Source organism: Hypanus sabinus, unplaced genomic scaffold (assembly GCF_030144855.1).
Source record: "Hypanus sabinus isolate sHypSab1 unplaced genomic scaffold, sHypSab1.hap1 scaffold_554, whole genome shotgun sequence".
Classification (NCBI taxonomy): Eukaryota; Metazoa; Chordata; class Chondrichthyes; order Myliobatiformes; family Dasyatidae; genus Hypanus; species Hypanus sabinus.
Window position 1 is genome coordinate 203 of NW_026781415.1, and position 72,089 is coordinate 72,291.

General features: G+C 44.6%; 1 protein-coding gene across 1 annotated transcript; it reads left to right on the top strand.

Moving 5' to 3' along the window:
• Positions 1–3,078: 3,078 nt before the first annotated feature.
• LOC132389389 (myocardial zonula adherens protein-like) lies at positions 3,079–19,650 on the top strand (the record flags this gene model as incomplete). Its single annotated transcript, XM_059961917.1, has 7 exons — positions 3,079–3,204; positions 4,261–4,389; positions 8,893–8,987; positions 10,495–10,600; positions 11,802–11,885; positions 13,786–13,886; positions 16,116–19,650. Coding segments are annotated over 7 exons (726 nt in total), but the record flags the coding sequence as incomplete, so codon positions are not given.
• Between the last annotated feature and the right edge of the window lie 52,439 nt (positions 19,651–72,089).

The window sequence follows — 72,089 nt, forward strand, 5'->3', positions numbered from 1 at the left end:
TCCTCCAAGAGAAGGAGTCTGAGGGAGCCTTGCTGAATGTACACTACCCATCTAAAGGAAACAACACTTCCCTGGGAATAAGGTGCCAACCCAATACATATATCACATACAGCACATAGAATAATATTAACTGATAGTTAAACATATTCTGTAGATGTTTAAGTTGCTGTAAAGTGTATCTATGATATATAGTTAAATAAGCTACAGTAAATAACTAAATAGTGAATAGTTAAATAATTAAATAGTAAATAGTCAAATAAGCTGCTGCTGCTGTTATTAATAACGTGGGGTACTGGGTGGTAGCAGAGTGTTCAGGAGACCCATAGTTTGGGGCAAGGAGTTGTTAACCAGCCTAACAGCCCCAGTACCTTCTGCCTGATGGTAGGAGGTCAAAGAAATTGTGGGACAGATGGGAAAAGTTCTTGAAAATGTGGAAGGCTCTGCGAATACAAACTCTTCTCGTGTTTATCCTGGATGGGGGCAGGGAGGGGGTGTGGGAGGCACTGGTGATGCTCTCAGCAGTCTTCAGGATCTATTGCAGGACCTTGTGACCGGATGCCTTGCAATTCCCATCCCAGATGGTGATACAGCAGGTCAGGACACTCTTGCTGCTGCTCTGGTAGAACGTGGTTAGAAAGGAAGTGGGAAGCCTTGGTCACCTCAATTTCCACAGGAAATGAAGAAGCTGCTATGCTCTCTTGACTAAAGAGGTGGTATTGAGGGATCAGGTGAGATCATTCACGATATACACTCCAAGAAACTTGTTTCTCCTGACTCTCCAGAGAAGAGCCATTGATGTTCAGTGAGGAGTGGTCAGTCTGTACCTCCCTGAAGTCCACAATCATCTCCTTAGTCTTGGCCATGATGAGACTCAAGTTGTGTTTGCACTGGTCCACAAGCCACTCCAGCTGCTCCCTGTATGCCAACTCATCATCGTTGCTGATGAGGTCAAACACTGTTGCGTCATCAGTGAACTTAATGACATAGTTAGAGCTGGACCCAGTTGTACCGTCATGCGTCAGCAGTGTGAACAGCAGCAAGCTCAACGTGCTGCCTGATGGGGCTATGCTGCTTAGCGTGGTGGAGCTTGAAATATTCCTGCCAACATGGATTGTCTGAGGTCTCTACGTTGAGAAGCCCAAAATGCAATTACAGAGGGAGATGTTGAGACCTAATAAGGACAGTTTAGCCACCAGCTTCTGAGAAATGATCGTATTGAATGTTAAACTGAGTTGACCATTCTCTACCATTCTCCACCATTCTCCAGATGGGGCAGGACTGAATGGAGGGCAGAGGCTATTGCATCATCAATTGACTGATTGGAGTGATAGTCCAATGTTGTGGGAAGGCAGGATTTAATGCAGTTCCTGACCAGCTACTCAAAGCACTTCATTATTATTGAAGTCAATGCCACCAGACAGTGTCATTAAGGCAGTTTACCAGTGGCTTCTTGGGCCCTGGGATGATGGTGACGGTTGTACAGCTGTTTAGGTTGTACAAATGTTTAGGTCATCCGTGACAACAACTGCTAGCTTGGCTGCACAGTCTCTCAGCGCCAACCAGCAACGTTGTCAGACCCTGCAGCTTTAAAAACGCAAACACAAGGAAATCTGCAGATGCTGGATATTCAAGCAACACACGCAAAATGCTGGTGGAATGCAGCAGGCCAGGCAGCATCTTATAGATTTATAGATGCTACCTGGCCTGCTGTGTTCCACCAGCATTTTGTGTGTGTTCCCTGGGTCTTCCCTGCATTCACTGTGGCCAGACAGAGTGCCTGAACCTCAGGGGATGGGGGGCTTCCTCACTGGCACATCATTCAGTGCACCAAAACGTGCGCAGAAGACATTCAACCTATCAGGAAGAGAGGAGTAGAAAGTAAGTATTCTCCCCCCATGGCAGAGGCATCAAAGAACAAAGGGTATAGGGGGTAAGTACGAGGAGTGTGAAGAGATTGGAGGAAGAAATATTTTATTAAGAGTTAGTAGTATTTTGAAATGTGCTGTCTGAGGAGGAGCTGGAGGCAGAAACTGCCACCATTTTTAGGAAGCATCTGGATGAACAGTGGGATTGGCCTTTTGGTTTAGTTCAGTTGCAAACTAAGCACTGCCCTTCTCACAAGTATTCTGCATTCTACAAAATGGAGGTATTTGGCCCACTCAGCTGGTTCAACCATTTAGTGATCAATGATCAGTGATCAATGATCAGTGATCTAATTCTATGTGCCCATCTTTTCTCCTTTATAATGGTTGTTGAACAAAATTGATTAAACTCCTGACGAACAACTCCACCAAAGCATTTGTACCTGACTTCTCTCCTTCACTTGTGGAAGTCTAATCTAAAGGCCCAGCCGAACACAGAATATTGTTTACTTGCAGAGTAGAGGTAGGTGCAGTTTTGCGGAGGTTGAGGTTAGAGGTAGGTGTATAACACAGAGAGTGCCTGGGATACACTCCAAGGGTGCTGGTAGAGGCAGATTCATTAGAGTCATTTTAGATAGGCACATGGATGAAAGCAAAGTGGAGCCCCTAGGCCATGTAGAATGGAGGGGTTAAATTGATCAACCATTAGGCTAAAAAGTCAGATCAACATTATAGGCCGAAAGGGCCTGTACTGTTCGATGTTCTATTTACTTATTTTGAAACAGCTGAACCTTTTTAGCTTAGAGTCACAACCTCTGCAACCGAACAAGTATTTCAACCCAATCGGTCATCTAGTGCTTTGAGAAACATTGCTGAGTTTCCTAGAAGTATTTGGTAGTTTGACTCTAAATTTGGAAAGCAACTACCATTATTTCTTTTAGAGGGAGAGACCCACTGTGAAGGACCTTGGTTGTTGCACAGAATACACAATGTATCCTTTATGGCAGGGATAACGGTTTAATCATCCAAACTGAGTCAGCTTCATCTGAGAATGGCCCCTTTGTTTCTTCTTTACTTAAGCTTGCACGCTTGCTACCTCGTCCACCGTTACCTCGTGCTGATTCCTAAAATAGTACAGTGTTTTGATATTTTATTTTGAAATTGAAGAGCATTTCCTTATTTACTAAACACTTCATTTCTTGTCAATGTGTTACAGATAGAAACTTCTCAGGAAGCCAATGTCAGTGCAATGAGGGAAATGACCAGAAAACTTTATAACCAGTATGATGATAAACTGAGAGAAGCGGAACAGAAACATCAGGCTGAAAAAGAAGCTCTTCAGGTCTGTCTGGGTACTAGTGGTCTGCTTCTATTCTCAGGGTGTGAGCCAGTTTACCCCCCCTCCACCTCCTGAGAAGCTCATGCTCCACCCTTCTCATTCTCAGTTTTTCTTAAATTTTAAAAACAGATTTCATCCCATCTGTCTATTGGTCTCTCCCCTCTCCCCCCTCTCCCCATATATGTAAAATCTATCTATAGCTATCTATCTATCTCTTTCTTAATGGACATCTCAATGTGCTGGAAGGCTAACAAGTTTCAGGTTGACCTAAGGATCTTCCAGCAGCTCTTGATGTCTGTCCTGGTGTGTGCCTCATTCTTCACTCTCCATTTTGAAATAAGACTAATGAAGTTAAGTCCTGGGAGAAGTTCCGCAATGACCCAGCTTTTTTCAACCCCACCTCAATGACACTGCCGTCTGTTACTGGAATGAGAATATTAAATGAGAAGTGATTTGGGAACTAGCTAAAATACCCATTGAAAGAAGGTCATGTTAACTCAAACTTTGAGATTCAGGAGGAAGGAAACAGGGTTATTGGAATCTGGGAAGTGTGCACCTGATTGGGTAAAGGTTGCAAAGAGAGTAAAAATGGAAACTGAGAAATGTGTCTGAACTTGCAGAAAATCAGACAATTCAGTGGCAGAAACAAATTTCTGGTGGAGAGAGCCCATATTTCCCTGCAAATTTGGAAATAATCTGAGACTAAAGTTATTAATGATCCTTAAATGACCCTCTTATCATGATTAACTGTTTGTAAATAGACATTCTTTGATACAACAAAATAAAATGATTATGTTTAAAGTACAATTGTGAAGGTACATTTAGTCAGTTAAATAGAGAGCTCTAAGCCAGGAAATTTGGGGAGAACTTAATGCTTACGTTGCAATATGACATCACTGATAGAATTGCCCTTACGCCTGGAGAGCAGGGTCAGATAATCAGGATCTAGGCACAGTTTTATTTTGCCTCTTTATGTTAACTCCAGCACAGTTCTGTGGCTCTGTGCTGAGAGCCAGAAATGATGGGAATACAAATCAGGGTTTTCTTTTTTTATTGAAGGCACGAATAAATCAAGCTGTCCATGAACTGAAGTTAGCCAATGAAAAGATTTCGGCAGCAGAGCAGAAAATCGCAGAAAGGGACCAGAGGATTCAGGAGTTGGATCAACTCATTGCCCGAATGATGGAGGTATTATGAACTTGCATTATATTTCTTTAGAATGCTTCAGTCAGCTGACTGTCTTCTGCTGTTATTATCTTCAAGCAGGGCTTGAGCAGACTGCCTTGATGATCTGTTTTAAACCCCAGGGAAGACAACTGCATTCTTCATCCACATCCTACAATGCCTCCAGGTCCTTGGGTGTGAAAACGCCCATCTAGTATGCCAAATGTCAATGCATCTCTGTGGTGCAAAAATATATGTTGGCACGTTAGGGCACCTGAAACATATATATATTTGGTGGAGTGAGTGTAAGTTTGCACAATTTGTTTAAAGAAAGAGATACCGGCATCTGAATTACAATGATTAAAATGAAATGGGCTAGATGCTGTTTTCAAATTCTAGCGTGTGGATTTTCCTATCAATATTAGAAAGGTGAATGAAATTTGGACAAATATTAAAACATCCCTGTTTCTGTGGGTGGGATGAATGGAAGTAATGAGGCGCACCCTGGTACACATGGAAAAGTGCAGTGAGGACATTGTTACTTCAACAGCAGGAGAAAGCCACATTGAAAGTTAGACTGTAGAATCAGTTCTGCATTTGGAACCACCAAACTAAACATAGGTTCAGACCTATGATAAAGTCAGGAATTCCCAGCAGTCTTGCAGGTTCTCCTAAGGACTCATTTCGAAATAGACACTACACTACATATTTCTGAGGTTGGCCACCTACTTATGACATCAAGAAACCGATTCAGTCCCCTTGGCTCCACACTGGCTTCCAGCTCACTGCTGACATCTGGAGGTGAACCTTTGATAAGACAACTACATCGATACTCAACATTCAAACCCCAGGAAAAAGCACATAGCACTATGACTGATATTCTTCATGTTCAATATTCAAAGTAAATTTATTATCAAAGTATGTAAATGTCGCCATATACTACTCAGAGATTAATTTTCTCCCTGGCATTCACAATAGAACAAAGAAATACAACAGAATCAATGAAAAACTAAACACAAAGACTGACAAACAACAGAAGTGCAAAAGAAGACAAACTGTGCAAATGCATAAAAACTAAATAAAACAAACAAATAAATAATACTGAGTATGTAAGAACATAAGAAGTAGGAGCAGGAGTAGGCCATCCAGCCCATCGAGCCTGCCCCACCATTCATTAAGATCATGGCTGATCTGTCCGTAAAATCAGCTCCATCTACCTGCCTTTTCCCCATAACCCTTAATTCCCTTACTATGTAAAAATCTATCTAACTGTATCATAAATATATTTAGTGAAGAAGCCTCAACTGCTTCCCTGGGCAGAGAATTCCACAGATTCTCCACTTTTTGGGGAGAAACAGTTTCTCCTCATCTGCATCCTAAATCTTCTCCCCTGAATCTTGAGGCAATGTCCCCTAGTTCTAGTCTCACTTACCAATGGAAGCAACTTTTCTACTTCTATCTTATCTACCCCTTTCAAAATTTTGTATGTTTCTATAAGATCCCCTTTCATTCATCTGAATTCCAGAGAGTATAGTCCCAGGTGACTCAATCTCTCCTCATAGTTGTCAGGTCATTGAAAGTGAGTTCATGGGCTGTGGAACCAGTTCTGAGTTGAGGTGATTGAAGTTATCCATGCCAGTTCAAGAGCTAATAGCTGAAGGTGGAAGGGTAACAACTGTTCCTGAATCTGGTGGTGTGGGTCCTGAGGCTCCTGTACCTCCTTCCCGATGGCAGTAGCAAGAAGACAGCAGGGACTGGATGGTAGGAACCATTGATAGTGGATGCTGCTTTCCTGTGGCTGCACTCCTTGTTGATGTGCTCGATGGTGGGGAGGTGTTTGTGTGATGGTCTGGACTGTATCCGCTACTTTTTGCAGGGTTTTCTGTTCTTGTGCATCGGTGTTTCCCTACCAGGCTCCGATGCGATACATCACAATGAAGTTTGTCAAAATTTTACACAACACGCTGAATCTTCAAAAACTTCTAAGAAAGTAGAGGTGCTGTCATGCCTTCTTTGTAAAGGCATTCATGTACTGGTCCCAGGACAGGTCCTCTGGAATGATAACACCAAGGAATTTAAAGTTACTAACCCCCATCACCTCTGATCCCCTAATAATAACTGGCTCATGGACCCCCAATTTCTTCCTCCTGCAGTCAATAATCTGCTCTTTGGTTTTGCTGACATTGAGTGACAGGTTGTTGTTATGGCACCATTCCACCAGATTTTCAATCTCCCTCCCACATGCCGATTCATCACCACCTTTGATCCGGCCAATGCCAGTAGTCTCATCAGCAAGCTTAAATATGGAATTGGAGCTGTACTTAGCCTCACAGACATAAGTATAAAGCAAGTAGAGCAGGGGCTACACACACAGTCATGTGATGTACCTGTGAGGATGGTGATTGTGGAGGAGATGTTGTGGCCAATGCAAGTGAAGAAATGGAGTTGCACAAGGCCCAGGTCTGGGAGCTTATTGATTAGTTTCAAGGGGATGATAGTGTTAAATGTTGAGCTACAGTCAATGAAGAACATCTTGATTTATGCATCTTCACTGTCCAGATGATCAGGGTAGAGAGAAAAGCTAATGAATGGCATCTTCTGTAATATTGCTGTAATGTAGCATATGTTATATAACAGCCAGTAACGTTACCAACTAAACCTTAGGCTCTGCCTGCTCTCTCAGGATGATAGATGTCCCATGACACTATTTTGAAGAACAGGAAAGGTTGGTATGGGTTTATTATTTTCACATTTACTGAGATACAATGAAAAGCTTTGCTTGTATGTATCCAGGCAGATGATTGCACTGAGATGGTGAAAGTACAAGGTGGACTGCACAATGTAGTGTTGCCGCTGTAGAGAAAGGGCAGTGCTGGTAAACAAATAAACTGCAAGTGCCATAGTCAGGTAGATGAGGAGAGAAAGAGTTTATCTTTCAGTGTAAGGGAGGGCTGGAGTTAATGGAGTCTCAGACAATATTTATTCCTCAATCAGCACAACTAATATTAATAGCTACATTTCTGTTGTGGAACGTTGCTAAGCATGATCCCTGTATTGCAGTCTGCATTTCAAGCAAAACAAACTTTGGCTGTAAACAACTTCAGAATATCTGGAGGTTTTGATAAGTTCTTTATAAATGATCTTCCTTTTGTTCTATTTACATGTTAACATCTACTTAGCCAAGTACTGTAGTCAACAATGTCTGATTTAGATAAATTAAAAAAGTGAGTAAAACACAAATGAGGTTCAGACTCTTTCTATGAAAACAGATTTTTCTACACAAAGCTCCCAAAAGAGATCATCTTTTTCCAGTTCTGTCATGTGATGGGATTTCCAGACAGACAGAGGAAAAGATTCAGAAATGTTTCAAAGCTTTTTAAAGTCTGTTGTCAAGTCTCCACCTTCCCTGGGATGTTCAGGCTCTATGAGGAGGAGTGGTGAGATGATGTAGAGACTGTATATAAAGAGCACATAGAAAACCAACTAAGTGACAGAAAGATTGGAGCAACTCATTGCCTATCCACCTGCTACCATTCCCCCTTCACCCCCTCAACAACCACAATTACCACCATCATGCCCCTCCTGCCCCATCTGTGGAACAGCCCATAATTCTCATATTGTCATTCAGACATCTTCCAATCCACCAAGCCATCGTGGGAACAAATAATCCTTAATCCTAAGGGACAACCTAAGAATTTTTACTAGTCTCAAATTTGTTTCTATCTCATCCACCTCTTCAAAAAAGATACCATAGTGTTACATAAGTGGAATTGAGACTAAAGAGATCTGATTCCCTTTTGATATGTTCCTCATTTTCACTGAGATCTCAGTTGTATTTTGAGAGCTCCAGTGGGGGGGGGGGGGGGCGGGTTGTACTGAGGTTATCTTAATCATAGAAGGTTTGCCTGCAGATGTAACAATCTGCAGTGTACTCATAGGAGCCAACTTCTTCAACTTGTCCTAAGTCAGTGTGGGCTTCCCTCCCAATAGGCACTCCTGACTGGTTACCTTAGTGCAGGGAATAACTTCCAGGTTCATCCATGCCTGATGCCCCACTCAGCCCAAGATTACAAAGTAGTCAAGACTAGGAGTAACAAAGGTCTATGCCTGCTGTTTGGAATAGGACATGGATGTCAGGGGTGTAGCATGTGAGGGTTGGATGTTCTGACGCATGCTCAGAACCAAATTTCCCACCTCAAGCCTGGTCCCAATGGACATACGTGGATGCATGTGTATGGGGAAAAATGACTAGCTTAGGTAGAAGAACGGACACAATGTGTAGCCCTGCAGCCCAGCATACCAATTACTGCAACAGGGGAGGAAGGAATCCTCACATCCAAAAGCAAGAGAATAGCTTACCATTTCTGCTAACATTATTTAAATATAAACCAATTAACCATTTGGAAAATGAAGCTACGGATAATCTAAAGTATAGAAATGTTCAGTGTGTTTTGAAGATTGTCACTTCTATTTGGATGAAATAGCTTTAATGAAGTGATCTGACCAGTGTCTGATCCCTTGTTACAGGAGCGTCACCTCTTACAGCAGAGGTTACAGGAACAAGAGGAGCGGCTCCGACAGCTCAGACAGAGAGATGAACCAGACGCACGGACCAGTGAGAGGTGCAGATAAATCGAGTCCAGCTCTGCATTCTTCACAGATGTGCAATGCAAACTCATAATTCAATTACATTTTTTCTTACTTTTCAAGCAAGACTACTTATTTACAGTCTTAATTATGTAAACAGTTCAGTGTTAATTAATTCCCTGTATATTACTATAACCTCTCTCCTTCCTGGAAAAATCCCTCAAGTGTAGTAACATTTCTGCACAACATTTATAATGCTGAAACTTCCATATAACACTTACCTCATTTTTTATTGTTAATCATGTTAAGTTATAGAAAAGTGAAGCGAAGGGCTGTGATTGGCCACAGGGTTGCTGCACAATACTTTTACTCCTGACTGGTGCATTTGACTTTACTCTGCTGCCCCATTTTAACTCTCATTATAAAGTTTCTTGTTATGCCCTTAAGCGATTCCACACAGTTCACAAGCAATAAATACTTCTGAGTAGAGTCACTATTGCTGAGGGGGCAAATGAGGCAGCCAAAATTCACCAGATAGGATTCCAGAACCAGGAACATTGTACGTGTTCAGTTAATTTGCTTGTGGTTGTGTTTATTGTGAGTGAATTGTAACCAGGACCAAGGTAGAGTGTCAATAAACTGATTCCTTCCACTTCAACAGGTATATTGGGATGGGAAGGATCGGTTTGGTGGAGCATTATTACCAGTTATTTGTATATTTCAGTCCAATTTGTCTGTCTGGTCAAAATTTGGAAGATTTGTCTGACAACTAAACACGTGGTGAGATGTGGAAAGTAATTTTGAGAACGCTTAAATGAAGACAAATTGTTGGACAGCGATTCACCAGACTTCTGGTGAGATAGGGTGGTGTTACACAGATAAATATAAAACATAAACAAGTCAGCGTGATGGCTGAGGGTGTCTGAATACACAGAAAGATAGAAGATGGAATGAAGCAATTTATTTCAAATTATTCAATCAAAATTCCAGTGGGCATCAGAAACCTTGATAATCCATCTCTACTTGGTAGTGTATTCCTGCCCTCAATAATCTAAATTATTGTTTCTCTTTCCTTCCTTTCCCTTCCTCCTCCCTCACTCCTATCTTCCACCTCCTCTCCTTCCTTTCATCTCTTCCTCCGTACCCCCATCCTTCCCTCTTCCACTCTTTCTCTCCCCTACCCTTCTCTCTACTTTTCTCAGCCTCTATTTTTCTTTCATCTTTTCTCTTTCATTGTCTCCACATGGAAGTAGGTTCTATCTTTCACCAAGAAGCAAAAAGCTCCCAAGATTACTATACCCCTCCCCCATAGGAATAGAATCCCTCCGGGCCTCTTGCACCTTGCTCCAATTATTTAATTGGAATTTCGCCTATTGACTTTGGCAATTGGTAATCAATCATATTACATTTCATGAGGCACTTCAGTAATGGGGAGGAATGTGGGGGCAGAGCAGGGGCAAGCTCACCAGCCAGCAGATTTATGGTCTTGTGGAAACCTCTGCATCATTTGACATAATTTCTGTTAATCCCTGGCTGTGTCAGGTCCCAGAAAGCGGAGGAGGAAGCTGCCAGTCTGAGGGAAAGAATTCAACACCTGGACAACATGGTGTACTGTCAGCAGAGGAAAGTCAAGCAAATGATTGAAGAGGTGGGAAAAAGACAACTGTTCCTCAGTTTGATGTAACACCGTGTCACCCTTTTAAAAAGCTCATTAATGTTATACACTATACATTTACACTTACATCCATGCATTTAGAAAACAGTTCAAACCTCAGTAAAGTGCTTTGAATCTTTTACATTACCAAATCATTGTCAAGTTATTTCCCATTTAAGGAGCAATGTAGAGGGCTTAGTCCATTCTGATTTGACACGAGTGGTGCTGATAAGGTCTACAGTGACCATGCTGGAATTGAAGATCACTGTTATATCCCATTTCTGTTCCTGTGCTGCTCGCCTGAAAACAGCAATGGCTTCAGTTCCTGCAATGGTATAAAGAATGAATGGCTTTAATAGGGCATTATTTTCTTAATATACTGGCTGGCTGGTTTTTTGCCACTAGAAGCTGCCATGGAGCTGAGTTGGCCTAGGGCTGGAGCTGTAAAAGACTGGCCAGCAGGAGGAGCTGTGTTTCTGTGTCTCCCTGTTCCTTTCTTTTTTGGGACAGAAGGTTTGTTGGTACTCATTCCATGCCTGTCATCTGACAAGAATTCAGTGCTGAAAGCCAGTTACTGGCACACTTCTTTATGCTCGGGATATGATGTCTTTAATTGCACTCAAGGTGGTGGAGAGCTACCAACTTGAAGCACTGCATGCATCCCTCTGGTGTTGGTCCTCGCAGAGTGCCGAGAAGTGGAAGGTTCTAGTATAATGAAATTGTGGTGCTACATTTCCACCTCCGAATGTTATATGATTTGCTCTCCTTGCCATTTGTTGTGGAGGTCATGGGTTTGTGGACTGCTGTCAACCATGCCCTGGTAGTGAACTTTGTGTTACAGGCTGACATGGCGAAGGGAAGGAAAGGATGTTTTAATGTAGTGGATGGAGTGCAAGTCAGGCTCTTCTTTTCAGCCTCTGGCAGTGCACTTCAATTGTACGTAGCACTGACTCTGAAAAGCTACCAGTGAAGTAGCTGAGAATGGTGCATCCAGGAAAATCAAGTATAGTTAATTTGATGAAGAAGGCACAATGTACAACTCTACAGCAACCTCAGATCAAGTATCATATTGTTAGAAACGCTCATCTCATTACTGAAATCCAAACATTGACGACTGTTAACAACATTGATAATGTTAATATGCTGGTGAGGCTGACAGTTCTGCTGTATGTTGATTTTTGTTTTGGAACTCCAGGTTGAAATTCTTAAGAGCAAAATCCAACACAAAGATGCAATTATTGAGAGCATGCAGGAAAGGATTTCTTTCTTGGAAGCTGAGGTAAGGACTTGAATATTTCCTGTATATTTAAAAGCAAATTCTCTTTTCAATGATGACCTTCTGATAGACAATTAAAGAATTTCTTTGTCCACTGACTTTAGCCCACTTCCACCACCCTAAGATTATTTTTAAGAACTTAAGACATTAAAGAATTTTTTCCCTTAAATAAGTTATTTATTTCAATTTTGGTCTTCCTTCTGGTTCACTCGCAACAGTGTCCTAAAATTACCATTTTGTTTCTACAACCTTCTGCGTAGAGGCAGACATGTGGGAACCGTAAATGAATTAGAGACGGAAGGCTTGGTCAGGGCAGCTGCTCTTGAGCTTTCTCCTCTGCTCCCTGACGGCACAATAACAACAACCTGCCTTAATAAACTCGGATAGATAAACTCTGCAAAGTCCTTCTCAGTCGTGTCAACAGATAAAGCTGGATGTTGAGCCATATGAGGGATAGAAACTTCAGAAAAAGTTTTGGAATTCAAGGACGACCATAGGGTATTTGAGGGTTTTGGGGGGAGGGGGGTTATCGAGGCTATTCTGAAGCGTGAGGTCTGAAAACATAACTGTGAAATGTGGACCAAACGTGTCCAGAGAGTTTTGTAAAAATCCATGGAGGTACGAGGTCCTGAAGGAATTTAAGATGAGCATTAGAATCATATGTTGGGATTATCAGGGAGTGGGGGTCAGTGGGCTATGATGGAAGAGGAACTGAGGTTAATGAATTGACATTGTTATGGCCAGGTACTAAGAAGGTAGGAGGGAGATTCAGGTTCATGACTGGTGCCAGGCCAATGTCACTGGATGTCCAGCTGCACCCACTCTTTCAGGAACTAAAGTGGAAAATCTGTCAATGAGTAAAAATACAAAGTAAAGCAAGAAAACACTTAAATGCTTGTACTTCGGCAGAGCTGGTGTCCTGAACTGAAAACTTTTGCATCTTGATTGTTGAGAATGAAAAACAAATAAAAGAAACATCTTTCAGGATATTAGCCGGCTGGTGGCGTAGTAGCGTCAGTGTCGGACTTCGGATTGAAGGCTCCCGAGTTCGAATCCAGCCGGCTCCCTTGCATGCTTTCCATCCGTGTTGGGTTGAGCGTCGAGCTAACAACTCGACCTCATAAGGAAGCCTGCTAAAAAAAAATGTGATGGCGTCCCAATGACTCCACTCGGAGTTATGGGCTTTCTTCTTCTTCTTCTTCTTCAGGATATCCCTTACATTGGTGACATTAATGCTTCTAGTTCTGAGGTGTTTGTTTGTTTACAAAAGCTCACAATTGAAGTACAGTCCTGGGCCATTAGAATTGTTGAATCGTGTGGAATACTGAGCAGAAGTAAACCCACTGAGAACAAGCTAACTGCAAGTGTCTGTCTTTATACTATTCCCACCCTAACTCATTGTTATTCTCCCCACACATTCCCATCAACAATCCCAATCCCTACTTCTTACCAACAGACTTGGCCAATTAAGCTGTTAACCTGCATGTCTTTGGGAAACGGGAGGAACCTTGAGCACAGAGAGAGAGGGAGAACACACAAACTCCAATTCTAAGAAAATGGCACAGGAGTAGGGGTAGAAGTCGGGATAGGAGAAGGTGGTTATCCAGAAAATAATCAGTAATGAAGAGAATTTAAAATAGGAGCAATGCAGTAGGGTTATAGATTATATAGGACAGGATTATAAAGTAACATGACAGAAGTCCTATAGAATGAATTATAGATCAAATTGAAGTGTATACATGAATAAGTGACAATAGTCGAGCTCACAGTTTTATTAATACAAAGTATTAATTGATTTCTCTACACAGTTGTGCACATCCCTGAATTCAGATGTAAACTACCCCCAACAACTAGATTCTAATCATTTTCTTGATGTGTTTTTACTGGTGCATTTGATCTCTAGAATAAAGAACTACAAGACAAACTGGACTACATGATGTCACTGGATCAACAGAGAGCTGTGGAGACCAGGGAGCAAGCCGTGTCTTGTGATATTCCCAGCAGGTAACCTCCAACTCCTCCAGCTTCTCTCCTGCAATATTTTGGAATAAGGAGAAAGCGACTCTCCAGGGGAAGTTAAAATTTAATGTCTGACACCCTTATGCAAGGGAGATGCAGGATCCAGGGGGCTGGGGTGGAGGTGTTGGCCCATTCCTATCAGTGCCCAGGCAGAAAGGTGGTCATGCTAAATTAATTCACCTTGCTTCAGGAGGGGACCAAAAGATGTTTTAACACAAGAGACTCCACAGATGCTGGAAGTCCAGAGTTCACACACAAAATGCTGGAGGAACTCAGCAGGTCAAACAGCATCTATGGAAAGGAATAAATAGTCAAAGTTTTGGGCCAAGACCCTTCATCAGGACTGGAAAGGAAGGGGGCAGAATAAAATGTGATGGGGTGGAGAAGAACACGGTGAAAGGTGAAGCCATGTGTGTATCAAAGGTAAAGGGCAGGAGGAAGGAATCTGATGAGAGAGAAGAGTGAACCATAGGAGAAAGAGAAGAAGGGTGTGTTAGGCAGGTGAGGAGAAGAGGAAGGAGGTCAAAGTGGGGAATAGAATAAGAGGAGGATCACGTTGTTGAGCACCTTTGCTTCATCGGCAAAAAGTGGAATTACACAGTGGCCAACCATTTTAATTCCTATCCCCATTCCCATTCCAACATGTCGGTTAATGGCCTCCTCTACTGCCATGATGAAGCCGCTCTCAGGGTGGAGGAGCAACACCTTGCCTAGGTAGCGTCCAACCTGATGGCATGAATATTGATTTCTCTTTCCGGTAATCTTTTAAAAAATTTCCTTGTCCTTTTCCTCTTCTTCTATTCCTCACTCTGGCCTCTTACCTCTTCTCCTCACCTACCTTTTACTTCCCCCTGGGTCCTCTCCTCCTTTCCTTTCTCCAGTGGTCCACTCTCCTCTTCTATCAGATCCCTTCTCCAGCCCTTTACCTTTCCTACCCAACCGGCTTCACCTATCACACTCCAGTTATCCTCAATCCACTCCCCCCACATTCCCTTTTTATTCTGGCATCTTCCCCTTTCCTTTTCAGTTCTGATGAAGGGTCTCAGCTCGGAAAGATGACTGTTTACTGTTTTCCATAGATGCAGCCTAGTCTGCAGAGTTCCTCACGCATTATGTATGTTGCAAAAATGATTGCATCTTCATGGTTCATTCAGAATTATTTTCCAGCAACTGACGTATAGTTACTCTTTTATTGGAGGGAATGTGCACAGCAAGGTACCACAAATGCTCTAGACAGTCTGGGTGCAACAGAGTACAATTGTGCTTCTTTCAAACAAGAGGCTAGGAATCTTTTAAAGCTCCAGAGAAGATGAACGGGGCTGTTGCACTTCACTGAGAGTGGTGCACGGGAAAACCCAAACTTCTGCATCAGATCTCAGGAGTGGTACAATGCATTGCACAGAGATTCATGCTGCAAATATTTCAATCCTAACAAAATTATTTAAAGCATAAAGCAGAAATAATTGCATAGTTTGAAACGTAAGTAGAACTTCATGAAAGTGCACAGAAATAGGCCATTCCTCCTGTGCTGACTCTTTGAAATAACCATCCAAGTAATTTTGTTTGCCTGTTGTTTTCACATCAACTGGCAGTTTTCTTTTGTTTTCAGTTGCATAACCTATTTCACTCTGAAAGTTATGATTTTCTTCCACCATTCATTCTAACACTGTGCTCCAGATTAGGATGAAACTTGTCTCATTCTCTCCAGTCCTGTCACCAGTCATCAAGGCTCTGTCACCTCAGATCACTAAATCTCCTGCCACTGAAAAGAGATTTTTCTAATGAAATGTTTCATAATTCTCAGCTTCCAGTCAATCTCCAATCATCCTTTGCTGCTCTGAAGAGAAGGCCCCAATCTCTACACAATTTAAGTCCCCTTTTCCCCCCATTTACTACCTTAATAAATCTCTTTGGTGGCCTCCCCTAGCTCCTTGATGTAATCCTTGATGCCCAGAACTGAAAAAAGGTGCTTTAACTGGAGTATAACCAGGGACTTCTGAGAAATTAACAGAACTGGGTTGTCACTCTACACCTGTGCAGAAAACAGACAAGTTAATTGTGCAGAATAGCCAATGAATGGGTGTAAGTATGAAATGGCAAAAGGAGGGAGGAAACCAAGGAGAGAATGTGGAAATCAGCCAATAAATATGATCTCTCAAATGCAGTGTGTGGATGAAAGCTAACAAATGTATTATTTGCAATTTATTGGCACAGGTTTACTCCAGTGACAAGCAATCACAATGTATCCACCCCGTACATGAGGCTCTTGGAATTTAGTCTGCAGAAAGAGACACTCTGACCGTCCTGCTCTTTTAATGCTACTGATGTCTGGTGGAATATGTGGGCAATCCAATGGCAGCCATGCCTCAACTGGTTTGACTGAGTTGGTGCCTCACAGAAGTGGTTTGGTAATGTGAGTGCAATAACATTAAATGGCACAATGAAGGCTAATGTCTCTTTGCATCAACCCGTGCACATCAAACTGTATACATGAAATGAACAAAAAAAATGCAGTATTTATTTTCAATATTATTATAATATAAATTTTATGCTGGTTATTTTGGTTCAGGAACTGAAATTAATTATTTTTAACTAAGGTGATATATAAATGCAGAAAAATAATTCTTAAAGGGGTTTTACAGAGAGTTCTTGAGTTAAGAGCTGTTGCTTAATTGAAAAATAATTTCAGCCACTGTTCTACATTGTAGGCTGAAGTGCCGATGTCATGCTGAACTGTTCTAAAAGTTGCTGCCTGGTATTTAACATTGGAGCTGTATGTGAACCATTGTTCTGATTCATTCTCAGAATAACTTACTATTAATTCTGAAGTGAAATCGGTAGCATAGAGAACACAGCCTAATGGAACCTTACCGGAGAGAATTGGATATGGATTTGTAACAATACTTCTGAGTGGGACTCGATGAGTAGTTCTCCAAAGGAATTGGCGAAGGAGAGGTGTCCTATTTAAGATGGAGTTCAGAGCAGATTTTCTGTCTTGGGGGTTTATGAGTCCAAAGGCCAGTGAAATCAGAATCATTGAACACGCTTAAGAAGCAGGATATGAACATTACTGGCAACAGGCAGCAATGTGGAGTTGAAGTTACGATTTTTCAATGGTAGTACAGGCTCGAAGGGCTGAGTAACCTCCTGATTTGTATCCTGTCTATAATGGAGCTCAAACCAGTGACCTATTGCCACCAGGGGGGGCTATGCTGGCTGTTTGATTGGTAAAAGTTATAAATCACTGATTCGTTTTCAAGATAACAGAGTGATAACTGAAAATGGATGGGCAAGGTGCCATAAGATAAGACTAACTTCAGATTTGTCATTGTCAAGTAACCTGGTCACATCTCTGTGACATCAGTTAGGTTAGATGCCGAATAAATTCGTTGTATTGGTAATCATATCATGAAGAGAAGTACATGTAAAAGTTGCAAACTAGATCTAACTCTGATTCCACAATAAAGTTTGCAGCTTCTTCTGTCTGTTTAAAAGGAAGTTGTTAAGGTAGGCTTCTGCTGTTTTGAGCTACTTTAATAATGAAATATTTTGTTAAGTAGCGCCGATGAAAGAACATGCAAACTGCTCACATGGGATAATTCACTTTTTAGATTTGAGTATGTAATAAAGTTGTTGATGTAACTTTATACAGAAAGGCAGAAACCTTCAGACCCTGTTACTGAGATGAAAGTAGCTACAGTGCCATAAAATGGAAGAGAAGTGAACTGCTGAAATCTGGTTTAAGTTAAAATTCTGTGTGGCTTGGGGCAGAATTAAGTGAAAACAGAAACAGTGTTAGGAACCTCAGTTGAGGTAAATAGTGGAGACCAGTCTGGCCATTGAATTTAACTACCCTCCATGCTATCCAAACATATAATGTTATCCTTAAAAGAACATCAGCTTATTTGAGTTTAAAATCACCTCAATTTATTTGATGAAAGGAAAGAAATTACATTTAGTTATTTCCTTTCACTAACTCAAACCCTCCAGAAGTATTCTCTAGCCAATATAGAAATGGGAAGATCCCACACAATTAAAAAAAACATTAAACATCTATTTTGTTGATACTAGTTGGTAGGTAAGCATTTTAAGTTGCAAAGAAAGCAGAGAGATTGAATGACACACATGATGGAGGAGCTGGCTGAGTGAAAGCGGTGAAAGATTGTTAATTATACCTGGTCTGTCCGGGTGAGGTGTAAATGGTGGGAGATGAACGAGGACAGAGAGAAAAAATCCTGGCATTGTGAGGTTATGAAAATCTGTAGTTGCTGGAGATGTTCAGCAAAGTAGACAGCAGCATCTGTGAGGACAGAAAAACGGGTTTAACATCACAGCTAGTTTTGAAACAAATCAGAAAAACTCGCTACCTAAAATTGTCAATTTCAATGTTGAGTCTTGATTTATCAACCATCAGAGTGCATTATCCACAGCCCCCACCCCCCCCCCCCCCCATCTTCGGTTCTATTGTGCAATAACCATTAGGCCTTTTTATGTATTTGCATCTCTTGGGTGGGGCTTAAATTTATTACTCATCAGCTGTAGAAACATTGTCCTTTTTCCAAAGCTGGAAGTGATCAGCTTCCAAGAACTGTGAGGTTGAGGCGGGGACTCTCAAAACATTTGAGAAGCATTTAGACAAGCACTTGAATCATGAGGCAGAGCAGAGTACAGACAAGTGTAGTTAAATGGGGTTAGTACAGACTGGTACTTGATGGTTGTCACAGATGGTAGGCTGAAGGGCAGTTACTAGGCTATATGACACCATAATCCAGTCAGACAGACTGATCATTTCCATCACTGCCATGATTAATGCATTGGTAGAAGTCACAGGAGAGTGTTATTTACAAATATATATTGAGCACCATTTTTAAAAGTGGCTTCTGTTGTCTTTAACTTTCAAAAGCAACAATGACAGAATTGGTCAAAGGAGGAAGTTCCCATTTCAGATTTAGCCAGAGGGTTTTCTTCATGTAAAACAGAGCCATTTCCTTTTTATATGAGTGTGGCATCACCATTAGAAGAAATCAGATCCTGTGCATGTTATTCCAGCTTGCTTACTGACGTCACATTGTATGCTTCATTGCTCATATTGTAAATTCTACATCTGTAGAGCTAGTAATGAAAATAAGGAAATCTTTCCACCCTTTTGCATTGTTACAGTTAGTGAAAACAGGTGGGCTAGCTGTTAATGATTGCTGGAAATATCAACACATTTACATGTGTGTAGGAATCCATTTCATAGATGCAGAAATTTCCCACCGAATTCCTGGTACATTTGTGCTAATTAGGCAGAGAGAGCAGGTGCACATCGAGAATTCCCACAAAACTGCTAATAAATCTGTACTAATTACCAGTCAGAGTGAGGATAAATTCATTGAAAGAAGCAGCAGGAGTTGGCTGCAGTTTTCTGGTGAGATTTTCTGGCTTGCATTTGGGCTCATTCGCACTGTAACCACACAAATCGTGTATGTACATATTTGTAGTGGACAACGATCATTACTTGGTTTGTGATGGTCACATCATTTGCATATATAAATATATTGTATTCAATAGAGTGATTTCAATAAAAAGATCATCTAATCTTTCAAAATTGAGATATCTATATTTTTATTCAAGTTATCAAAAGTAATGTATAAAAAACAAAGGTTCAATATAATTAATAAAATATTGGAATATTGTAATTTCATTAACAGTATTTAATATTTCATTCTTTATAATGCAAAATATCATTTTAATGTTTTCAGTATAATAAATGAAGATTTAATCAAAAACGTTGTAATTTTGTCAGTTTTGTCCAACCTGGTACTATATAAACAATTTAAAATTTCAGCTTAAAAGTCAGAAAAATATACTATTTTCAAAACTTTTCTCCATGTTCTAGGCCTTTCAAAATGCATGAGGTTTCAATGAAATCCCCTCATTCTTTGAAACTCCAGTGAGTACTGGCCCAGAGCCATCAAAAGCTCCTCATATGCTAACCCTTTCATTCCCAAGATCATTTTTGTAAACATCCTCTGGACTCTTTCCAGTGTCAGCACATCCCTTCTTAGATATGGCTCACAATACTCCAAATGCATTCTGGCTAATACCTTCTAAAGCTCGGCATTACATCCTTGCTCTTATATCCTGGTCCTCTCAAAATGAATGCCAGAATTTCTCCAAGCTAGGACAAGCCCAATACATATGAATAAGAGAGGCCTCGCCCTCTTTACACTTATCACAACAGGGACTAATATCAGGATAGAACCGTGACAATTTAGTTTTGGACATATGGGTCCTGTGTACCACCTTGATCTGTAAAAGGCAGTGGTGAGCACATAGAGAAGTTGAATTAACTGACTTGAAAATTGAATCCCAAACCTTGTCAGACAAAAATGTAAATCATGCTCCCAGGCAGTTTTAATTTTGTTGAAGGGGCTCGCTTCAACATCATTAACATATCTCGAATAGTAGAAATTAAACCTTTATCCAATGGATTCATACGAAGAAACCGCAACATTTCTAACGGGTAACTCAGGAAAGCTTGGTACTAAAGGGTTGATAAAATGTCTAATTTGGAGATATCTAAAGAAGTGAGTGTTGGGCAGGTCAAACTTTACAGACAATTGTTCAAAAGTTGCAAAACACTTGTCTATGAAAAGATCTTCAAAGCACCTAATGCCCTTTCTGTGCCAGTCTAGAAATGTTAAATCCTGCATAGAAGACTGAAGAAGATGATTGTGTAGAATAGGACTAGAGAGAGAGAAACCTTGAAGCCCATTATATTTTCTGAACTGAGCCCATATTCTCAGAGTGTGTCTGATAACCGGATTAGCAATTGATTTCGGCAAATGGCAAGGAAGTGCAGATCCAAGAAACACGGAGACAGAGAGATTCTTGTTAGAGTTCAACTCCATTGCCAGCCATATTGGGCAGTCAGACTGATTATAAAAGTCTTAATTGCTATTTGGAACCTAACCCTCTGATTGCTCTTTTCGGTACTTTGGGAGAAGCTGACATGCATCTCCGAATAAGCGTCATACATTGTCTTTTGCCTCGCTTTTGGCCAGAAATGCAGTCCTTCTCAGGTGGAGAGATGCTGCCCCACCCACCCATGCTCAATGGCTTAGAGATATTATATCCTGCTTAGACCTTGAAAAGATTCATTATTCACTTCTGAATTCGGACATAAAGTTCCAAAAAGGTGTGGGTGTATCCCTCCTTCTTTTCTTTTGCATTTAAATCCCTTACTTCCAGCTTCTTACGGTTAAGATCTATGGGTTTTTTATGTGTAACCATATTATAGTTTAGGTAGTAGGCAATATACATTCTTTTTATAAATACAGCTCTGTGGTGATATAGTTCTGATTAACTTTTTTATATGTCATTAAGGATGGCTTGGAGTTGGGTAGTGGGAGGGTGGGGTGGTAACTGACTTTATACGATTCTACTATGGGTGCTTTGCTTAATTGTACTTTGATATGTTTGTTTTGCACTGTATAAACCTCTTTTTTATTTTGTTGAATTGTAAAAACTCATTAAAAATTAATTTAAAAAAATGAATGCCAACATTGTATTTGTCTTCCTTACCACCAACTCAACCTGCATGTTAACCTTCTAAGGAATTCTCCACGAGGACTCCCTTTGCACCTCTGATTAGAAAATAGCCTATGCCTTTATTTCCTTCTTCCATGACTTTATTCCTACAAAAAAAATGCATGAGCATGCACTTCCATATAGTGTATTCCATCTGCCACTTTGCCCATTCTTCTAATCTGTCCAAGTCATTCTGCAGACTCCCTGCTTTCTCAATGTTGCCTGCCAGTGTATCCTCTGCAAACTTGGCCACAAAGACATCAGTTCCGTCATCTAGATCATTAACACATAATGTGAAAAGTAGTGGACCCAGCACTAACCCTTGTGGAACACCACCAGCTTCTGACAGTCAACTAGTAAAGTCCCTATTTATTCCCACTCTTTGTATACAAAGTCCAAGAAAACAACATCCACTGGCTTTCTTCTGTCTATCCTGCCCATGATTTTCTCAAAGCATTACAACAGATTTGTCAGACAAGATTTCCCATTAAGGAAACCATCCTGACTTCACCTTATTCTATCCTGTGCCTCCAAGTGTCCTGAAACTTCATCCTTACTAATGGACTCTGATACCTTGTGAACAACTGAAGCCAGGCTAACTAGCCTATAATTTCCTGACTCTTGAATCATCTGTTCTGAAAGATTTGAGTGATATTTGTGAATTACTAGTCCTCTGGAACCATCCTGAATCTAGTGATTTAGACCATAAAATATAGGAGCAGAATTAGGCCATTCGGCCCATCGAGTCTACTCCCCATTTCATCATGGCTAATCCACTTTCCTCTCAGCCCCAAACTCCTGCTTTCTCTCCATATCCCTTCATATCCTGACTAATCAAATATATGTTAACATTTGCCTTAAGTATACCCAATGACTTGCCCTCTACAACTGCCTGTGGCAAAGAATTCCACAGATTCACCACTCCCTGGCTAAAGAAATTCCTCCTCATCGCCATTCTAAATGAATGTCTTTCCATTCTGAGGCTGTGTCCTCTGGTCTCCCCCACCAGAAGAAACATCCTCTTCAAATTTACTCTATCAAGGCCTCTCATTCTGGAAAGATCACTACTAATGCCTCCACAATCCCTTCGCTACCTCCTTTGTAACCTTATGGTGTAGTCCATTTGGTCCTGGTGACTTATCAAAATTCAGACCTTTCAATTTATCAAGCACCTACACATTAGTGATAACAATTCCACTCACTTCTTCCCCGACACTTTGGAATTTCTGCCATGCCGCCGGCGTCCTCTTCAGTGAAGCATAATGCAACTACTTATATTGTCCATCAGCCATTTTTTCATACCCCATTGACCTCTCTGGAGTCATTGTCCAATGGTCTGATGCCCAGTCTTGCCTCCCTTTTAGTTTTTATACAGTATATCTGGGGAAAAAAGAACTTTTGGTATCCTCTTTTATATTATTCGGCTAACTTATCCTCCTATTTCATCTTTTTTCTCATTGCTTTTTTAGTTGCCTTCTGTTGTTTTTAAAAATTTTCCTAATCTTATTGTTTCCCAGCAAGTTTTGCTATCTTGTATGTCCTTTCTTTTTCTTTTATGCTGTCTTTGATCCCTCATTAGCCATGGAGACCTTATCTCCCTTTAGAATACTTCTTCTTTGGGATGAACCGATCCTACGTCTTCCAAATTACTACCAGATCTCCACCCATTACTGCTCTAGGTCATCCCAGTTTGTGTCCCCTTCCAAGCAACTTTGGCTAGCTCCTCTCTCCTACTTCTGTTGTATCCTTTACTGCACTATAATACTGATACATCTGATTTTAGTTTCTCACTCTCAGATTCTAATACATTCTGTTGTATTATGATCACTGCCTCCTTAGGGTCCATTTACCTTAAGCCCTCAGTCAAATCTCATTCAATCCAGAATTGCCTTTTCCTGAGTGGGCATGAATGCAAGCTGCTCTAAAAAACTATCTTATAAGTATTCCACAAATTTCTTCTCTTGGGAACCAACACCAACCCAATTTTCAATGTCCTGTTGTAATTTGTACCTCACATTCTGGTTACTGTTTTGGATCTTTTTAAACTTGCAGTTTCTTAACTCTACTCACAGGAATTCTATAATTTCTGATCCTATGTCATTTTTTTCTAAGAATTTTATTTAATTTTCACCCACCTCCTCTGCACCTGTCTGTCCTTTCATTACGATGTATTCTTGGAGATTAAGCTTCCAGCCATGATCATCTTTCAACCACGACCCATAAAGACATACCTGCTCATTTTTAACTGTGCTACAAGAACATCTACCTTATTCTGTATACTGTGTGACAATTAAAGAGTTCGGCACGGACTAGGAGGGCCGAGATGGCCTGTTTCCGTGCTGTGATTGTTATATGGTTATACTGTATGCATTCAGATACAACACCTTCAGTCTTGTATTCACCACCCTTCTCTTCAATTTTGTCTCCATGTTGCCTGATGTTACATTCTTATCCCTTTATAAACTTGTATTTTTCTTTATTCTGGAGACTCCCATATCTCTCCTGCACACTCATTCCTTTTTATTTTATCCATTCTTTTCCAAGCTATTGAATCTACACCTCCACTAATTTGTCTCAAACCCCATCCACAGCCCTTGCTATACAATTCACCAGCACCCTGGTCCCACCAATTCCACCCCATTGCAACGACTCCCTCTTCCCCAACATAGGCACCAACATACCACAAATTGAAACCCACTTCTCCCACACCAATATTTCAGCCACATATTTAATGCTCTGATCTTATTAACCCTGTTCTAATTTACACATGTTCTAAGTTACAATCCAGAGATTATTATTTTTTGGTCAGCATTTTTAGTTCCTATTCCCTCAGCAGACCCTCTTTCCTTGTTCTTCCTACGGTATTGGCACCTACATGAACCACGACAAGTGGATCTTTTCCCTTTTTGAGATGAGATCTCAGGCACCAGACAGCCTTCAAGATTCTCTGTCCTTGCAATAAAGAATTGTGCCTATTGCCCTGACTATACAATCCCCAATTACAACTACACTTCTCCCCCCTTCTGAATTACTCCCTGAATCACAGTTTACTTGATTATTCCTCCTACAGCCCCCACTTTCATCCTTTCAGGGAGCAACAATCTCAGGCCTTTTGGGCAAGCTTAAGGGCTGAGGCTCCTCCAGCAGTACCTCCTGGACACCCGACCTGGCTCATTCGCAGTCACCTCCTCTTGTCCCAGGCCACAGACCAGACTTGAAGTAGTTAAACCAAAGGGTGTGACTGGCTATTGAACACAGTGTTCAAGTAGCTCTCTCACTCCCTGATAGGTCGCCGGGTCTGAAGCTCAGATTCCAGGTCATCAGATGGGAGCTCGAAGTCCTTGATGCAGATTTGCTCATCAGCGACTACAGTGGGGTGTACCAGCTCCCATATCATGCAACTACAACATATCCCTACTATACTTAGTAAGTTGTAATTCCGGATAATTTAGCTAACTACTAATAAATAGAAACCTTACCTGTTCTTTGCTGCTACTATCCTGTGCCTCTGAAACTAATGCCTCACTCTATCTCTGGAACTTAACCAGTGGCTAAAGATGAAGCAGACAGAAGGGAATCTACAAGTCTTAGCCCACAAAATCTGAGGATATGTTTGGTAAAGCCCAATCTTAATGCACTGTAAGGCTGCAAAAACCTTCTCTCTAGTACTTTGCATGAGTTGCAGAATATTGTCACTCAATTCAGCCAAATGATGCCAATTACACCAAAATTTCCACAGGTGTTACAGTAACATCTGTGGAAAGCTGAGAGGCTGCAAAATGTGGATCAATGGGGACGAGATACTTGCTAACAAAGCTGTTGCAAGTTTTAAGGACCCATCAACAGCAGCTCAAACCTTTTACAGAGTCACACAGAGATGGGATTCATTTTCATTCTATGGATCTGCTGGGTCAACAATTTTGCCTCAGGACAGTCATCTTTCCTTCCTGTCATGGAGTTGAGGGGTTATCAGTTAGAATTTCAATTCCCAAATTTGTTTATTGACTTCAGTTTAAACATAGATATTCATAGAATTCCATTGAGGCCCTGGCTGGAATGACTCCATGGCCAAATTGACCAACTGCATTTGTGATCTGGAATTACTAATGTGATTTCCAGAATATTGTTGGCACCTATCAGGATGCATTTCAAATTATGTTGAGAAACTTGGATGGAAAATGAATGTTATCTGATTGCAAATATTTTTTCTCAGTTTACTCCCTTCCTTTCCTGACTCTTCAGCAAAACTATAATGGAAAGGCACCAGGGCTTCTGTTTATTCTTGGGTGAGCCCAGACAATGAAAATTGTGACTAGTTCCTTATGCCATCAAATCTCCATTGACCTGCTTAATCCATCCACACCCTCCTGATCTTTCATTTTCCTCCCTGTTTTTACACAACAGTTAATGGCAAAAATAAGTCAATTTTAAGCACTCAATCTGGTAAAGGAGTATTTCAATCATTACTATTAATCAAGCAATTCCTTGTTATCATCTGACCATTCTACTTGGCTCATTGTAATTCTTCATAACTGTGAAGATCTCCATCTTATATCAAAATTGTACAGATATTGAAGTATGAAGCACACCAGAAAATGTTACAAGTACTCAGCAGGTCAGGCAGCGTTAATTTGAACGTTCACCACCCTGAAAAATGAACTACCTTTCTCCACAGATGCTGTCTAACTGATTTTTCAGCATTTTCTGCCTCTTCTTACACAGTACTTTAAAATTGTAGTCGTAGGGACATCCACCAAGGAAACAGGCCATTTGGCCCATCACATTCATGTCAAACAGCAATCACCCTTCCCTATGAATCCCATTTCCCTATACCCTTCTACATCTAAGTGATTTAATTGCTTATCTGCACATTTCTTAAATGTTGTCAGTAACCCTTCCACACTTCTCTCAGGCAAGGCATTTCAGACACTCAACACTCACTGAGTGAAAACCTTCCATCAGTCAGCCTCTCTGAATCTAAATCTGTGTTTTGTTTTGACACCCTCTGACATGAGGAAAAGTGTTCTGTGGTCTGTCTTACCTGTCGCCTTTTTCATTACGTCAATCGCATCATCTCTTAACTTGCTCTGCTCTAGGGAGGACAGACTTAGCTTCTCCTGAAAACTGAAACACTCTGGCGAATCTCATCTTTTCTTTAGTGTGACAACCATGCATACTTTGACAATAAAATGAGGCCAAAAACACTTTGAGGCCAAATTGAAGTTTTATAAGATTGGAACATAAATCTCCCTGCCTCTATATTCATTGCCCTGACTGGTGAAGGTAGTATCCAACATGCCTTCAGAACTGCATTATTTACTTCATCTGTCACGTTCAAGGATTTTTGGATCGCGCACCCTGTTCATCGATACTCCCTAAGACTCTACCATTCATGGTTATGTCCCAGCATCATTAGTTCTCCTAAAATACATCAGCTCACATGCCCTGGGCTCTGTCCATTAGGAGGAGTAAGCGCATTTAATCCCAGCATCCTCTGTATGTCTTCCTGTGGATTGTGTGTTTTTTTTCTGACTGTTCTGCTTTCTTCCCACAGTCTAAAGATGTACTGGTTAGTATGCTAATTGGTCATTGTAAATCGTCCCGTGATTAGGTAAGGGTTAAATTGGGGCTGGAAGGGCCTGTTCGCCGCTGTATTTCTAAATAAAATAAAACTCTATCAATGTCCAAGTCAACTGTGAACCTACTAATCAAGCCTCTTACATCCACTCGTGTACAGTACAAAGGTGCCAGCACCAATGTCTGAGGAATATCACTAAAACCACCCTCTACCATCACCCCATCTCCTATTGCTGAACTAATTTTGGATCCATTTTACCCATTTTCCCTGGATCCCACGGGCACTAACCTTTCAGACAAGTTTCCTATCATCTTGCTTATGCTGATAAATTTGTCTATGCAACTGTTAATGTACATTCTCAGTAACATTCAGAATTTGTATGTAGGTTTTTAATCTCCATTGTGGGGTTCCTGAGGTCAGCAGATTCCTAGCATCAGTTCATTTGTAACGCACATTTTTGTATGCTAACAGAAAAATAACCTTTCCTTTAGTTAACTGCTGGCATCTTCCAAATTTACTGATGGAAGTCCCTGAAGGGGACATACAACCATAATTAGAGTGAAATATAAGCTATGGAAAAGCTGAATAAATGCTATCTGTTTGTTGGGGGTAGATCCCTTTACTGGATCTAAATACAGAAATGCTGCTTCAAGTTACAGAGGGAGGTTTGGGGGACTCACAGCCAATGGCTGGCATGAAATACAGGTTAATGACAGGAAGTGATTAAGTACTAATTTTTCTTCTCTAGAATTATTGAATGCACAGAAGAAGGACTTTTGGCTCGTCATGTGAAGTGTTCTAGTTGGCATTGTTTTGGACATTATTGAAGACACTAGGGTGAACTCTGAAGAAACAGGAGCTTTACGTGTTATTCATGATGGAATGGGAAAAGATCAACTCTTTATCTTCTTCCCATTCCAGTTAGAGGCTGCATGCTGAGTGGTAAATCCATCAGTTTAGTTTTCGGTAAAATGTTGTCACCACACTAAGCTTCAAATAAATGCTGCTACCATTAAACAACGCCCAGCTCTGTCATGTAGGACGAGCTCATAGTTTCAGACAATTTCATGGAAATTTGCTCTGTAGATAATATCATCATTGCTGTGAGCTCTTACATCTGTCAACCATCAAGAAAGAATTACAAAAATCTGAATGAAGATAAAAAGCATATTGAAAACATAATGACCATCCTGGTAGCTAGATAGAACCACTCTACATGACAAATATAATGATGACAAACACCAGAGTACCTTTACTAATTTAAAACATCAATCTAAAAGCTACAATTACAATTTATTCATTGTCATTTAATATCAGATACAAGCATCTAAAATGACTTCATTTAAACTGATTTCTTTTATGAAATATGCCAATTCTGCTGCTCAGTTTTCAAAATAACAAAGGACAAACTTGTAATTTCACCAAAGTGTGCATTGACAAATGGGGTTGGATGAAATTCCCCAACCATGATGTCATGATCAGGCTCAGGGAAGTGATTTAAAGAGGTGATTTTCATATCTGTTTTCTTGATCTTGCTTTTGGATACAATTACAGCGTAAGGATGTTTCAGGGAACCACTGAGCACAGAAAAGAAGCATTTGGCCCATCATGTCATTCTGACCATTTGAAGGACACTTACCTTTTTTTGTCTGCCATAATCATTTAATCCCTTTTCTCTTTCTGGCTCTGTATCACGCCCTCATGAGTTCCGCCATCCATGATGTAAAGCTACAACTTTAGAATACTTGGTGAATCTATACACTATCTTTCAATTACTGTAGTTCCCGACGTGCACAATTCCCTTTGCTTTTTCACATCTCCCCAGTTTCTTACCATAAGGAAATCCATTGATGACTCTGTTAGGAGTCATTCCGGAGTTATGGAGCATAATTATGGATTCGCTAAGATGAGAATCAGTCTTCAAAAAATAAAAACAATGCACACAAAATGCTGGAGGTTGGTCAGGATATATGGAAATGAACTATTAGTCAATGTTTTGGGTCGAGACACACCATCAGGGTTGGATAGAAAGGGGGAAGAAGCTAGAAGAAGGAGGTGGGGGCAGGAGAAGAACTACAAGCTAGAAGGTGATAGGTTACACCAGGTGGTTGAGGGAGGGGTGACGAAATAAGAAGCTGGGAGGTGATGGGCAGAAAAGATAAAGGTGGGAGAAGGATTCTGATAGAGAGGAGAGTGGTCCATGGGAGAAAAGGAAGAAGGAAGGGCAGTCGGTGAGGAGAAGAGAAAATTGAAGTGGAGAGCCGGAGTGGGGAACAAGAAGAGGGAAGGGGAGGGAGGGCATAATGTTATCAGAAGGTAAATTGATGTTCATGCCATCAGGTTGAACGTTGCCCAGACGGATTATGAGGTGTTTTCCCTCCAACCCGGAGATAGCCTCAGAGTGGCAGTAGAGGAGGCCATGGAGCAATATGCCACAATGGGGATGGGGATTGGAATTGAAATGGTAGGCCAGGAGGATAGCACGAAGGTAGATAATAAAGCGGACTCCCAATCTACACTGGGTCTCACCAACATTCAGGAAGCTGCAGTGGGGGCACTGAATACAGCAAAAGACCCTAACAGATTCACAGGTAAGGTGCTACTTCACCTGGAAGGACAGCTTGGAGCCCTGAATGGAGGTGAGAGAAGAGGTGAATGGGTAAAGCATTTGCAGGGATAAGTGCAGGAGAGACGGCAGGACGAGGGAGTCACGAAGGGAGTGATCCCTGCAGAAAGCAGTGAGTAGGGGGGAAGTAAAGATGTGTTTGGTGGGAAAATCCCCTTGAAGAGGGCAGGAGTTTTGGAGAATGATGTGTTGCATGCAGACCTTCATGGGGTGGTAGATGAGAACAAGAGGAATTCTATCTGTGTTAAGGTGGTGGGAAGATGGGGTGAGCACAGATGCTTGGGAAATGGAAGAGATGTGGATGAGGGCAGCATTAATGTTGGAGAAAGGCAAACCCTGTTCTTTCAAGAAAGAGGGTATCACTGATATCCTGGTAAGGAAAGACTCAGCCTGGGAACAGGTGCGACCGAGATTCTAGAGAGGAAATTCTCGTCCCGGGTTCGGGCAGGAGAAACCCGTCCCGGGTTAGGGACAGGAGACCCCGTCCCGGGTTCGGGGCAGGAGAAACCCGTCCCGGGTTCGGGGCAGGAGAAACCCGTCCCGGGTTCGGGGCAGGAGAAACCCCTCCCGGGTTCGGGGCAGGAGAAACCCGTCCTGGGTTCGGGGCAGGAGAAACCCGTCCCGGGTTAGGGACAGGAGACCCCGTCCTTGGTTCGGGGCAGGAGAAACCCGTCCCGGGTTCGGGGCAGGAGAAACCCGTCCCGGGTTCGGGGCAGGAGAAACCCGTCCCGGGTTCGGGGCAGGAGAAACCCGTCCCGGGTTAGGGACAGGAGACCCCGTCCTTGGTTCAGGACATGAAAGCCTCATCCTCATTCTGGACTAAGGGTCTCGGCCTGAAACACTGACAATTTATTCCTTTCCATAGATGCCGCCTGGCCTGCTGAGTTCTTCCAGCACTGTGTGTCTGTTGCTCTGGATTTTCATCTGCAGAATCTCTTATATTGAGGAAATAAAACCTGTACAAACTTTAACTTCCAACTGATAATTTGTGGCTAGTGAAACCAATCATTCTGATTCCATTCCATTGAAACTCCACAGGGAAAGACAATGGACTAATATTCCAGCTGTTAGCATATTGTTAAATACTGCCACTGATTGTACAGGTCTGTTTTGTCACTTTATCTTCTGAGTGCTTATGTATTCAGGGAGCCACCCTTCAATACTAACAGCAGTGGTATACTTTGTGTGTCTGGAATTGGTACTCAGAGGCTTTTGGAACAGACAGCAGTATTGAATATTCATTCAAGGGATGTACAAACAAGCTGGGTGAACTCAGCAGGTCGGGCAGCATCCGTTGAAATGAGCAGTCAACGTTTCGGGCCGAGACCCTTCGACCCTTTGGACTGAAGCGTTGACTGCTCATTTCAACGGAAGCTGCCCGACCTGCTGAGTTCATCCAGCTTGTTTGTGCATCTTGATTTTACCACAGCATCTGCAGTGTACTTTGTGTTTTCATTCAAAGGGGTTCTACTAGTTGGGATGTGCTACTATTGTAAATTTGTAATTCTGTAACTTTAACTGACTATATTCAAAACATTAACGTTAAGTAGGCAATTATAGAAATGGATTGTTCTCTTTGTGTTGAAGAAGTATATAACATTGTGTCAGGGGAGTGAGATTTTCCGGGTCCTCCTGGACTGTCTCTTCCCTGAAAGATTGCTGTGTGAAAGTAGACTTTTATATTTCCTAGTTATAGGTTCTGTTTGGGTCAGTTTTATCAGTCACAATATTTGGGTGCTCATCACGTGGCTATTGATCTGAGTAGTCTAATCTAAGGGAAGGGGTTAATATTTCACACTTAGATCTGTTCAGGTCAATGACAACGGGATCACAAACTACCAAAGCACATGGCATTGAGATATAAGTGCATTGTGTATATGTGTCTTTCTGTAAGGGACTAGCTATAAGACAGTTTTGGGTAGTTTGGTGAGACAGGGCCAGCAATTGCGAAAGGAGATTACTTGACTGTATGAGATGCCAGAGGGATGCCTGTATACTCGATCAGGAGACTGTGGTTAGAGTAATTATGGAATGATAATATCCATCTATTGCATTCAAGACTTCAAAAGATTTTTTGATATAACTTGCAAGGATGCGGTGGATTGCAGAGGTTCCTGCAGGATTTTTGGGAGAAGGGGAATGAGGGGCCACTGCACAGCCACTTTTCACCATTCCCACCCAGAAAGAGTGTGTGATCACTCTGAACATGTTCAACCCACAGGAGCCCATTGTGGACCTTCCGTGCCTCAACTCCCTTACATTGAGGGCGTGGACATCAAATTGTAATATTTTGTAACTCCAAAACATGAAACTAACTGAAAGAAAGACATGAGAGCCTGGGGATAACACATGTATGTTTCATTCTTTACTTCAGTGTGCTCTCACTTATCACATAGTGGAATAATGGTGTATGACGTTCATGTACTTTTACATATAACCCGTAATGAATTATGTAAACAAAGAATGCTTAATCATACAATATATTTATGATATTACTGAAATATGGACCATATCCCTCCATACACCTCTCATCCATAAGTGAGCCTGCATTTACCACTTCATCTGGTATTCATCTCATTCCACACTCCCACCACTCTGTGTGAAGAAGCCTCCCCCCCATGTTCCCTTTAAACTTTTCCCCCTTCACCCTTAACCCATGTTCTCTTGGAAAAAGCCTGCTTGCATTCACTCTATCTATACCCAGCATAATTTTATATACCTCTATCAAATCTCCCCTCATTCTTCTACTCTCCAGGAAATAAAGTCCTAACCTATTCAACCTTTCTCTGTAACTCTGTTTCTCAAGTCCTGGCAACATCCTTGTAAACCTTCTCTGCACTCTTTCAACCTGATTAATACCCTTCCTGTAATTACGTGACCACAACTGCTCACAATACTCCAAATTTGGCCTCATCAATGTCTTATACAACCTCACCGTAACATTCCAACTCTTATACTCAATACTTTGATTTATAAAGGCCAATGTACCAAAAGCTCTCTTTATGATCCTATCTACCTGTGACATCACTTTTAGGGAATTTTGTACTTGTATTTCCAGATCCCTCTGTTCTACTGCACTCCTCAGTGTCCTACCATTTACCTTGTATGTTCTACCTTGGTTTGTCCTTCCAAAGTGCAATACCTCACACTTTTCTGTATTGAACTCCATCTGCCATTTGTCAGCCCATTTTTCCAACTGGTCCAAATCCCTCTGCAAGCTTTGAAAACCTTCCTCTCTATCCACTACGCCTCCAATCTTGTATTATCAGCAAATTTGCTGATCCAATTTACCACATTATCATCCAGATCATTGATATAGATGACAAATAACAATGGACCCAGCACTGATCCCTGTGGCACATCACTAGTAACAGGCCTCCACTCAGAGAAGCAATTCTTCACTACCACTCTCTGGCTTCTTCCATTGAGCCAATGTCTAATCCAATTTACTACCTCTCCATTTAGCCACTGAATCTTCCTAACTAACCTCCCCTGCGAGACCTTGTCAAAGGCCTTACTGGAGTCCATGTAGACACCATCCACAGCCTTCCCTTCATCCACTTTCCTGGTAACCTCCTCGAAAAACTCTAATAGATTCATTAAACATTACCTACCATGCACAAAGCCATGTTGACTCTCCCTAATAAGTCCATGTCTATCCAAATACTTGTAGATCCTATCTCTTAGTACTTCTTCCAATAATTTACCTACTACTGACATCAAACCTGTCAGCCTATAATTTCCTGGATTACTTTTAGAGTCTTTCTTAAACAATGGAACAACATGAGCTATTCTCCAATCCTCCGGCACCTCACCTGTAAGATACCAATATTTTAAATATATCTGCCAGGGCCCCTGCAATTTCAACACTAGTCTCCTTCAAAGTCAGCGGGAATACCCTGTCAGGTCTTGGGGATTTATCTACTCTGATTTGCCTCAAGACAGCAAGCATCTCCTCTTCAATCTGTATAGGTTCCATGACCTCACTACTTGTTTGTCTTATTTCCATAGACTCCATGCCAGTTTCCTTGGTAAATACAAATGCAAAAAAACCATTTAAGATCTCCCCCATTTCTTTTGGTTCCATACATAGCCAAGCACTCTGATCTTCAACAGGACCAATTTTATCCCTTACTAACCTTTTGCTCTTAACATACTTGTAGAGGCTCTTAGGATTATCCTTCACCCTGACTGACAAAGCAACCTCATGTCTTCTTTTAGCCCTCCTGATTTCTTTAAGTATTTTTTTGCACTTTTTATACTCCTCAAGCACCTTATTTGCTCCCTGTTGCCTATACATGTCAAACATCTCTCTCTTCTTCTTTATCAGAGTTCCAATATCCCTTGAGAACCAAGGTTCCTTATTCTTATTCACTTTGCCTTTAATCTTGACAGGAACATACAAACTCTGCACTCTCAAAATTTCTCCTTTGAAGGCCTTCCACTTACCAATCACATCCTTGCCAGAGAACAACCTGTCCTAAACCATGCTTTTTAGATCCTTTCTCAGTTCTTCAAATTTGGCCTCTTTCCAGTTTAGAACCTCAACCCGAGGACCAGATCTATCTTTATCCATGATCAAGTTAAAACTAATGGTGTTATGATCACTGGAACCGAAGTGTTCTCCTGCACACACTTCTGTCACCTGTCCTAACTCGTTTCCTAATAGGAGATCTAATATTGCATCCTCTCTAGTTGGTATATCTATATATAGATATAGAAAACTTCCCTGGACACATTTTATAAAATCTAACCCATTTAGACCTTTAACAGTACGGGAGTCCCAATCAATATGTTGTTAATTAAAATCCCCTACTATCACAACTTCATGTTTCCTGCAGTATTCTGCTATCTCTCTGCAGATTTGCTCCTCCAATTCTCGCTGACTATTGGGTGGTCCATAATACAATCCCATCAATGTGGTCATACCATTCCTGTTTCTCAGCTTCCCCACATGGCCTCAGTGGACAAGGCCTCTAATCTGTCCTGCCTGAGCACTGCTGTAACATTTTCCCTGACTAGCAATGCCACCCCCCCACCCTTCATCCCTCTGCCTCTATCACGTCTGAAACATTGGAACCCTGGAACATCAAGCAGTCAGTCCTGCCCCTACTGTAGCCAAGATTCACTAATGGCTATAATGTCATAATTCCATGTATCAATCCACACCCTTGGCTCATCTGCCTTCCCCACAATACTCCTCACATTGAAATAGACACACCTCAGAAGATTATTACCACCACTCACAACCCTTCTATTTGTGACTTTGAATGAACTTTTAACATCATTTATTTTCACCCCCACTCCTCTATCTACTCTGGCACTCTGGTTCCCATCCCCCTGCAAATCTAGTTTAAACCCTCCCCAATAGCACTAACAAACCTCCTTTCAAGGATACTGGTCCCCCTGTAGTTCAGGTGTAACCCATCTCTCTTGTACAGGTCCCACCTGCCCCAGAAGAGGTCCCAATGATCCTGAAATCTGAAATCTTGCCTCCTACCCCAGTTCCTCAGCCATGTGTTCATCCTCCAGAGCATCCTACTCTTACCCTCACTGGCTCGTGGCACAGGTAGCAATCCTGAGATTACCACCCTCGAGGTCCTGCTTTTTAACTTCCTACCAAGCTCTCTATACTCACTCTTCAGGACCTCCTAACTCTTTCTTCCTATGTCATTGGTACCGACATGTACCATGACACCTGGCTGCTCACCCTCCCACTTCAGAATTCTGTGCTTGTGATCAGAGACATCTCTGACCCTGGCACCCGGGAGGCAACAAACCATCCGGGAGTCTCTGTCACGACCACAGAACCTCCTGCCTGTACCTCTAAGTATCGAGTCCCCTATCACTACTGCTCTCCTCTTCTTCCCCCCTCCCTTCTGCACTGCAGAACCAGACTCAGTGCCAGAGATCCGGCTACCGCAGCTTGTCCAAGGTAAGTCATCTCCCCCAACAGTATCCAAATCGGTATACTTGTTGAGGGGAATGGCCACAGAGGAACCCTGCTCTGCCTGCTCTTTCCCCTTTCCTCGCCTGATGGTAACTCAATTAACTGTGTGCTGCTCCTTTGGCGTAACTACCTCACTGAAACTACTATCTATAAATTTCTCATTCTCCTGAATGATCCAGGAGCTCCTGCTCCAGTTCCCCAACGTGGTTTGTTAGGAGCCACAGTTGATGCACTTCTTGAAGGTGTCATTGTCAGGGACACCGGAGGTCTCCCTGACTTCCCACATCCTGCGAGAGGAGCATTCCAACACCCTGCCTGGCATTCTCTCTACTCTAAATGAACAAAACAAAACTTACCGGAACCTACCCTCGCCTCTGCCTGTTCACGCTGAAGCCTGTTGTACCAAAGCCATCCCACTCTGTTCCTCTCACTCCACTGCCCGCTGGATATGGTGGTCGCCTTTTTAAACCTTTGGTGCTCTACTGGCTGACGTCATGTGCCTGCACAGTCCAGCCCCTTTTCCCAGAGCAGTGAAAAAAACCCAGGCTTCTCTCCGAAGATTCCTTACTCCTTCACTCTCAGCCTCTAGCTCCGATTTAGAAAATCGCCCCCATAGCTGCCTGTGGCAAAGAATTCCACAGATTCACCACTTTGTTGCTAAAGAAATTCCTCTTCATCTCCATTCTAAAAAGATGCTCTTGCATTCTGAGGCTCTGTCCTCTCCCACCATAGGACTCTTAGTCCATAGTCTTAGACTCTCCCACCATAGGAAACATTCTCTCCACATCGCTCTATCAAAGCCTTTCACCATTCGATAGGTTTCAAAGAGGTCATCACTCATTCTTCTGAATTCTAGTGAATACATGACCAGAGCCATCAAACACTCTTCATATGACAAGCCATTCAATCCTGGAATCATTTTCGTGAACCTCCTTTGAACCCTCTCCAATTTCAGCACATCCTTTCTAACGGGCATAAAACTGCCCACAAAACTCCAAGTGAGTGCTTTATAAAGTTCCAACATTACACCCTTGCTTTTATATTCTAGTCTTCTTGAAATGAATGCTAATATTGCATTTTTCTTCCTCACCACTGACTCAAACTGCAAATTAACCTGTTCTGTCTTTAATCCTTGCAAATACCCATTTTGTAGTCTTTCAGCAGGACTGCTTGTCCAGGAGTGAAACATTCAACCTCATTGTTTTAGGAGCCCTCAATTTGTCTCAGCTATTTGTCCTGCATACGACTTCTGATACTGGGTTTGAGGAGATTGAAGAGTGAGCAAAAGAGACAACCCATGAACAGTGTATTTGGTTGTGGTGTGTGCTGTATTTCAATATGCAAGAAAGAAATTGGTGAGCATCTGATTCAGCATCAGTGTAGTGTGCTCTGTTAACATTACCTCAGTTAGGAGCTATTTTTGAATGCTTTGTTGTGAAATTCTATAAACAAAGTGATATTTCAGTACATTATTAAGTCCATCACTGAACAGACAGTGCTCAGAAAATTTCCTCAGTCCAGCTGCATTAGCTGAAATGGACGCCCCTATCTTTTTATCTCCCTTATGAAACCTGAAGCTCTCTGCAATCAACAATAGGCTCAATTCTAAATGTCCCGGTATTATGTTCACAATATCAGCAAAGCTCATTTCAGCTGGTTTGATTGGAGCAGTTAAACATCTAAGGAAACCGTATGCTTTCCACGTATAGCACTTGGTAACACTGGCACTTGCTTTTCATTGGCTATTTCATTTGCTTTAAAATATTGCACAATTCATTTAATATACTTCATCCAGTAATCTGCTGTGCAATCAGACATGTCTATCTTTCCAATGTATCCAGCCATTTCTGCTTTATGTATTTATTATTATTATCATCACCCAGTAGGCACTGTTTACGAGTCAATGAATTTCAGCCATAATCTTATTATCTTATAAGTCTACCATCTCTTTCCCCTTCCAAACAAAATGCATACTGTGCTTCAACAGGTGGGTAGCAGTGTCAGGTTCATTTTAAAACTTCCTCCTCATCACAGCGATGTTTTGTAACTCCAAAATTAATCAAAAGAAAAACACAGGAGTTGTGAATACATACCTACTTATTCTTTCTTTACTGAGGTGCTCACATGTGATGTGCCGGGGAGAGGGAAGGGGGATGAAGAGAGTGAAGGGGGGTGGAGAGAGGGAAAGGGGGATGGAGGAAGGGAAGGTCTGAAATTTTTCATCTCCAGATAACCATAAAACGAAGAAAGAGAAGAACAGCAGCATGAATGTCAACCCCAAATCCCTCCTCTCCACACAAAAACATGAACAAAATCAGAACAGCAGCATTGACACACAAATCCTTCATTCCCACACATAAAAAATGAGAAAGATCAGGTGAAAAACATAGAATACAAAAATCCATAAGACTGAAAAAAAGCACGCAGAACAAGTTCACATTGAAAACGCAGAAAACCTGGGCAACATTCTCCCTCTCCATAGTAGAACAATCTCACAAGCAACAGCTGGCAGTCTCCTCTCTTTGTAGCAGAGTGAAATCACCAGTAATAAAGAGGCAGTCTCCTCTCTCTGCAGCAGAGAGAGTCCACCAGTGATAAAGAGGCAGTCTCCTCTCTCTGCAGCAGAGAGAGTCCACCAGTGATAAACAAGCAGTCTCCTCTCTCTGCAGCAGAGTGAACTCACCAGTGATAAAGAGGCAGTCTCCTCTCTCTGCAGCAGAGATATTCCACCAGTAATAAAGAGGGAGTCTCCTCTCTCAGCAGCGGAGACATTCCACCAGTGATAAAGAGGGAGTCTACACTCTCTGCAGAAGAGATATTCCACCAGTGATAAAGAGGCAGTCTCCTCTCTCTGTAGCAGTGAACTCACCAGTGATAAAGAGGCAGTCTCTTCTCTCTGCAGCGGAGATATTCCACCAGTGATAAAGAGGGAGTCTCCTCTCTCTGTTGCAGAACAAACGCACCAGTGATAAAGAGGCAGTCTCCTCACTCTGTAGCAGAGTGAACTCACCATTGATAAAGAGGGAGTCTCCTCTCTCTGCAGCAGAGAGATTCCACCAGTGATAAAGAGGCAGTCTCATCTATCTGTTGCAGAGTGATCTAACCAGTGATAAAGAGGCAGTCTCATCTCTCTGTAGCAGAGCGAAATCACCACTGATAGAGGCAGTCTGCTCAACCTGCAGCAGAGCGAACTCACCAGTGATAAAGAGGCAGTCTCCTCATTCTGTAGCAGAGAGAACTCACTTGTGATAAAGGGGCAGACTTCTCTCTCTGTAGCAGAGTGAACTCACCAGTGATAAAGAGGCAGTCTCCTCTCTGTTGCAGAGAGATTCGACCAGTGATAAAGAGGCAGTCTCCTCTCTCTGTTGCAGAACAAACTAACCAGTGATAAAGAGGCAGTCTACTCTCTCTGTTGCAGAACAAACTAACCAGTGATAAAGAGGCAGTCTCCTCTCTCTGCAGCAGAGCGAAATCACCAACGATAAAGAGGCAGTATCCTCTCTCTGTAGCAGAGCGAAATCACCAGTGATAAAGAGGCAGTCTCCTCTCTCTATAGCAGAGAGTTTCCACCAGTGATAAATAAGCAGTCTCCTCTATCTATAGCAGAGAGATACCACCAGTGATAAAGAGGCAGTCTCCTCTCTCTGTAGCAGAGAGTTTCCACCAGTGATAAATAAGCAGTCTCCTCTATCTATAGCAGAGAGATACTACCAGTGATAAAGAGGCAGTCTCCTCTCTCTGTAGCAGAGAGTTTCCACCAGTGATAAATAAGCAGTCTCCTCTATCTATAGCAGAGAGCTACCACCAGTGATAAAGAGGCAGTCTCCTCTCTCCGTAGCAGAGCGAACTCACCAGTGATAAAGAGGCAGTCTCCTCTCGCTGCAGCTGAGCGAACTCACCAGTGATAAAGAGGCAGTCTCCTCTCGCTGCAGCTGAGCGAACTCACCAGTGATAAAGAGGCAGTCTCCTCTCTCTGCAACAGAGAGATTCCACCTGAGATATAGAGGCAGTCTCCTCTCTCATTAGCAGTGAACTCACCAGAGATAAAGTGACAGACTCCTCTCTCGGTAGCAGAAAGATTCCACGAGTGATTAAGAGTCAGTCTCCCCTCTCTGTAGCAGAGCGATTCCACCAGTGATAAAGAAGCAGTCTCTTCTCTCTGCAGCAGTGAGTTTCCACCAGTGATAAAGAGGCAGTCTCTTCTCTGCAACAGAGCTTACTCAGCAGTGATAGAGGCAGTCTCATCTCTATGTTGCAGAGTGATCTCACCAGTGATAAAGAGACAGTCTCATCTCTCTGTAGCAGAGCGAAATCACCACTGATAAAGAAGCAGTCTCCTCTCTCTGTAGCAGAGCGAAATCACCACTGATAAAGAGGCAGTCTCCTCTACCTGCAGCAGAGCGAACTCACCAGTGATAAAGAGGCAGTCTCCTCTCTCTGCAGCAGAGAGAACTCACTTGTGATAAAGGGGCAGACTCCTCTCTCTGTAGCAGAGTGAACTCAGCTGTGATAAAGAGGCAGTCTCCTCTCTCTGTAGCAGAGAGTTTCCACCAGTGATAAAGAGGCAGTCTCTTCTCTGCAACAGAGCTTACTCAGCAGTGATAAAGAGGCAGTCTCCCCTCTCTGTAGCAGAGAGAACTCACTGGTGATAGAGGCAGTCTCCTCTCTCTGCAGATGTGATCTCAGTAATGATAAACAGGCAGCCTCCTCTCTCTGTAGAAGAGTGAACTCACCAGCAATAAAGAGGCAGTCTCCTCTCTCTGTTGCAGAACAAACTCACCAATTATAAAGAGGCAGTCTCCTCTCTCTGCTGCAGAAGAAACTCATCAATGATAAAGAGGGAGTCTCCTCTCTCTGTATCAGAGTGAACTCACCATTGATAAAGAGGGAGTGTCCTCTCTCTGCAGCAGAGAGATTCCACCAGTGATAAAGAGGCAATTTCCTCTCACTGCAGCAGAGTGATCTAACCAGTGATAAAGAGGCAGTCTCATCTCTCTGTAGCAGAGTGATCTAACCAGTGATAAAGAGGCAGTCTCCTCTCTCTGTAGCAGAGCGAAATCACCACTGATAAAGAGGCAGTCTCCTCTACCTGCAGCAGAGTGAACTCACCAGTGATAGAGGCAGTCTCCTCTCTCTGTAGCAGAGTGAACTCAGCTGTGATAAAGAGGCAGTCTCCTCTCTCTGTAGCAGAGAGATTCCACCAGTGATAAAGAGGCAGTCTCCTCTCTCTGTTGCAGAACAAACTAACCAGTGATAAAGAGGCAGTCTACTCTCTCTGTTGCAGAACAAACTAACCAGTGATAAAGAGGCAGTCTCCTCTCTCTGTAGCAGAGCGAAATCACCAGTGATAAATAGACTGTCTCCTATCTCTGTAGCAGAGTGAACTCACCAGTGATAAAGTGACAGACTCCTCTCTCGGTAGCAGAAAGATTCCACGAGTGATTAAGAGTCAGTCTCCCCTCTCTGTAGCAGAGCGATTCCACCAGTGATAAAGAAGCAGTCTCCTCTCTCTGCAGCAGTGAGTTTCCACCAGTGATAAAGAGGCAGTCTCTTCTCTGCAACAGAGCTTACTCAGCAGTGATAAAGAGGCAGTATCCCCTCTCTGTAGCAGAGAGAACTCACTGGTGATAGAGGCAGTCTCCTCTCTCTGCAGATGTGATCTCAGTAATGATAAACAGGCAGCCTCCTCTCTCTGTAGAAGAGTGAACTCACCAACAATAAAGAGGCAGTCTCCTCTCTCTGCTGCAGAAGAAACTCAATGATAAAGAGGGAGTCTCCTCTCTCTGTAGCAGAGTGAACTCACCATTGATAAAGAGGGAGTCTCCTCTCTCTGCAGCAGAGAGATTCCACGAGTGATAAAGAGGCAATTTCCTCTCACTGCAGCAGAGTGAACTCACCAGTGATAGAGGCAGTCTCATCTCTCTGTTGCAGAGTGATCTCACCAGTGATAAAGAGACAGTCTCCTCTCTCTGCTGCAGAACAAACTCACCAATGATAAAGAGGCAGTCTCCTCTCTCTGTAGCAGAGTGAACTCACCAGCGATAAAGAGGCAGTCTCCTCTCTCTGCAGCGGAGATATTCCACCAGTGATAAAGAGGGAGTCTCCTCTCTCTGTTGCAGAACAAACGCACCAGTGATAAAGAGGCAGTCTCCTCACTCTGTAGCAGAGTGAACTCACCATTGATAAAGAGGGAGTCTCCTCTCTCTGCAGCAGAGAGATTCCACCAGTGATAAAGAGGCAGTCTCATCTATCTGTTGCAGAGTGATCTAACCAGTGATAAAGAGGCAGTCTCATCTCTCTGTAGCAGAGCGAAATCACCACTGATAAAGAAGCAGTCTCCTCTCTCTGTAGCAGAGTGAAATCACTACTGATAAAGAGGCAGTCTCCTCCCTCTGTAGCAGAGCGAAATCACCACTGATAAATAGGCAGTCTGCTCAACCTGCAGCAGAGCGAACTCACCAGTGATAAAGAGGCAGTCTCCTCTCTCTGTAGCAGAGAGAACACACTTGTGATAAAGGGGCAGACTTCTCTCTCTGTAGCAGAGTGAACGCACCAGTGATAAAGAGGCAGTCTCCTCTCTGTTGCAGAGAGATTCGACCAGTGATAAAGAGGCAGTCTCCTCTCTCTGTCGCAGAACAAACTAACCAGTGATAAAGAGGCAGTCTACTCTCTCTGTAGCAGAACAAACTAACCAGTGATAAAGAGGCAGTCTCCTCTCTCTGCAGCAGAGTGAAATCACCAACGATAAAGAGGCAGTCTCCTCTCTCTGTAGCAGAGCGAAATCACCAGTGATAAAGAGACTGTCTCCTCTATCTGCAACAGAGAGATTACACCAGTGATAAAGAGGCAGTCTCCTCTCGCTGGAGCAGAGTGAACTCACCAGTGATAAAGAGGCAGTCTCCTCTCTCTATAGCAGAGAGTTTCCACCAGTGATAAATAAGCAGTCTCCTCTATCTATAGCAGAGAGATACCACCAGTGATAAAGAGGCAGTCTCCTCTCTCTGTAGCAGAGAGTTTCCACCAGTGATAAATAAGCAGTCTCCTCTATCTATAGCAGAGAGATACTACCAGTGATAAAGAGGCAGTCTCCTCTCTCTGTAGCAGAGAGTTTCCACCAGTGATAAATAAGCAGTCTCCTCTATCTATAGCAGAGAGATACCACCAGTGATAAAGAGGCAGTCTCCTCTCTCCGTAGCAGAGCGAACTCATCAGTGATAAAGAGGCAGTCTCCTCTCTCTGCAACAGAGAGATTCCACCTGAGATATAGAGGCAGTCTCCTCTCTCATTAGCAGTGAACTCACCAGAGATAAAGTGACAGACTCCTCTCTCGGTAGCAGAAAGATTCCACGAGTGATTAAGAGTCAGTCTCCCCTCTCTGTAGCAGAGCGATTCCACCAGTGATAAAGAAGCAGTCTCTTCTCTCTGCAGCAGTGAGTTTCCACCAGTGATAAAGAGGCAGTCTCTTCTCTGCAACAGAGCTTACTCAGCAGTGATAGAGGCAGTCTCATCTCTATGTTGCAGAGTGATCTCACCAGTGATAAAGAGACAGTCTCATCTCTCTGTAGCAGAGCGAAATCACCACTGATAAAGAAGCAGTCTCCTCTCTCTGTAGCAGAGCGAAATCACCACTGATAAAGAGGCAGTCTCCTCTACCTGCAGCAGAGCGAACTCACCAGTGATAAAGAGGCAGTCTCCTCTCTCTGCAGCAGAGAGAACTCACTTGTGATAAAGGGGCAGACTCCTCTCTCTGTAGCAGAGTGAACTCAGCTGTGATAAAGAGGCAGTCTCCTCTCTCTGTAGCAGAGAGTTTCCACCAGTGATAAAGAGGCAGTCTCTTCTCTGCAACAGAGCTTACTCAGCAGTGATAAAGAGGCAGTCTCCCCTCTCTGTAGCAGAGAGAACTCACTGGTGATAGAGGCAGTCTCCTCTCTCTGCAGATGTGATCTCAGTAATGATAAACAGGCAGCCTCCTCTCTCTGTAGAAGAGTGAACTCACCAGCAATAAAGAGGCAGTCTCCTCTCTCTGCTGCAGAAGAAACTCATCAATGATAAAGAGGGAGTCTCCTCTCTCTGTATCAGAGTGTACTCACCAGTGATAAAGAGGCAGTCTCCTCTCTCTGCAGCAGAGAGATTCCACCAGTGATAAAGAGGCAATTTCCTCTCACTGCAGCAGAGTGAACTCACCAGTGATAGAGGCAGTCTACTCTCTCTGTTGCAGAACAAACTAACCAGTGATAAAGAGGAAGTCTCCTCTCTCTGTAGCAGAGCGAAATCACCAGTGATAAATAGACTGTCTCCTATCTCTGTAGCAGAGTTAACTCACCAGTGATAAAGTGACAGACTCCTCTCTCGGTAGCAGAAAGATTCCACGAGTGATTAAGAGTCAGTCTCCCCTCTCTGTAGCAGAGCGATTCCACCAGTGATAAAGAAGCAGTCTCCTCTCTCTGCAGCAGTGAGTTTCCACCAGTGATAAAGAGGCAGTCTCTTCTCTGCAACAGAGCTTACTCAGCAGTGATAAAGAGGCAGTCTCCCCTCTCTGTAGCAGAGAGAACTCACTGGTGATAGAGGCAGTCTCCTCTCTCTGCAGATGTGATCTCAGTAATGATAAACAGGCAGCCTCCTCTCTCTGTAGAAGAGTGAACTCACCAGCAATAAAGAGGCAGTCTCCTCTCTCTGTTGCAGAACAAACTCACCAATGATAAAGAGGCAGTCTCCTCTCTCTGTAGCAGAGTGAACTCACCAGTGATAAAGAGGCAGTCTCCTCTCTCTGCAGCAGAGAGAACTCACTTGTGATAAAGGGGCAGACTCCTCTCTCTGTAGCAGAGTGAACTCAGCTGTGATAAAGAGGCAGTCTCCTCTCTCTGTAGCAGAGAGATTCCACCAGTGATAAAGAGGCAGTCTACTCTCTCTGTTGCAGAACAAACTAACCAGTGATAAAGAGGCAGTCTACTCTCTCTGTTGCAGAACAAACTAACCAGTGATAAAGAGGCAGTCTCCTCTCTCTGTAGCAGAGCGAAATCACCAGTGATAAATAGACTGTCTCCTATCTCTGTAGCAGAGTGAACTCACCAGTGATAAAGTGACAGACTCCTCTCTCGGTAGCAGAAAGATTCCACGAGTGATTAAGAGTCAGTCTCCCCTCTCTGTAGCAGAGCGATTCCACCAGTGAGAAAGAAGCAGTCTCCTCTCTCTGCAGCAGTGAGTTTCCACCAGTGATAAAGAGGCAGACTCTTCTCTGCAACAGAGCTTACTCAGCAGTGATAAAGAGGCAGTCTCCCCTCTCTGTAGCAGAGAGAACTCACTGGTGATAGAGGCAGTCTCCTCTCTCTGCAGATGTGATCTCAGTAATGATAAACAGGCAGCCTCCTCTCTCTGTTGAAGAGTGAACTCACCAGCAATAAAGAGGCAGTCTCCTCTCTCTGCTGCAGAAGAAACTCATCAATGATAAAGAGGGAGTCTCCTCTCTCTGTATCAGAGTGAACTCACCATTGATAAAGAGGGAGTCTCCTCTCTCTGCAGCAGAGAGATTCCACCAGTGATAAAGAGGCAATTTCCTCTCACTGCAGCAGAGTGAACTCACCAGTGATAGAGGCAGTCTCATCTCTCTGTTGCAGAGTGATCTCACCAGTGATAAAGAGACAGTCTCCTCTCAATGCAGCAGAGTGATCTAACCAGTGATAAAGAGGCAGTCTCATCTCTCTGTAGCAGAGCGAAATCACCACTGATAAAGAAGCAGTCTCCTCTCTCTGTAGCAGAGCGAAATCACCACTGATAAAGAGGCAGTCTCCTCTACCTGCAGCAGAGCGAACTCACCAGTGATAAACAGGCAGTCTCCTCTCTCTGCAGCAGAGTGAACTCAGTGATAAAGAGGCAGACTCCTCTCTCTGTAGCAGAGTGAACTCAGCTGTGATAAAGAGGCAGTCTCCTCTCTCTGTAGCAGAGAGTTTCCACCAGTGATAAATAAGCAGTCTCCTCTATCTATAGCAGAGAGATACCACCAGTGATAAAGAGGCAGTCTCCTCTCTCTGTAGCAGAGCGAACTCACCAGTGATAAAGAGGCAGTCTCCTCTCGCTGCAGCAGAGCGAAATCACCAGTGATAAATAGACTGTCTCCTATCTCTGTAGCAGAGTGAACTCACCAGTGATAAAGTGACAGACTCCTCTCTCGGTAGCAGAAAGATTCCACGAGTGATTAAGAGTCAGTCTCCCCTCTCTGTAGCAGAGCGATTCCACCAGTGATAAAGAAGCAGTCTCCTCTCTCTGCAGCAGTGAGTTTCCACCAGTGATAAAGAGGCAGTCTCTTCTCTGCAACAGAGCTTACTCAGCAGTGATAAAGAGGCAGTCTCCCCTCTCTGTAGCAGAGAGAACTCACTGGTGATAGAGGCAGTCTCATCTCTCTGCAGATGTGATCTCAGCAATGATAAACAGGCAGCCTCCTCTCTCTGTAGAAGAGTGAACTCACCAGCAATAAAGAGGCAGTCTCCTCTCTCTGTTGCAGAACAAACTCACCAATGATAAAGAGGCAGTCTCCTCTCTCTGTAGCAGAGTGAACTCACCAGTGATAAAGAGGCAGTCTCCTCTCTCTGCAGCAGAGAGAACTCACTTGTGATAAAGGGGCAGACTCCTCTCTCTGTAGCAGAGTGAACTCAGCTGTGATAAAGAGGCAGTCTCCTCTCTCTGTTGCAGAACAAACTAACCAGTGATAAAGAGGCAGTCTCCTCTCTCTGTAGCAGAGCGAAATCACCAGTGATAAATAGACTGTCTCCTATCTCTGTAGCAGAGTGAACTCACCAGTGATAAAGTGACAGACTCCTCTCTCGGTAGCAGAAAGATTCCACGAGTGATTAAGAGTCAGTCTCCCCTCTCTGTAGCAGAGCGATTCCACCAGTGATAAAGAAGCAGTCTCCTCTCTCTGCAGCAGTGAGTTTCCACCAGTGATAAAGAGGCAGTCTCTTCTCTGCAACAGAGCTTACTCAGCAGTGATAAAGAGGCAGTCTCCCCTCTCTGTAGCAGAGAGAACTCACTGGTGATAGAGGCAGTCTCCTCTCTCTGCAGATGTGATCTCAGTAATGATAAACAGGCAGCCTCCTCTCTCTGTAGAAGAGTGAACTCACCAGCAATAAAGAGGCAGTCTCCTCTCTCTGTTGCAGAACAAACTCACCAATGATAAAGAGGCAGTCTCCTCTCTCTGTAGCAGAGTGAACTCACCAGTGATAAAGAGGCAGTCTCCTCTCTCTGCAGCAGAGAGAACTCACTTGTGATAAAGGGGCAGACTCCTCTCTCTGTAGCAGAGTGAACTCAGCTGTGATAAAGAGGCAGTCTCCTCTCTCTGTAGCAGAGAGATTCCACCAGTGATAAAGAGGCAGTCTACTCTCTCTGTTGCAGAACAAACTAACCAGTGATAAAGAGGCAGTCTACTCTCTCTGTTGCAGAACAAACTAACCAGTGATAAAGAGGCAGTCTCCTCTCTCTGTAGCAGAGCGAAATCACCAGTGATAAATAGACTGTCTCCTATCTCTGTAGCAGAGTGAACTCACCAGTGATAAAGTGACAGACTCCTCTCTCGGTAGCAGAAAGATTCCACGAGTGATTAAGAGTCAGTCTCCCCTCTCTGTAGCAGAGCGATTCCACCAGTGAGAAAGAAGCAGTCTCCTCTCTCTGCAGCAGTGAGTTTCCACCAGTGATAAAGAGGCAGACTCTTCTCTGCAACAGAGCTTACTCAGCAGTGATAAAGAGGCAGTCTCCCCTCTCTGTAGCAGAGAGAACTCACTGGTGATAGAGGCAGTCTCCTCTCTCTGCAGATGTGATCTCAGTAATGATAAACAGGCAGCCTCCTCTCTCTGTTGAAGAGTGAACTCACCAGCAATAAAGAGGCAGTCTCCTCTCTCTGCTGCAGAAGAAACTCATCAATGATAAAGAGGGAGTCTCCTCTCTCTGTATCAGAGTGAACTCACCATTGATAAAGAGGGAGTCTCCTCTCTCTGCAGCAGAGAGATTCCACCAGTGATAAAGAGGCAATTTCCTCTCACTGCAGCAGAGTGAACTCACCAGTGATAGAGGCAGTCTCATCTCTCTGTTGCAGAGTGATCTCACCAGTGATAAAGAGACAGTCTCCTCTCAATGCAGCAGAGTGATCTAACCAGTGATAAAGAGGCAGTCTCATCTCTCTGTAGCAGAGCGAAATCACCACTGATAAAGAAGCAGTCTCCTCTCTCTGTAGCAGAGCGAAATCACCACTGATAAAGAGGCAGTCTCCTCTACCTGCAGCAGAGCGAACTCACCAGTGATAAACAGGCAGTCTCCTCTCTCTGCAGCAGAGTGAACTCAGTGATAAAGAGGCAGACTCCTCTCTCTGTAGCAGAGTGAACTCAGCTGTGATAAAGAGGCAGTCTCCTCTCTCTGTAGCAGAGAGTTTCCACCAGTGATAAATAAGCAGTCTCCTCTATCTATAGCAGAGAGATACCACCAGTGATAAAGAGGCAGTCTCCTCTCTCTGTAGCAGAGCGAACTCACCAGTGATAAAGAGGCAGTCTCCTCTCGCTGCAGCAGAGCGAAATCACCAGTGATAAATAGACTGTCTCCTATCTCTGTAGCAGAGTGAACTCACCAGTGATAAAGTGACAGACTCCTCTCTCGGTAGCAGAAAGATTCCACGAGTGATTAAGAGTCAGTCTCCCCTCTCTGTAGCAGAGCGATTCCACCAGTGATAAAGAAGCAGTCTCCTCTCTCTGCAGCAGTGAGTTTCCACCAGTGATAAAGAGGCAGTCTCTTCTCTGCAACAGAGCTTACTCAGCAGTGATAAAGAGGCAGTCTCCCCTCTCTGTAGCAGAGAGAACTCACTGGTGATAGAGGCAGTCTCATCTCTCTGCAGATGTGATCTCAGCAATGATAAACAGGCAGCCTCCTCTCTCTGTAGAAGAGTGAACTCACCAGCAATAAAGAGGCAGTCTCCTCTCTCTGTTGCAGAACAAACTCACCAATGATAAAGAGGCAGTCTCCTCTCTCTGTAGCAGAGTGAACTCACCAGTGATAAAGAGGCAGTCTCCTCTCTCTGCAGCAGAGAGAACTCACTTGTGATAAAGGGGCAGACTCCTCTCTCTGTAGCAGAGTGAACTCAGCTGTGATAAAGAGGCAGTCTCCTCTCTCTGTTGCAGAACAAACTAACCAGTGATAAAGAGGCAGTCTCCTCTCTCTGTAGCAGAGCGAAATCACCAGTGATAAATAGACTGTCTCCTATCTCTGTAGCAGAGTGAACTCACCAGTGATAAAGTGACAGACTCCTCTCTCGGTAGCAGAAAGATTCCATGAGTGATTAAGAGTCAGTCTCCCCTCTCTGTAGCAGAGCGATTCCACCAGTGATAAAGAAGCAGTCTCCTCTCTCTGCAGCAGTGAGTTTCCACCAGTGAAAAAGAGGCAGTCTCTTCTCTGCAACAGAGCTTACTCAGCAGTGATAAAGAGGCAGTCTCCCCTCTCTGTAGCAGAGAGAACTCACTGGTGATAGAGGCAGTCTCCTCTCTCTGCAGATGTGATCTCAGTAATGATAAACAGGCAGCCTCCTCTCTCTGTAGAAGAGTGAACTCACCAGCAATAAAGAGGCAGTCTCCTCTCTCTGCTGCAGAAGAAACTCATCAATGATAAAGAGGGAGTCTCCTCTCTCTGTATCAGAGTGAACTCACCATTGATAAAGAGGGAGTCTCCTCTCTCTGCAGCAGAGAGATTCCACCAGTGATAAAGAGGCAATTTCCTCTCACTGCAGCAGAGTGAACTCACCAGTGATAGAGGCAGTCTCATCTCTCTGTTGCAGAGTGATCTCACCAGTGATAAAGAGACAGTCTCCTCTCACTGCAGCAGAGTGATCTAACCAGTGATAAAGAGGCAGTCTCATCTCTCTGTAGCAGAGTGATCTAACCAGTGATAAAGAGGCAGTCTCATCTCTCTGTAGCAGAGCGAAATCACCACTGATAAAGAAGCAGTCTCCTCTCTCTGTAGCAGAGCGAAATCACCACTGATATAGAGGCAGTCTCCTCTACCTGCAGCAGAGCGAACTCACCATTGATAAAGAGGCAGTCTCCTCTCTCTGTAGCAGAGGGAACTCACTTGTGATAAAGGGGCAGTCTCCTCTCTGTTGCAGAGAGATTCCACCAGTGATAAAGAGGCAGTCTCCTCTCTCTGTTGCAGAACACACTCACCAGTGATAAAGAGGCAGTCTCCTCTTACTGCAACAGAGAGATTCCACCTGAGATATAGAGGCAGTCTCCTCTCTCATTAGCAGTGAACTCACCAGAGATAAAGTGACAGACTCCTCTCTCGGTAGCAGAAAGATTCCACGAGTGATTAAGAGTCAGTCTCCCCTCTCTGTAGCAGACCGATTCCACCAGTGATAAAGAAGCAGTCTCCTCTCTCTGCAGCAGTGAGTTTCCACCAGTGATAAAGAGGCAGTCTCCTCCCTGCAACAGAGATTACTCAGCAGTGATAAAGAGGCAGTCTCCCCTCTCTGTAGCAGAGAGAACTCACTGGTGATAGAGGCAGTCTCCTCTCTCTGCAGATGTGATCTCAGTAATGATAAACAGGCAGCCTCCTCTCTCTGTAGAAGAGTGAACTCACCAGCAATAAAGAGGCAGTCTCCTCTCTCTGTAGCAGAGAGAACTCACTTGTGATAAAGGGGCAGACTCCTCTCTCTGTAGCAGAGCTAACTCAGTGATAAAGAGGCAGTCTCCTCTCTGTTGCAGAACAAACTCACCAGTGATAAAGAGGCAGTCTCCTCACTCTGCAGCAGAGTGAACTCACCATTGATAAAGAGGCAGTCTCAACTCGCTGTAGCAGAGCGAAATCACCACTGATAAAGAAGCAGTCTCCTCTCTCTGTAGCAGAGCGAAATCACCACTGATAAAGAGGCAGTCTCCTCTACCTGCAGCAGAGCGAACTCACCAGTGATAAAGAGGCAGTCTCCTCTCTCTGTAGCAGAGAGAACTCACTTGTGATAAAGAGGCAGACTCCCCTCTCTGTAGCAGAGTGAACTCACCAGTGTTAAAGAGGCAGTCTCCTCTCTCTGTAGCAGAGCGAACTCACCAGTGATAAAGAGGCAGACTCCCCTCTCTGTAGCAGAGTGAACTCACCAGTGATAAAGAGGCAGACTCCCCTCTCTGTAGCAGAGTGAACTCACCAGTGATAAAGAGGCAGACTCCCCTCTCTATAGCAGAGCGAACTCACCAGTGATAAAGAGGCAGTCTCCTCTCACTGCAACAGAGAGATTCCACCTGAGATATAGAGGCAGTCTCCTCTCTCATTAGCAGTGAACTCACCAGAGATAAAGTGACAGACTCCTCTCTCGGTAGCAGAAAGATTCCACGAGTGATTAAGAGTCAGTCTCCCCTCTCCGTAGCAGAGCGATTCCACCAGTGATAAAGAAGCAGTCTCCTCTCTCTGCAGCAGTGAGTTTCCACCAGTGATACAGAGGCAGTCTCTTCTCTGCAACAGAGCTTACTCAGCAGTGATAAAGAGGCAGTCTCCCCTCTCTGTAGCAGAGAGAACTCACTGGTGATAGAGGCAGTCTCCTCTCTCTGCAGATGTGATCTCAGCAATGATAAACAGGCAGCCTCCTCTCTCTGTAGAAGAGTGAACTCACCAGTAATAAAGAGGCAGTCTCCTCTCTCTGTTGCAGAACAAACTCACCAATGATAAAGAGGCAGTCTCCCCTCTCTGTAGCAGAGAGAACTCACTGGTGATAGTGGCATTCTCCTCTCTCTGCAGATGTGATCTCAGTAATGATAAACAGGCAGCCTCCTCTCTCTGTAGAAGAGTGAACACACCAGCAATAAAGAGGCAGTCTCCTCTCTCTGTAGCAGAGCGAACTCACCAGTGATAAAGTGGCAGTCTCCTCTCACTGTAGCTGCGCCAATTCACCAGTGATAAAGATGCAGTCTCTCTCTCTGCAGCACAGATTCCACCAGTGATAAAGTGGCAGTCTCCTCTCTCTGTAGCAGAGCGAACGCACCAGTGATAAAGAGGCAGTCTCCTCTCTCTGTAGCAGAGCGAACGCACCAGTGATAAAGAGGCAGTCTCCTCTCTCTGTAGCAGAGCGAACGCACCAGTGATAAAGAGGCAGTCTCCTCTCTCTGCAGCAGAGCGAACGCACCAGTGATAAAGAGGCAGTCTCCTCTCTCTGCAGCAGAGCGAAATCACCAACGATAAAGAGGCAGTATCCTCTCTCTGTAGCAGAGCGAAATCACCAACGATAAAGAGGCAGTATCCTCTCTCTGTAGCAGAGCGAAATCACCAGTGATAAAGAGGCAGTCTCCTCTCTCTATAGCAGAGAGTTTCCACCAGTGATAAATAAGCAGTCTCCTCTATCTATAGCAGAGAGATACCACCAGTGATAAAGAGGCAGTCTCCTCTCTCTGTAGCAGAGAGTTTCCACCAGTGATAAATAAGCAGTCTCCTCTATCTATAGCAGAGAGATACCACCAGTGATAAAGAGGCAGTCTCCTCTCTCTGTAGCAGAGCGAACTAACCAGTGATAAAGAGGCAGTCTCCTCTCACTGCAACAGAGAGATTCCACCTGAGATATAGAGGCAGTCTCCTCTCTCATTAGCAGTGAACTCACCAGAGATAAAGTGACAGACTCCTCTCTCGGTAGCAGAAAGATTCCACGAGTGATTAAGAGTCAGTCTCCCCTCTCTGTAGCAGAGCGATTCCACCGGTGATAAAGAAGCAGTCTCCTCTCTCTGCAGCAGTGAGTTTCCACCAGTGATAAAAAGGCAGTCTCTTCTCTGCAACAGAGCTTACTCAGCAGTGATAGAGGCAGTCTCATCTCTCTGTTGCAGAGTGATCTCACCAGTGATAAAGAGACAGTCTCCTCTCAATGCAGCAGAGTGATCTAACCAGTGATAAAGAGGCAGTCTCATCTCTCTGTAGCAGAGCGAAATCACCACTGATAAAGAAGCAGTCTCCTCTCTCTGTAGCAGAGCGAAATCACCACTGATAGAGGCAGTCTCCTCTACCTGCAGCAGAGCGAACTCACCAGTGATAAAGAGGCAGTCTCCTCTCTCTGCAGCAGAGAGAACTCACTTGTGATAAAGGGGCAGACTCCTCTCTCTGTAGCAGAGTGAACTCAGCTGTGATAAAGAGGCAGTCTCCTCTCTCTGTAGCAGAGAGATTCCACCAGTGATAAAGAGGCAGTCTACTCTCTCTTTTGCAGAACAAACTAACCAGTGATAAAGAGGCAGTCTACTCTCTCTGTTGCAGAACAAACTAACCAGTGATAAAGAGGCAGTCTCCTCTCTCTGTAGCAGAGCGAAATCACCAGTGATAAATAGACTGTCTCCTATCTCTGTAGCAGAGTGAACTCACCAGTGATAAAGTGTCAGACTCCTCTCTCGGTAGCAGAAAGATTCCACGAGTGATTAAGAGTCAGTCTCCCCTCTCTGTAGCAGAGCGATTCCACCAGTGATAAAGAAGCAGTCTCCTCTCTCTGCAGCAGTGAGTTTCCACCAGTGATAAAGAGGCAGTCTCTTCTCTGCAACAGAGCTTACTCAGCAGTGATAAAGAGGCAGTCTCCCCTCTCTGTAGCAGAGAGAACTCACTGGTGATAGAGGCAGTCTCCTCTCTCTGCAGATGTGATCTCAGTAATGATAAACAGGCAGCCTCCTCTCTCTGTAGAAGAGTGAACTCACCAGCAATAAAGAGGCAGTCTCCTCTCTCTGCTGCAGAAGAAACTCATCAATGATAAAGAGGGAGTCTCCTCTCTCTGTATCAGAGTGAACTCACCATTGATAAAGAGGGAGTCTCCTCTCTCTGCAGCAGAGAGATTCCACCAGTGATAAAGAGGCAATTTCCTCTCACTGCAGCAGAGTGAACTCACCAGTGATAGAGGCAGTCTCATCTCTCTGTTGCAGAGTGATCTCACCAGTGATAAAGAGACAGTCTCCTCTCACTGCAGCAGAGTGATCTAACCAGTGATAAAGAGGCAGTCTCATCTCTCTGTAGCAGAGTGATCTAACCAGTGATAAAGAGGCAGTCTCATCTCTCTGTAGCAGAGCGAAATCACCACTGATAAAGAAGCAGTCTCCTCTCTCTGTAGCAGAGCGAAATCACCACTGATATAGAGGCAGTCTCCTCTACCTGCAGCAGAGCGAACTCACCATTGATAAAGAGGCAGTCTCCTCTCTCTGTAGCAGAGGGAACTCACTTGTGATAAAGGGGCAGTCTCCTCTCTGTTGCAGAGAGATTCCACCAGTGATAAAGAGGCAGTCTCCTCTCTCTGTTGCAGAACACACTCACCAGTGATAAAGAGGCAGTCTCCTCTTACTGCAACAGAGAGATTCCACCTGAGATATAGAGGCAGTCTCCTCTCTCATTAGCAGTGAACTCACCAGAGATAAAGTGACAGACTCCTCTCTCGGTAGCAGAAAGATTCCACGAGTGATTAAGAGTCAGTCTCCCCTCTCTGTAGCAGACCGATTCCACCAGTGATAAAGAAGCAGTCTCCTCTCTCTGCAGCAGTGAGTTTCCACCAGTGATAAAGAGGCAGTCTCCTCCCTGCAACAGAGATTACTCAGCAGTGATAAAGAGGCAGTCTCCCCTCTCTGTAGCAGAGAGAACTCACTGGTGATAGAGGCAGTCTCCTCTCTCTGCAGATGTGATCTCAGTAATGATAAACAGGCAGCCTCCTCTCTCTGTAGAAGAGTGAACTCACCAGCAATAAAGAGGCAGTCTCCTCTCTCTGTAGCAGAGAGAACTCACTTGTGATAAAGGGGCAGACTCCTCTCTCTGTAGCAGAGCTAACTCAGTGATAAAGAGGCAGTCTCCTCTCTGTTGCAGAACAAACTCACCAGTGATAAAGAGGCAGTCTCCTCACTCTGCAGCAGAGTGAACTCACCATTGATAAAGAGGCAGTCTCAACTCGCTGTAGCAGAGCGAAATCACCACTGATAAAGAAGCAGTCTCCTCTCTCTGTAGCAGAGCGAAATCACCACTGATAAAGAGGCAGTCTCCTCTACCTGCAGCAGAGCGAACTCACCAGTGATAAAGAGGCAGTCTCCTCTCTCTGTAGCAGAGAGAACTCACTTGTGATAAAGAGGCAGACTCCCCTCTCTGTAGCAGAGTGAACTCACCAGTGTTAAAGAGGCAGTCTCCTCTCTCTGTAGCAGAGCGAACTCACCAGTGATAAAGAGGCAGACTCCCCTCTCTGTAGCAGAGTGAACTCACCAGTGATAAAGAGGCAGACTCCCCTCTCTGTAGCAGAGTGAACTCACCAGTGATAAAGAGGCAGACTCCCCTCTCTATAGCAGAGCGAACTCACCAGTGATAAAGAGGCAGTCTCCTCTCACTGCAACAGAGAGATTCCACCTGAGATATAGAGGCAGTCTCCTCTCTCATTAGCAGTGAACTCACCAGAGATAAAGTGACAGACTCCTCTCTCGGTAGCAGAAAGATTCCACGAGTGATTAAGAGTCAGTCTCCCCTCTCCGTAGCAGAGCGATTCCACCAGTGATAAAGAAGCAGTCTCCTCTCTCTGCAGCAGTGAGTTTCCACCAGTGATACAGAGGCAGTCTCTTCTCTGCAACAGAGCTTACTCAGCAGTGATAAAGAGGCAGTCTCCCCTCTCTGTAGCAGAGAGAACTCACTGGTGATAGAGGCAGTCTCCTCTCTCTGCAGATGTGATCTCAGCAATGATAAACAGGCAGCCTCCTCTCTCTGTAGAAGAGTGAACTCACCAGTAATAAAGAGGCAGTCTCCTCTCTCTGTTGCAGAACAAACTCACCAATGATAAAGAGGCAGTCTCCCCTCTCTGTAGCAGAGAGAACTCACTGGTGATAGTGGCATTCTCCTCTCTCTGCAGATGTGATCTCAGTAATGATAAACAGGCAGCCTCCTCTCTCTGTAGAAGAGTGAACACACCAGCAATAAAGAGGCAGTCTCCTCTCTCTGTAGCAGAGCGAACTCACCAGTGATAAAGTGGCAGTCTCCTCTCACTGTAGCTGCGCCAATTCACCAGTGATAAAGATGCAGTCTCTCTCTCTGCAGCACAGATTCCACCAGTGATAAAGTGGCAGTCTCCTCTCTCTGTAGCAGAGCGAACGCACCAGTGATAAAGAGGCAGTCTCCTCTCTCTGTAGCAGAGCGAACGCACCAGTGATAAAGAGGCAGTCTCCTCTCTCTGTAGCAGAGCGAACGCACCAGTGATAAAGAGGCAGTCTCCTCTCTCTGCAGCAGAGCGAACGCACCAGTGATAAAGAGGCAGTCTCCTCTCTCTGCAGCAGAGCGAAATCACCAACGATAAAGAGGCAGTATCCTCTCTCTGTAGCAGAGCGAAATCACCAACGATAAAGAGGCAGTATCCTCTCTCTGTAGCAGAGCGAAATCACCAGTGATAAAGAGGCAGTCTCCTCTCTCTATAGCAGAGAGTTTCCACCAGTGATAAATAAGCAGTCTCCTCTATCTATAGCAGAGAGATACCACCAGTGATAAAGAGGCAGTCTCCTCTCTCTGTAGCAGAGAGTTTCCACCAGTGATAAATAAGCAGTCTCCTCTATCTATAGCAGAGAGATACCACCAGTGATAAAGAGGCAGTCTCCTCTCTCTGTAGCAGAGCGAACTAACCAGTGATAAAGAGGCAGTCTCCTCTCACTGCAACAGAGAGATTCCACCTGAGATATAGAGGCAGTCTCCTCTCTCATTAGCAGTGAACTCACCAGAGATAAAGTGACAGACTCCTCTCTCGGTAGCAGAAAGATTCCACGAGTGATTAAGAGTCAGTCTCCCCTCTCTGTAGCAGAGCGATTCCACCGGTGATAAAGAAGCAGTCTCCTCTCTCTGCAGCAGTGAGTTTCCACCAGTGATAAAAAGGCAGTCTCTTCTCTGCAACAGAGCTTACTCAGCAGTGATAGAGGCAGTCTCATCTCTCTGTTGCAGAGTGATCTCACCAGTGATAAAGAGACAGTCTCCTCTCAATGCAGCAGAGTGATCTAACCAGTGATAAAGAGGCAGTCTCATCTCTCTGTAGCAGAGCGAAATCACCACTGATAAAGAAGCAGTCTCCTCTCTCTGTAGCAGAGCGAAATCACCACTGATAGAGGCAGTCTCCTCTACCTGCAGCAGAGCGAACTCACCAGTGATAAAGAGGCAGTCTCCTCTCTCTGCAGCAGAGAGAACTCACTTGTGATAAAGGGGCAGACTCCTCTCTCTGTAGCAGAGTGAACTCAGCTGTGATAAAGAGGCAGTCTCCTCTCTCTGTAGCAGAGAGATTCCACCAGTGATAAAGAGGCAGTCTACTCTCTCTTTTGCAGAACAAACTAACCAGTGATAAAGAGGCAGTCTACTCTCTCTGTTGCAGAACAAACTAACCAGTGATAAAGAGGCAGTCTCCTCTCTCTGTAGCAGAGCGAAATCACCAGTGATAAATAGACTGTCTCCTATCTCTGTAGCAGAGTGAACTCACCAGTGATAAAGTGTCAGACTCCTCTCTCGGTAGCAGAAAGATTCCACGAGTGATTAAGAGTCAGTCTCCCCTCTCTGTAGCAGAGCGATTCCACCAGTGATAAAGAAGCAGTCTCCTCTCTCTGCAGCAGTGAGTTTCCACCAGTGATAAAGAGGCAGTCTCTTCTCTGCAACAGAGCTTACTCAGCAGTGATAAAGAGGCAGTCTCCCCTCTCTGTAGCAGAGAGAACTCACTGGTGATAGAGGCAGTCTCCTCTCTCTGCAGATGTGATCTCAGTAATGATAAACAGGCAGCCTCCTCTCTCTGTAGAAGAGTGAACTCACCAGCAATAAAGAGGCAGTCTCCTCTCTCTGCTGCAGAAGAAACTCATCAATGATAAAGAGGGAGTCTCCTCTCTCTGTAGCAGAGTGAACTCACCATTGATAAAGAGGCAGTCTCCTCTCTCTGTAGCAGAGTGAACTCACCAGCGATAAAGAGGCAGTCTCCTCCCTCTGCAGCGGAGATATTCCACCAGTGATAAAGAGGGAGTCTCCTCTCTCTGTTGCAGAACAAACGCACCAGTGATAAAGAGGCAGTCTCCTCACTCTGTAGCAGAGTGAACTCACCATTAATAAAGAGGGAGTCTCCTCTCTCTGCAGCAGAGAGATTCCACCAGTGATAAAGAGGCAGTCTCATCTATCTGTTGCAGAGTGATCTAACCAGTGATAAAGAGGCAGTCTCATCTCTCTGTAGCAGAGCGAAATCACCACTGATAAAGAAGCAGTCTCCTCTCTCTGTAGCAGAGTGAAATCACTACTGATAAAGAGGCAGTCTGCTCAACCTGCAGCAGAGCGAACTCACCAGTGATAAAGAGGCAGTCTCCTCATTCTGTAGCAGAGAGAACTCACTTGTGATAAAGGGGCAGACTCCTCTCTCTGTAGCAGAGTGAACGCACCAGTGATAAAGAGGCAGTCTCCTCTCTGTTGCAGAGAGATTCGACCAGTGATAAAGAGGCAGTCTCCTCTCTCTGTTGCAGAACAAACTAACCAGTGGTAAAGAGGCAGTCTACTCTCTCTGTAGCAGAGTGAAATCACCAACGATAAAGAGGCAGTCTCCTCTCTCTGTAGCAGAGCGAAATCACCAGTGATAAAGAGACTGTCTCCTCTATCTGCAACAGAGAGATTACACCAGTGATAAAGAGGCAGTCTCCTCTCTCTATAGCAGAGAGTTTCCACCAGTGATAAATAAGCAGTCTCCTCTATCTATTGCAGAGAGATACCACCAGTGATAAAGAGGCAGTCTCCTCTCTCTGTAGCAGAGAGTTTCCACCAGTGATAAATAAGCAGTCTCCTCTATCTATAGCAGAGAGATACCACCAGTGATAAAGAGGCAGTTTCCTCTCTCTGTAGCAGAGAGTTTCCACCAGTGATAAATAAGCAGTCTCCTCTATCTATAGCAGAGAGATACCACCAGTGATAAAGAGGCAGTCTCCTCTCTCTGTAGCAGAGCGAACTCACCAGTGATAAAGAGGCAGTCTCCTCTCACTGCAACAGAGAGATTCCACCTGAGATATAGAGGCAGTCTCCTCTCTCATTAGCAGTGAACTCACCAGAGATAAAGTGACAGTCTCCTCTCTCGGTAGCAGAAAGATTCCACGAGTGATTAAGAGTCAGTCTCCCCTCTCTGTAGCAGAGCGATTCCACCAGTGATAAAGAAGCAGTCTCTTCTCTCTGCAGCAGTGAGTTTCCACCAGTGATAAAGAGGCAGTCTCTTCTCTGCAACAGAGCTTACTCAGCAGTGATAGAGGCAGTCTCATCTCTCTGTTGCAGAGTGATCTCACCAGTGATAAAGAGACAGTCTCCTCTCAATGCAGCAGAGTGATCTAACCAGTGATAAAGAGGCAGTCTCATCTCTCTGTAGCAGAGCGAAATCACCACTGATAAAGAAGCAGTCTCCTCTCTCTGTAGCAGAGCGAAATCACCACTGATAAAGAGGCAGTCTCCTCTACCTGCAGCAGAGCGAACTCACCAGTGATAAAGAGGCAGTCTCCTCTCTCTGCAGCAGAGAGAACTCACTTGTGATAAAGGGGCAGACTCCTCTCTCTGTAGCAGAGTGAACTCAGCTGTGATAAAGAGGCAGTCTCCTCTCTCTGTAGCAGAGAGATTCCACCAGTGATAAAGAGGCAGTCTACTCTCTCTGTTGCAGAACAAACTCACCAATGATAAAGAGGCAGTCTCCTCTCTCTGTAGCAGAGTGAACTCAGCTGTGATAAAGAGGCAGTCTCCTCTCTCTGTAGCAGAGAGATTCCACCAGTGATAAAGAGGCAGTCTACTCTCTCTGTTGCAGAACAAACTCACCAATGATAAAGAGGCAGTCTCCTCTCTCTGCAGCAGAGAGAACTCACTTGTGATAAAGGGGCAGACTCCTCTCTCTGTAGCAGAGTGAACTCAGCTGTGATAAAGAGGCAGTCTCCTCTCTCTGTAGCAGAGAGATTCCACCAGTGATAAAGAGGCAGTCTACTCTCTCTGTTGCAGAACAAACTAACCAGTGATAAAGAGGCAGTCTACTCTCTCTGTTGCAGAACAAACTAACCAGTGATAAAGAGGCAGTCTCCTCTCTCTGTAGCAGAGCGAAATCACCAGTGATAAATAGACTGTCTCCTATCTCTGTAGCAGAGTGAACTCACCAGTGATAAAGTGACAGACTCCTCTCTCGGTAGCAGAAAGATTCCACGAGTGATTAAGAGTCAGTCTCCCCTCTCTGTAGCAGAGCGATTCCACCAGTGAGAAAGAAGCAGTCTCCTCTCTCTGCAGCAGTGAGTTTCCACCAGTGATAAAGAGGCAGACTCTTCTCTGCAACAGAGCTTACTCAGCAGTGATAAAGAGGCAGTCTCCCCTCTCTGTAGCAGAGAGAACTCACTGGTGATAGAGGCAGTCTCCTCTCTCTGCAGATGTGATCTCAGTAATGATAAACAGGCAGCCTCCTCTCTCTGTTGAAGAGTGAACTCACCAGCAATAAAGAGGCAGTCTCCTCTCTCTGCTGCAGAAGAAACTCATCAATGATAAAGAGGGAGTCTCCTCTCTCTGTATCAGAGTGAACTCACCATTGATAAAGAGGGAGTCTCCTCTCTCTGCAGCAGAGAGATTCCACCAGTGATAAAGAGGCAATTTCCTCTCACTGCAGCAGAGTGAACTCACCAGTGATAGAGGCAGTCTCATCTCTCTGTTGCAGAGTGATCTCACCAGTGATAAAGAGACAGTCTCCTCTCAATGCAGCAGAGTGATCTAACCAGTGATAAAGAGGCAGTCTCATCTCTCTGTAGCAGAGCGAAATCACCACTGATAAAGAAGCAGTCTCCTCTCTCTGTAGCAGAGCGAAATCACCACTGATAAAGAGGCAGTCTCCTCTACCTGCAGCAGAGCGAACTCACCAGTGATAAACAGGCAGTCTCCTCTCTCTGCAGCAGAGTGAACTCAGTGATAAAGAGGCAGACTCCTCTCTCTGTAGCAGAGTGAACTCAGCTGTGATAAAGAGGCAGTCTCCTCTCTCTGTAGCAGAGAGTTTCCACCAGTGATAAATAAGCAGTCTCCTCTATCTATAGCAGAGAGATACCACCAGTGATAAAGAGGCAGTCTCCTCTCTCTGTAGCAGAGCGAACTCACCAGTGATAAAGAGGCAGTCTCCTCTCGCTGCAGCAGAGCGAAATCACCAGTGATAAATAGACTGTCTCCTATCTCTGTAGCAGAGTGAACTCACCAGTGATAAAGTGACAGACTCCTCTCTCGGTAGCAGAAAGATTCCACGAGTGATTAAGAGTCAGTCTCCCCTCTCTGTAGCAGAGCGATTCCACCAGTGATAAAGAAGCAGTCTCCTCTCTCTGCAGCAGTGAGTTTCCACCAGTGATAAAGAGGCAGTCTCTTCTCTGCAACAGAGCTTACTCAGCAGTGATAAAGAGGCAGTCTCCCCTCTCTGTAGCAGAGAGAACTCACTGGTGATAGAGGCAGTCTCATCTCTCTGCAGATGTGATCTCAGCAATGATAAACAGGCAGCCTCCTCTCTCTGTAGAAGAGTGAACTCACCAGCAATAAAGAGGCAGTCTCCTCTCTCTGTTGCAGAACAAACTCACCAATGATAAAGAGGCAGTCTCCTCTCTCTGTAGCAGAGTGAACTCACCAGTGATAAAGAGGCAGTCTCCTCTCTCTGCAGCAGAGAGAACTCACTTGTGATAAAGGGGCAGACTCCTCTCTCTGTAGCAGAGTGAACTCAGCTGTGATAAAGAGGCAGTCTCCTCTCTCTGTTGCAGAACAAACTAACCAGTGATAAAGAGGCAGTCTCCTCTCTCTGTAGCAGAGCGAAATCACCAGTGATAAATAGACTGTCTCCTATCTCTGTAGCAGAGTGAACTCACCAGTGATAAAGTGACAGACTCCTCTCTCGGTAGCAGAAAGATTCCATGAGTGATTAAGAGTCAGTCTCCCCTCTCTGTAGCAGAGCGATTCCACCAGTGATAAAGAAGCAGTCTCCTCTCTCTGCAGCAGTGAGTTTCCACCAGTGAAAAAGAGGCAGTCTCTTCTCTGCAACAGAGCTTACTCAGCAGTGATAAAGAGGCAGTCTCCCCTCTCTGTAGCAGAGAGAACTCACTGGTGATAGAGGCAGTCTCCTCTCTCTGCAGATGTGATCTCAGTAATGATAAACAGGCAGCCTCCTCTCTCTGTAGAAGAGTGAACTCACCAGCAATAAAGAGGCAGTCTCCTCTCTCTGCTGCAGAAGAAACTCATCAATGATAAAGAGGGAGTCTCCTCTCTCTGTATCAGAGTGAACTCACCATTGATAAAGAGGGAGTCTCCTCTCTCTGCAGCAGAGAGATTCCACCAGTGATAAAGAGGCAATTTCCTCTCACTGCAGCAGAGTGAACTCACCAGTGATAGAGGCAGTCTCATCTCTCTGTTGCAGAGTGATCTCACCAGTGATAAAGAGACAGTCTCCTCTCACTGCAGCAGAGTGATCTAACCAGTGATAAAGAGGCAGTCTCATCTCTCTGTAGCAGAGTGATCTAACCAGTGATAAAGAGGCAGTCTCATCTCTCTGTAGCAGAGCGAAATCACCACTGATAAAGAAGCAGTCTCCTCTCTCTGTAGCAGAGCGAAATCACCACTGATATAGAGGCAGTCTCCTCTACCTGCAGCAGAGCGAACTCACCATTGATAAAGAGGCAGTCTCCTCTCTCTGTAGCAGAGGGAACTCACTTGTGATAAAGGGGCAGTCTCCTCTCTGTTGCAGAGAGATTCCACCAGTGATAAAGAGGCAGTCTCCTCTCTCTGTTGCAGAACACACTCACCAGTGATAAAGAGGCAGTCTCCTCTTACTGCAACAGAGAGATTCCACCTGAGATATAGAGGCAGTCTCCTCTCTCATTAGCAGTGAACTCACCAGAGATAAAGTGACAGACTCCTCTCTCGGTAGCAGAAAGATTCCACGAGTGATTAAGAGTCAGTCTCCCCTCTCTGTAGCAGACCGATTCCACCAGTGATAAAGAAGCAGTCTCCTCTCTCTGCAGCAGTGAGTTTCCACCAGTGATAAAGAGGCAGTCTCCTCCCTGCAACAGAGATTACTCAGCAGTGATAAAGAGGCAGTCTCCCCTCTCTGTAGCAGAGAGAACTCACTGGTGATAGAGGCAGTCTCCTCTCTCTGCAGATGTGATCTCAGTAATGATAAACAGGCAGCCTCCTCTCTCTGTAGAAGAGTGAACTCACCAGCAATAAAGAGGCAGTCTCCTCTCTCTGTAGCAGAGAGAACTCACTTGTGATAAAGGGGCAGACTCCTCTCTCTGTAGCAGAGCTAACTCAGTGATAAAGAGGCAGTCTCCTCTCTGTTGCAGAACAAACTCACCAGTGATAAAGAGGCAGTCTCCTCACTCTGCAGCAGAGTGAACTCACCATTGATAAAGAGGCAGTCTCAACTCGCTGTAGCAGAGCGAAATCACCACTGATAAAGAAGCAGTCTCCTCTCTCTGTAGCAGAGCGAAATCACCACTGATAAAGAGGCAGTCTCCTCTACCTGCAGCAGAGCGAACTCACCAGTGATAAAGAGGCAGTCTCCTCTCTCTGTAGCAGAGAGAACTCACTTGTGATAAAGAGGCAGACTCCCCTCTCTGTAGCAGAGTGAACTCACCAGTGTTAAAGAGGCAGTCTCCTCTCTCTGTAGCAGAGCGAACTCACCAGTGATAAAGAGGCAGACTCCCCTCTCTGTAGCAGAGTGAACTCACCAGTGATAAAGAGGCAGACTCCCCTCTCTGTAGCAGAGTGAACTCACCAGTGATAAAGAGGCAGACTCCCCTCTCTATAGCAGAGCGAACTCACCAGTGATAAAGAGGCAGTCTCCTCTCACTGCAACAGAGAGATTCCACCTGAGATATAGAGGCAGTCTCCTCTCTCATTAGCAGTGAACTCACCAGAGATAAAGTGACAGACTCCTCTCTCGGTAGCAGAAAGATTCCACGAGTGATTAAGAGTCAGTCTCCCCTCTCCGTAGCAGAGCGATTCCACCAGTGATAAAGAAGCAGTCTCCTCTCTCTGCAGCAGTGAGTTTCCACCAGTGATACAGAGGCAGTCTCTTCTCTGCAACAGAGCTTACTCAGCAGTGATAAAGAGGCAGTCTCCCCTCTCTGTAGCAGAGAGAACTCACTGGTGATAGAGGCAGTCTCCTCTCTCTGCAGATGTGATCTCAGCAATGATAAACAGGCAGCCTCCTCTCTCTGTAGAAGAGTGAACTCACCAGTAATAAAGAGGCAGTCTCCTCTCTCTGTTGCAGAACAAACTCACCAATGATAAAGAGGCAGTCTCCCCTCTCTGTAGCAGAGAGAACTCACTGGTGATAGTGGCATTCTCCTCTCTCTGCAGATGTGATCTCAGTAATGATAAACAGGCAGCCTCCTCTCTCTGTAGAAGAGTGAACACACCAGCAATAAAGAGGCAGTCTCCTCTCTCTGTAGCAGAGCGAACTCACCAGTGATAAAGTGGCAGTCTCCTCTCACTGTAGCTGCGCCAATTCACCAGTGATAAAGATGCAGTCTCTCTCTCTGCAGCACAGATTCCACCAGTGATAAAGTGGCAGTCTCCTCTCTCTGTAGCAGAGCGAACGCACCAGTGATAAAGAGGCAGTCTCCTCTCTCTGTAGCAGAGCGAACGCACCAGTGATAAAGAGGCAGTCTCCTCTCTCTGTAGCAGAGCGAACGCACCAGTGATAAAGAGGCAGTCTCCTCTCTCTGCAGCAGAGCGAACGCACCAGTGATAAAGAGGCAGTCTCCTCTCTCTGCAGCAGAGCGAAATCACCAACGATAAAGAGGCAGTATCCTCTCTCTGTAGCAGAGCGAAATCACCAACGATAAAGAGGCAGTATCCTCTCTCTGTAGCAGAGCGAAATCACCAGTGATAAAGAGGCAGTCTCCTCTCTCTATAGCAGAGAGTTTCCACCAGTGATAAATAAGCAGTCTCCTCTATCTATAGCAGAGAGATACCACCAGTGATAAAGAGGCAGTCTCCTCTCTCTGTAGCAGAGAGTTTCCACCAGTGATAAATAAGCAGTCTCCTCTATCTATAGCAGAGAGATACCACCAGTGATAAAGAGGCAGTCTCCTCTCTCTGTAGCAGAGCGAACTAACCAGTGATAAAGAGGCAGTCTCCTCTCACTGCAACAGAGAGATTCCACCTGAGATATAGAGGCAGTCTCCTCTCTCATTAGCAGTGAACTCACCAGAGATAAAGTGACAGACTCCTCTCTCGGTAGCAGAAAGATTCCACGAGTGATTAAGAGTCAGTCTCCCCTCTCTGTAGCAGAGCGATTCCACCGGTGATAAAGAAGCAGTCTCCTCTCTCTGCAGCAGTGAGTTTCCACCAGTGATAAAAAGGCAGTCTCTTCTCTGCAACAGAGCTTACTCAGCAGTGATAGAGGCAGTCTCATCTCTCTGTTGCAGAGTGATCTCACCAGTGATAAAGAGACAGTCTCCTCTCAATGCAGCAGAGTGATCTAACCAGTGATAAAGAGGCAGTCTCATCTCTCTGTAGCAGAGCGAAATCACCACTGATAAAGAAGCAGTCTCCTCTCTCTGTAGCAGAGCGAAATCACCACTGATAGAGGCAGTCTCCTCTACCTGCAGCAGAGCGAACTCACCAGTGATAAAGAGGCAGTCTCCTCTCTCTGCAGCAGAGAGAACTCACTTGTGATAAAGGGGCAGACTCCTCTCTCTGTAGCAGAGTGAACTCAGCTGTGATAAAGAGGCAGTCTCCTCTCTCTGTAGCAGAGAGATTCCACCAGTGATAAAGAGGCAGTCTACTCTCTCTTTTGCAGAACAAACTAACCAGTGATAAAGAGGCAGTCTACTCTCTCTGTTGCAGAACAAACTAACCAGTGATAAAGAGGCAGTCTCCTCTCTCTGTAGCAGAGCGAAATCACCAGTGATAAATAGACTGTCTCCTATCTCTGTAGCAGAGTGAACTCACCAGTGATAAAGTGTCAGACTCCTCTCTCGGTAGCAGAAAGATTCCACGAGTGATTAAGAGTCAGTCTCCCCTCTCTGTAGCAGAGCGATTCCACCAGTGATAAAGAAGCAGTCTCCTCTCTCTGCAGCAGTGAGTTTCCACCAGTGATAAAGAGGCAGTCTCTTCTCTGCAACAGAGCTTACTCAGCAGTGATAAAGAGGCAGTCTCCCCTCTCTGTAGCAGAGAGAACTCACTGGTGATAGAGGCAGTCTCCTCTCTCTGCAGATGTGATCTCAGTAATGATAAACAGGCAGCCTCCTCTCTCTGTAGAAGAGTGAACTCACCAGCAATAAAGAGGCAGTCTCCTCTCTCTGCTGCAGAAGAAACTCATCAATGATAAAGAGGGAGTCTCCTCTCTCTGTAGCAGAGTGAACTCACCATTGATAAAGAGGCAGTCTCCTCTCTCTGTAGCAGAGTGAACTCACCAGCGATAAAGAGGCAGTCTCCTCCCTCTGCAGCGGAGATATTCCACCAGTGATAAAGAGGGAGTCTCCTCTCTCTGTTGCAGAACAAACGCACCAGTGATAAAGAGGCAGTCTCCTCACTCTGTAGCAGAGTGAACTCACCATTAATAAAGAGGGAGTCTCCTCTCTCTGCAGCAGAGAGATTCCACCAGTGATAAAGAGGCAGTCTCATCTATCTGTTGCAGAGTGATCTAACCAGTGATAAAGAGGCAGTCTCATCTCTCTGTAGCAGAGCGAAATCACCACTGATAAAGAAGCAGTCTCCTCTCTCTGTAGCAGAGTGAAATCACTACTGATAAAGAGGCAGTCTGCTCAACCTGCAGCAGAGCGAACTCACCAGTGATAAAGAGGCAGTCTCCTCATTCTGTAGCAGAGAGAACTCACTTGTGATAAAGGGGCAGACTCCTCTCTCTGTAGCAGAGTGAACGCACCAGTGATAAAGAGGCAGTCTCCTCTCTGTTGCAGAGAGATTCGACCAGTGATAAAGAGGCAGTCTCCTCTCTCTGTTGCAGAACAAACTAACCAGTGGTAAAGAGGCAGTCTACTCTCTCTGTAGCAGAGTGAAATCACCAACGATAAAGAGGCAGTCTCCTCTCTCTGTAGCAGAGCGAAATCACCAGTGATAAAGAGACTGTCTCCTCTATCTGCAACAGAGAGATTACACCAGTGATAAAGAGGCAGTCTCCTCTCTCTATAGCAGAGAGTTTCCACCAGTGATAAATAAGCAGTCTCCTCTATCTATTGCAGAGAGATACCACCAGTGATAAAGAGGCAGTCTCCTCTCTCTGTAGCAGAGAGTTTCCACCAGTGATAAATAAGCAGTCTCCTCTATCTATAGCAGAGAGATACCACCAGTGATAAAGAGGCAGTTTCCTCTCTCTGTAGCAGAGAGTTTCCACCAGTGATAAATAAGCAGTCTCCTCTATCTATAGCAGAGAGATACCACCAGTGATAAAGAGGCAGTCTCCTCTCTCTGTAGCAGAGCGAACTCACCAGTGATAAAGAGGCAGTCTCCTCTCACTGCAACAGAGAGATTCCACCTGAGATATAGAGGCAGTCTCCTCTCTCATTAGCAGTGAACTCACCAGAGATAAAGTGACAGTCTCCTCTCTCGGTAGCAGAAAGATTCCACGAGTGATTAAGAGTCAGTCTCCCCTCTCTGTAGCAGAGCGATTCCACCAGTGATAAAGAAGCAGTCTCTTCTCTCTGCAGCAGTGAGTTTCCACCAGTGATAAAGAGGCAGTCTCTTCTCTGCAACAGAGCTTACTCAGCAGTGATAGAGGCAGTCTCATCTCTCTGTTGCAGAGTGATCTCACCAGTGATAAAGAGACAGTCTCCTCTCAATGCAGCAGAGTGATCTAACCAGTGATAAAGAGGCAGTCTCATCTCTCTGTAGCAGAGCGAAATCACCACTGATAAAGAAGCAGTCTCCTCTCTCTGTAGCAGAGCGAAATCACCACTGATAAAGAGGCAGTCTCCTCTACCTGCAGCAGAGCGAACTCACCAGTGATAAAGAGGCAGTCTCCTCTCTCTGCAGCAGAGAGAACTCACTTGTGATAAAGGGGCAGACTCCTCTCTCTGTAGCAGAGTGAACTCAGCTGTGATAAAGAGGCAGTCTCCTCTCTCTGTAGCAGAGAGATTCCACCAGTGATAAAGAGGCAGTCTACTCTCTCTGTTGCAGAACAAACTCACCAATGATAAAGAGGCAGTCTCCTCTCTCTGTAGCAGAGTGAACTCAGCTGTGATAAAGAGGCAGTCTCCTCTCTCTGTAGCAGAGAGATTCCACCAGTGATAAAGAGGCAGTCTACTCTCTCTGTTGCAGAACAAACTCACCAATGATAAAGAGGCAGTCTCCTCTCTCTGCAGCAGAGAGAACTCACTTGTGATAAAGGGGCAGACTCCTCTCTCTGTAGCAGAGTGAACTCAGCTGTGATAAAGAGGCAGTCTCCTCTCTCTGTAGCAGAGAGATTCCACCAGTGATAAAGAGGCAGTCTACTCTCTCTGTTGCAGAACAAACTAACCAGTGATAAAGAGGCAGTCTACTCTCTCTGTTGCAGAACAAACTAACCAGTGATAAAGAGGCAGTCTCCTCTCTCTGTAGTAGAGCGAAATCACCAGTGATAAATAGACTGTCTCCTATCTCCGTAGCAGAGTGAACTCACCAGTGATAAAGTGACAGACTCCTCTCTCGGTAGCAGAAAGATTCCACGAGTGATTAAGAGTCAGTCTCCCCTCTCTGTAGCAGAGCGATTCCACCAGTGATAAAGAAGCAGTCTCCTCTCTCTGCAGCAGTGAGTTTCCCCCAGTGATAAAGAGGCAGTCTCTTCTCTGCAACAGAGCTTACTCAGCAGTGATAAAGAGGCAGTCTCCCCTCTCTGTAGCAGAGAGAACTCACTGGTGATAGAGGCAGTCTCCTCTCTTTGCAGATGTGATCTCAGTAATGATAAACAGGCAGCCTCCTCTCTCTGTAGAAGAGTGAACTCACCAGCAATAAAGAGGCAGTCTCCTCTCTCTGCTGCAGAAGAAACTCATCAATGATAAAGAGGGAGTCTCCTCTCTCTGTATCAGAGTGAACTCACCATTGATAAAGAGGGAGTCTCCTCTCTCTGCAGCAGAGAGATTCCACGAGTGATAAAGAGGCAATTTCCTCTCACTGCAGCAGAGTGATCTCACCAGTGATAAAGAGACAGTCTCCTCTCAATGCAGCAGAGTGATCTAACCAGTGATAAAGAGGCAGTCTCATCTCTCTGTAGCAGAGCGAAATCACCACTGATAAAGAAGCAGTCTCCTCTCTCTGTAGCAGAGCGAAATCACCACTGATATAGAGGAAGTCTCCTCTACCTGCAGCAGAGCGAACTCACCATTGATAAAGAGGCAGTCTCCTCTCTCTGTAGCAGAGAGAACTCACTTGTGATAAAGGGGCAGACTCCTCTCTCTGTAGCAGAGCTAACTCAGTGATAAAGAGGCAGTCCCCTCTCTGTTGCAGAGAGATTCCACCAGTGATAAAGAGGCAGTCTCCTCTCTCTGTTGCAGAACAAACTAACCAGTGATAAAGAGGCAGTCTACTCTCTCTGTTGCAGAACACACTCACCAGTGATAAAGAGGCAGTCTCCTCTTAGTGCAACAGAGAGATTCCACCTGAGATATAGAGGCAGTCTCCTCTCTCATTAGCAGTGAACTCACCAGAGATAAAGTGACAGACTCCTCTCTCGGTAGCAGAAAGATTCCACGAGTGATTAAGAGTCAGTCTCCCCTCTCTGTAGCAGAGCGATTCCACCAGTGATAAAGAAGCAGTCTCCTCTCTCTGCAGCAGTGAGTTTCCCCCAGTGATAAAGAGGCAGTCTCTTCTCTGCAACAGAGCTTACTCAGCAGTGATAAAGAGGCAGTCTCCCCTCTCTGTAGCAGAGAGAACTCACTGGTGATAGAGGCAGTCTCCTCTCTTTGCAGATGTGATCTCAGTAATGATAAACAGGCAGCCTCCTCTCTCTGTAGAAGAGTGAACTCACCAGCAATAAAGAGGCAGTCTCCTCTCTCTGCTGCAGAAGAAACTCATCAATGATAAAGAGGGAGTCTCCTCTCTCTGTATCAGAGTGAACTCACCATTGATAAAGAGGGAGTCTCCTCTCTCTGCAGCAGAGAGATTCCACCAGTGATAAAGAGGCAGTCTCCTCTCTCTGTTGCAGAGTGATCTCACCAGTGATAAAGAGACAGTCTCCTCTCTCTGTAGCAGAGAGAACTCACTTGTGATAAAGGGGCAGACTCCTCTCTCTGTAGCAGACCGATTCCACCAGTGATAAAGAAGCAGTCTCCTCTCTCTGCAGCAGTGAGTTTCCACCAGTGATATAGAGGCATTCTCCTCTCTGCAACAGAGATTACTCAGCAGTGATAAAGAGGCAGTCTCCCCTCTCTGTAGCAGAGAGAACTCACTGGTGATAGAGGCAGTCTCCTCTCTCTGCAGATGTGATCTCAGTAATGATAAACAGGCAGCCTCCTCTCTCTGTAGAAGAGTGAACTCACCAGCAATAAAGAGGCAGTCTCCTCTCTCTGTTGCAGAACAAACTCACCAATGATAAAGAGGCAGTCTCCTCTCTCTGTAGCAGAGTGAACTCACCAGCGATAAAGAGGCAGTCTCAACTCTCTGTAGCAGAGCGAAATCACCACTGATAAAGAAGCAGTCTCCTCTCTCTGTAGCAGAGCGAAATCACCACTGATAAAGAGGCAGTCTCCTCTACCTGCAGCAGAGCGAACTCACAAGTGATAAAGAGGCAGTCTCCTCTCTCTGTAGCAGAGAGAACTCACTTGTGATAAAGGGGCAGACTCCTCTCTCTGTAGCAGAGCTAACTCAGTGATAAAGAGGCAGTCTCCTCTCTGTTGCAGAACAAACTCACCAGTGATAAAGAGGCAGTCTCCTCACTCTGCAGCAGAGTGAACTCACCATTGATAAAGAGGCAGTCTCAACTCGCTGTAGCAGAGCGAAATCACCACTGATAAAGAGGCAGTCTGCTCTACCTGCAGCAGAGCGAACTCACCAGTGATAAAGAGGCAGTCTCCTCTCTCTGTAGAAGAGAGAACTCACTTGTGATAAAGAGGCAGACTCCTCTCTCTGTAGCAGAGTGAACTCACCAGTGATAAAGAGGCAGTCTCCTCTCTCTGTAGCAGAGCAAACTCACCAGTGATAAAGAGGCAGTCTCCTCTCACTGCAACAGAGAGATTCCACCTGAGATATAGAGGCAGTCTCCTCTCTCATTAGCAGTGAACTCACCAGAGATAAAGTGACAGACTCCTCTCTCGGTAGCAGAAAGATTCCACGAGTGATTAAGAGTCAGTCTCCCCTCTCTGCAACAGAGCTTACTCAGCAGTGATAAAGAGGCAGTCTCCCCTCTCTGTAGCAGAGAGAACTCACTGGTGATAGAGGCAGTCTCCTCTCTCTGCAGATGTGATCTCAGCAATGATAGACAGGCAGCCTCCTCTCTCTGTAGAAGAGTGAACTCACCAGTAATAAAGAGGCAGTCTCCTCTCTCTGTTGCAGAACAAACTCACCAGCAATAAAGAGGCAGTCTCCTCTCTCTGTAGCAGAGCGAACTCACCACTGATAAAGAAGCAGTCTCCTCTCTCTGTAGCAGAGCGAAATCACCACTGATAAAGAGGCAGTCTCCTCAACCTGCAGCAGAGCGAACTCACCAGTGATAAAGAGGCAGTCTCCTCTCTCTGTAGCAGAGTGAACTCACTTGTGATAAAGGGGCAGACTCCTCTCTCTGTAGCAGAGCTAACTCAGTGATAAAGAGGCAGTCTCCTCTCTGTTGCAGAACAAACTCACCAGTGATAAAGAGGCAGTCTCCTCACTCTGCAGCAGAGTGAACTCACCAGCGATAAAGAGGCAGTCTCAACTCTCTGTAGCAGAGCGAAATCACCACTGATAAAGAAGCAGTCTCCTCTCTCTGTAGCAGAGCGAAATCACCACTGATAAAGAGGCAGTCTCCTCTACCTGCAGCAGAGCGAACTCACAAGTGATAAAGAGGCAGTCTCCTCTCTCTGTAGCAGAGAGAACTCACTTGTGATAAAGGGGCAGACTCCTCTCTCTGTAGCAGAGCTAACTCAGTGATAAAGAGGCAGTCTCCTCTCTGTTGCAGAACAAACTCACCAGTGATAAAGAGGCAGTCTCCTCACTCTGCAGCAGAGTGAACTCACCATTGATAAAGAGGCAGTCTCAACTCGCTGTAGCAGAGCGAAATCACCACTGATAAAGAAGCAGTCTCCTCTCTCTGTAGCAGAGCGAAATCACCACTGATAAAGAGGCAGTCTGCTCTACCTGCAGCAGAGCGAACTCACCAGTGATAAAGAGGCAGTCTCCTCTCTCTGTAGAAGAGAGAACTCACTTGTGATAAAGAGGCAGACTCCTCTCTCTGTAGCAGAGTGAACTCACCAGTGATAAAGAGGCAGTCTCCTCTCTCTGTAGCAGAGCAAACTCACCAGTGATAAAGAGGCAGTCTCCTCTCACTGCAACAGAGAGATTCCACCTGAGATATAGAGGCAGTCTCCT